The sequence below is a fragment of the Amborella trichopoda genome, chromosome 7 (genome assembly GCF_054954075.1).
Source record: "Amborella trichopoda isolate Santa Cruz 75 chromosome 7, AtrichopodaSantaCruz75HAP2 v2.0, whole genome shotgun sequence".
Classification (NCBI taxonomy): domain Eukaryota; kingdom Viridiplantae; phylum Streptophyta; class Magnoliopsida; order Amborellales; family Amborellaceae; genus Amborella; species Amborella trichopoda.
Window position 1 is genome coordinate 32,504,196 of NC_142342.1, and position 72,089 is coordinate 32,576,284.

Here is a 72,089-nt window from a genome sequence, read left to right on the forward strand (position 1 = left end):
AAATTTTTCCTAAAATACTAAATACTCTATTTATTGGTAGAAATTACAAAGAAGATCGTTCAACCCACGTTTTGTATTTTTTTTTTAAATTAGCCCATCCTCAAACCCAATTTTAATTTCTTTTTTTAGTTTTTTGTTAGTTTTAATTTTAGTTTCCCTACTATAGAAAATACTAAAAAACTAAAGTTAAAATTTTGTCCAAGGATAGAATTCTCAAACTCATCGTAGGACTAAAGGACAATTCCACAAAAAAAAAAGAAAAAAAAAAACATGGTTGACCGATCTTCTTCGTAATTTTTGCCTGTAAAATATTTTGGAGAAATTTTTGGGTCTGTAAATAGAAGGAGACCTCAAAAGTCATGACTATGACAACATCCGCATGTTCTGTTATGAAATTTTGAGGTGTATGGCGAGAGAGACCTCAGCAAAAGAATAAGAAAAAATTACAAAAAAACCCCAAGACTATACTTTCTATGCAATTTACCTTCAATTTAACTTTTTCTCTTGCTTTTTTTCCCAAAATAAACTTTCTATGTAATACCCCAAGGAAACAATTTAATTTTTTAGACGGAAATGTCCTTTCCATCCAGAAAAATCATTTTGGCCAGATTTTACATTGACTTTTGGACTCCAATAGGACCACTCTAAAACAACTACTGGACCAAAACTGAGTATTGCTGGACTGTCTTTGCAATTGCTAGACTGCCCTTGTCAATTGCCGGACCACACTTTACATAGTGTCAGAGCCCTACTATTTGACCGCACTTTACACAGTGTCCGGCCTACTGCCATACCGCATTTTACATCGTGCCAAAACCTACTGCCAGATCCAACTTTACACAGTGTCAGAGCCCTACTACCAAACAACATTTTATACAGTGCCAGAGCCCTACTGCCAGACTGTACTTTACACAATGCCGGAGACTTACGGTTGGACGGCACTTATAGAGTGCCGAAACCCGTATTTTGGTTGAACTCGTATTTTGGCGGGATACAGGAGAGAGGCGTGGGTAAGGTAAAAGTAAGGGAGAGTAGTTTAGGTATTTTTTATTTTTATTTCAATTGGGGTATTTGCATAAAATGTGTATTTTGAAAAAAAAAACGTACAAAAGAGATTGGGTTGAGGTAAGTTGTATAGAAAGTAGATGTTTTTTATAATTTTCGCCAATAATAATGCCAGTCCGCTTAAAGAATAATATGAAAGAGAGGTAGCAGGCCAAACACAATTGAAGTCTATGTCGAAATTTGACATAGCATTCACGCCATTCTCTCACTCAATACGTTTTAAACACATTCTATACGCAATCCAGCGAGCAACATTAAGAAGCCATGGAAGTGGTGGTCAGATTTCCAATCCTTATCCTTTTCCCTCTGGTTGAATTAGAAACCAAAGCATTGCTCAACTGGAACACCAGATATATCGACTCATGGGTTTTCGACGATGACTACAAGACTGGCTGGCCATTGTGAATGGGTTGGTATGTAATGCAACCATGGCGGAAGCATAATCGAGATTAAGCTCTCAAATTTCAGTCTGAATAGGACTCTCAACCGACTGAACTTCTTATAATTGCCCAATTTAACCCACCTCGATCTCAGCTTGAATCGTTTTGAAGGTGACCATCGGCACTTTTTCAAAACTCAGGTTCTTGGATTTGGGTCCCAACAATTTCTTGGTTTGGTGCCTATGGAGATTGGTAAGCTCACCTACCTCCGTTTCATTTCTCTAGAAGACAATTGGCTCAACGGACAATTCCATACCAACGTAGTTATCCGCAAATGTGCAAAAGGTACACCTGGACTTTGGGGCAAACTTCTTGACATCCCCCGACTCTTCGAGAGTTTTTGGAATGGCGTTGCTCACAAAACTATCCCTAGTTTTAAATTCCCTCACATATTTCCCAACTTTCATTTTCCAATATAAAACTAAGTATACTTGGATTTATCTCTGAATCCCAAATCAAATATTTTTTTGATCTTAGTGACCTCAAGTTCCTCAACCTCACTATCAATTCCTTTCAAGGCCGACTGAACTTTGTGTTGAATGGTGATAGAAAAATCACATTTTAGATGTTCTTGTATTTTGCCCATTTTTTATTATTAGGTGACTTGTATAAATAATAAAAAAAAGTTTTTTTGAGATATACGATTCTTCTTGGTTTGAACTTTTGTCTCTCGCTGGAAAAGGGGCTAGGGCTTCTTTCGGTTTTGAGAAACGGAAAGAGGTGAAGAAGAATTTTTTGTCCACTTGGTTTGAATTTTGAACTCTTATCTCTCTCAGAAGAATTTCCTCTAGAGAAGAGAGCTTCTTTTGGACAGAAACATTGTGATGGTGCTTCTTTTGGACTCTCGAAGATTGATATGCTTATTTCTTGTAGAGAAGCGGTTCCCACTGAGATTTTGGGTGGTTTCCCTTTTAGTGAGATAAAAGTCTTGTATGCTCTCAAAGTTCTCATCCTTGACAATGATCTAGTTATGAAATAGATATCATAGCTCAACAAGTGGTATCAAAGCACTACAAGTGGTATAAGGGCACAACAAGCTTTGAGAGCAAAGCTTGATGTCAAGACTGCACTCTTTCATGGGGAGTTAGAAAAACATATTTATATGACTCAACCAAAAGGGTTTGTTGTTAAAGGAAAGGAAAACCATGTCTGCAAGTTGAAGAAGTCATTGTACGACCTAAAGTAGTCTCCTAGGCAGTAGTATAAAGGTTTTGATATATTCATGATTGGATATGAGTATGTTAGAAGTAACTATGACAATTTTGTCTATTTTAAAAAATTTATTGATTGTTCATTCATCTATTTATTGCTTTATATGGATAATATGTTTATTGTTGTGAAGAATTCTTTAGAAATCAATAAAGTGAAGACTCAACTTGCCAGAGAATTTGAAATAAAAGATTTATGCTCAGTAAAGAAAATTTTGGGTATGGAGATTCTCATAGATCGAAACTTGGGTAAATTATGGCTATCTCAGAAAGAGTACATTGAGAAGGTCTTTGTTAGATTCGAGATGGAAAATTCAAAGTGGTATTCGCAAAATCGAACCGGAACGGTTAGCCGGACGTGGGCCTAGAAGCAGTTTAACCGGCTTAACCAGTAAACTGGGCGATTCAACCGCTCTAACAGGGCAAGTCTTGTGCGGTCAAAAAAGTATTGAAAAAATACAAAAAAAAATCTACTAAAATATGAAAAGCATATAAATAATAATTAAAACAAAACATATTCAAATGAAGTTGAAAATTAATGAAAAAAATGGATTTTAACCCATTTTATATTTACCAATGGCTATTTTTAAAATTTTCTAGACAAATGGAAAAATATAAAAGTGAGATCAAAACAATTTTTAATCTGCACTATAATGTAAAGAATATTTAAAAATGTATTACAAATCAAATTCCTTATTTTTTAGAATTTATATATATATATTTTAATTCTTTTATTAAAAATACCGGTTGATCACCCTAACCGCGCAAAACAGGAACCGGCCATTGGCCGGTTTGACCGGTTCCGATCCAACCGGGCAGTTAGCGGTTAGATCGGGCAATTTTGCAAACAATGATTCAAAGCCCATGGGTACTCCTCTTACTGCACATTTCAGATTGTCAACATCATTATCTCCAAGTTTAGATGCTGAAAAGGAATACATGTCACGTATTCCCTATGCGAGTGTAGTTGGAATCCTTATGTATGCAATGGTTTGCACTCGTCCAGATATTTCACATGCCATAAGTGTTGTTAGCAAGTATATGGCTAATTCATGAAAGGAGCATTGACATGCGATAAAATGGATATTGTGTTACCTAAGGGTACATCAGATATGGGTCTGATGTTTGATGGAGATAACAAGTTGGTGACAAAGTTGCTGGTTGTTGGTTATGTTGATGCTGACTTTGCAAGTGATTTGGACTGTAGAAGATCTATTACAGGTTATGTGTTTACACTTACAGGAATTTCGATCAGTTGGAGGTCGATGCTACAAAGTGTGGTTGCCTTTGTCTACGATTGAAGCAGAATACATGACTATTACTGAGGCAGTAAAAGAAGCCATTTGGCTGAGAGGGCTTGTAAACGATTTGGGCTTACGACATAATGGGACTGGTATTTATTGTGACAGTCAAAGTGCAATACATTTGACGAAGAACCAAATATATCATACAAGGATGAAGCATATTGATGTCAGACATCATTTTATTCGTAAGATCATAGCTGAAGATGATATCTTATTACTGAATATTGACACCAAGAAAAATGTTACAGATATGTTGACAAAGCCAGTTCCATTATAGAAGTTCAAGTTATGCTTGGGCTTGACTAATGTGTTGCCAAGGTAAGCGCCCATGAGGACGGTGTGGAGAAGGCGGTCGATGAGAATTTCTTTTGAAATTCAAGCTAAGGTGGAGATTTATTGATATTTATTTTGAATTCTTGAATCTCTAATTTTAAGGGATTGGTTTTCTGTCCATTTTTTTCATGTCATAAAAAGAATTTAAAAAAAAGACAATTTTATCTTTTTCAGTTGTTGAAAAATTGAATTTTTTAAAAAATTGATTAGTCGATAGAGAGCTAAAATTGAATTTAAAAAAAATTGATTAGTCGATAGAGAGAGAATACGCAGAGGACTTACGAGAGAGAAAAAAAATTTTGATTCTTCCACAATCAAAAAATTTGAATTTCGGTTTTTCAAAAACCAACCTGATTTCACCGAAAATCCATTGAATTCGGTTTTTCAAAGACCAACCTGATTTCACCAAAAATCCATTGAATTCGGTTGTTCAACAAACGAAAAAGGGTAAAATTATCTTTTTAATTTTTTTTCGTTATGATATGAAAAAAACAGATAGATAGATAATAACATAAACTATTCAATAGTTTTGTGATAACGCAAACTATAACGGATATATACGTAATTTTTCCTAGGTTTTATGCAGTAAGGGAAGCATAGAAAAGTTTGCCTTGAAAAGAATTATTAAAAGAAAAAAATGTAAATAATGGCTATCTTAAACGTATATAATGCCCGTTAACATTTATTCTTTCGTCTTTTCAATCTGGCAACGGTGGCGTGACCCTCTTCTAGATTTCCGATAATTTATGGGCATTTATTTCGTTCTTGCTCCCAAAGCATCACTATAAATATTAAAGGGAAAATTACAAATCAACCCCCCCATCCCCCCCCAAATACACTATCTATGCCACTTACCCCCATTCAAACCTGTCCCCTCACTTTTTTCCCCACAACAATCTTTCCTTGCAAACCCCCCCCCTCCCACAAAGGTAAAAAGTTGTTATTTTTTGGATGGAAATGCCTTTCTCGTACAAAAAAAAGTCAATTGACGGTCTCAAGTTTCGTATTGCCGAAGCGCAAAATAACACTGTCGGAGCTCTTTGTAATGATTGCCGGATCGCAATAGGCACTGCAGGAGCACTGTGGCTCTAGAGCCTCTATTGTTGGAGGGACATTATAGATTGCCCGAGCAAAAATGTCTCTAGAAGGTTTACCGTCGGAGCGCTGTGGCTCCAGAGACCCTACTGCCGGAGTGCATTCATAGAGTGCCGGAGCGAAATGTCTCCAGAAGGTATACTGTCAGAGCGAGATCACATATTGCCGGAGCAAGTTCATCTACTGCTGGAGCGCACTACCACAATGTCGGAGCATTGTGGCTCCATAAGGTGTATTGTCGGAGCGAATGTCTGTATCACTGGAGCGCGTTTTTGTATCGCTAGAGCGACATATTCAACCATCGGAGCGCTGTGGCTCCAGAAGGTGTACTGCTGGAGTGAGTTACCGTATGGCCGGAGCGCATTGTCTTCGTTGCTAGAGCGTTTAATCTGGCTGCCGGAGGATTGTGGCTCCAGAAGGTGTACTGCCAGAGAGAGAAATATGTAGTGCCGGAGCGAGTTGTTTTTATTGTCGGATTGTTTAATTGGACTACTAGAGCGTTGTGGCTCCAAAGCCTTCATTGCCGGAGCATCCAATCCATTCTGCCGGAGAGAATTCTTATACTGCTGGAGCAAGTTCTTATACTGCGGGAACGTTTTCAGTTGACCTTTTTTTTTTCTTGGTGGCCTTTTGCCTTTGGTGGTGTTGCATGTTAGAACTGAGTTAGGTGTTTCTTTTAGTGGTATTATATGTTAGCCTTTGGTGGTGTTATATATTAGCCTTTGGTGGTGCCTTTACATTATATGTTTGATATCCTACATGTTCTATTAAAAGAGTTACACTTTTATTCGCTGTATTTATAGTTTATCACCAAAGCAACAACTAGCATTGCATGAAAGTAACTGTATGTGGTAACCAAGCTACATTGTCATAAAAATATATAATCTCCAACTTGATGACTTCCTCATAATGGAAAAGGCAAATAAAAAGAGATCTCTCATTTATGTAACATACCCTTGATTGAACATTTGTTTAGAACATTCATATAAAATCCAAAAATATATATCAAACTCATTTACATAACATATGTTTCAAGCATATCGACCAAATCCAAAAATACGTATGGATGGCGATCAATATCAACCCTATTCTCTACTTAACAATGGTTTCCAATATCCATATCCAAAAAAAAAAAAATATGGTTGAATTGCAATATGTAGTTGAATTGCAATATGGTTTCCCTCCCATTTAGAGTCGGGTTTTATCCAAATCTATTGAGCGTCTCCGCTTTTTGAAACAAATAACATTGCATTTCACTTGATTTCCATTATCCATTTTTGAGTATCAGCTGATGTTAATTGTGCCTCTGGTTCGGCGCTTTTTGGAAAAACTTCAGCCTCGAAAAAGATTTAACTGTAGTTCAATTATCAGGTAAGTTGTCCTTACATATTCGAGCTTGAATTACTTCTATTGGGTGTATTAAATCCTCAAGCTTCAACTCCTTGTTGTGTTGATTTGGCGATGTAATGAACACATAATTATCATCTTATCCTGAAACTTGAATGTCATTTGGGGTCCGTGAAAATCTAAAGATGGGTGTCTTCAACTTCTTTTCAGCTTAATTTAGTTGATTTAGAGAAATGTTGTTGAAGTTAGTATTATTGGGGTGCTTTTAAATTCCTAATTCGGCTTCTTTTCAACTTCTTCTCAACTTTATTTTGTTGATGCTTCACTATATTACAAAAACCGGACTGGAGGCGCTGAATTTAGCCTGGTTACTTTCGATTGCCCTAACGAGTTTCATTTAATTCTGAAAACTGATTGTATGCTTTACTATAAATGGATGGGCTGTGCAGGAGCGAAAACTGGGCTACAGTACTTGAAAGAATTGAATGTTGCTAAGCAATTTACGTGAAAGTGCTTGATTGTTGAAGCCTTAATCTGGAACTACTTGAATAGTTGTATATATCTTATCCTCATGCGAATTTTATAATTAGGTCAATGCAAATTGGTCATCCATTCCATGTATTTCTCTTCGAACTTGGTTTGTCTTTGCATCTTTGTAGAAATGCAAAGCACGGTGGGGAGATTTTCGATAGAATGTCATTCGATATTTTGATTGACCAGAGTAATTCCTCAAATATTAATGATACCTCAAACAATTGTTAGGCTCGAATGCTAGTTTCTTAATTGACAAGAAGACTAGGGCTGCTTGAAACCATTTACTATGGTTTTACTCAAACGGTTAAACTGTACTTTGGTTAAGAATTTTTGCAAATTAAAGATCTTGTGAGATTTTTTTTCAATTTTACTTCCATGACATTTTACTTCAATTATCCTTTCACATCGATATGAAATATAACACTAAATCTATTCTATACTATGTCTCCATTGCTATTGTGATTGACTCTTAGATACAAGTTGACTATATGGGCCGACCTAAGCGACCTTAGTACATGTCATATTTCATGTCATACATCTTTATTGGATAAGCACATGTTAAAGAAATTTACCATTCCATGGCATGAATAAATTCGCAATTGCATCTTTCTATTGTCTCTTATGGCGAGTTGAATAGTGTTAATGATTTATGTAATTATTTTATGTACATATTGGACAGGTAGAGATGATCCAACATCTTCACAATGTTCAAGGAGCTTTCTCATTTCATAATTCCAGTAGCATTCAGGGGTGCCATCATCAGTGCCAACTATCCATACCATCTCACCTCTTTTTACATCAAGGTCTTGATGTTTCCACTGAAAGACAAGGCTTGAAAGGTTTTCCATTTCTGATTCCAAGTTATCAATTTTAATCACAAGCTCTACTTTTCAATTTTTCATTCATCGGTTAGTTTCTTCAGCTTCCTTAGTTTTTCTTCACTTTTACATCATTAGGAAGAACTAGAAGCTCCCTACTTCGATTGAAAGTTAGATACAGGCATATGTTGACAGAGCCAATAAAGAACACTTCAGTTGATTATGAGGTATCCTTCCATTGTGCATATAGTTCTCTTACAAACTTGATGATGCCAAAGTGTCTAATTTCATCTGGCCTTTGATTCTTGATTTTTCTTCCACGATTAAAGGACAATATCTGTAATAAAATTGTAATATCAGACCTGTCACCTACTTTGTTATCATTTCTTATTGAAATATTGTGCTGAATGACCTGTATGTAAGTGGAAGAACACTTCAATAAGAGATAGAGATATGTTCATAAGTGATATTATTTAAACCATGTTTGCAATATTTTTAGCAACTAACAGCATGAAATTAAGGACTTATTGATAGATTTTTGCTTCACACTGGCTGCATTTTGTAGGCATAAATGTTTCTGATTTGATAAAACAACCATTTGTGTAAAATTAGATCCAACAAAAATGTGAAAATGTTCAAGACTATCATGGGGACCATCTCCATCGAACATCCCCTGAGCCATAAAAACATCTCCAAAAAATGAACCCAGAGAGTCCCAAATCAGGAAAACTATATGCAAGCCTGTTGTTCCCCCCGTTTAGAAAGCCAATTGGAGTCCATATGTATATTCCACTTAGACTTGAGATCTTCTCAAAACACCATGTGAAGTGCCATGGAATCTTGCCCTTCCCAAATTGAAAATCTCAAATATTCTAGAGTCGTCAGTTTGATCCATTCAAACAGAGATCTCATCGACCTGAATCATCTGGAATGTAAGATGATGAAAGACCAAAAAGAGTTTTAGAGAATTCCTTTTTTATAAATTATCGGATTGAATACATTGAATAATAAATACAATAAGAAGAAAGGTCAAAGGTTATTCTCCCTGGTCACAGAATGACGTGCATAAAGGCGAACAATATCTGCGATCAAATGGAAAATACTTACTTGAAACTGTCATTGAAACCCCTTGTATAAAATTAAGTACATGGCACTTACAGCTTTGCACCATTGCTGTGCATTTACATCAAATTCTCCAAAATAAAACAAAAGTACTGTATATTTACATCAAAACAACTCAATGGAGTGCTGTTTTCTTTAAATGAGTTCAAGATACATTTAAAAGATATTTTAATCAATTGAATTTACTAGTTTTTAAACAACATGGGGAATATCCATGGCAGGCAACTGAAATGGCATTAGACAAATGATATTAGAGAAATCCTCCGATTCACACAACAATAGTGGTTCTGTACCTGGTGCCTCCTAGATCAATTGGGAATTTGTTCGGTTAACTTGCACTTGCAAATTCGGATGTTGTATAGAGTTTCTTGAAAACGGAAGTGAGATAAAAGGTGAAGACATGAAGTCAAGTGTATTCTCACCATAATGCTAGTGCTTAATGCCATATCTACCCATTACATGGGAATATCTATTGCTGGCTGTAGGGTGGTGCATCTTGGAAGTTGAAGTTTAACTTGATCCCAAGCTTTGACAAGCACGAGTCCATGGCCTTGTCTGAAGATTTAAGATATGGCTATGTGTACAATTTGAAGTTATCTAACAAATACATGGAATTTGGCAAGATTTCGAGCAAATAAAACATTGGGTAGTCAATCATGGAATCTTCTTGAGAAATGGTATGGAAGTGACCCCAGAACCTGCATATCATTTTCAGCTTCTATCGTAGTAAAACCATATGAATGTTTGATTATCGAACAAAAGTTTACATGAATAATCTTTGCATGGTTGAAATAAGTTATGTTGAACTTTATCTCATCAGAAAATATGAGGGCATTGTATCAAATGACCAAGAGTTTCAACAAATGGGATTTGGCATAAAACTTCAAATTCTGTGGTTAGTGGTGCTTGATATTGGACATATTTGTCAACAATATTGAAATCTTACTCCAGCATGTTAGTGGTATAGAACTGGAAGCTTTTGTCCAAGATCTGAGTCCTACTGCATATTTATTCAAGTTCATATACGCAGTAATATGACTTGAGGTGGCGGGTTGCCTAGTCAGCAATTATATTCCTTTGCTACCTCTTTTGATCTTGAGTGGAAACATTTTTCATTGAATAAGGCTTTCTTATTATGCTAGTTTACAAATGACATCTGAACTTTTGTGGTTGTTGAAGTTTTCTTAGGTGTGCCTAGTTTGGGATGGGAGAAAAGAAAATGTCACATGGGTCTATATTTATCTCTAAATACCCTCCATATTCTAGGAGATAACATGAGCTGATTTCTGTTCTCTGAACCTATGAAGGTGTTTGACCAAAGTATTAACCATTCTAGAGATTGTGTAAGATGTATTTTAAGTTTTATGACGTTCTGAAGAGAAGATTTACTTTTTGATTTGTGCCTTTGTTTGCTATCGATGTTTTCTTAATAGAACAATGAATTCTCCATGATGATATGCTCAGTGGATTGCTTTGTGACATTCGAGACAGAATAGTTCAAATATTATTCACTGTTTTATAATTTCCAATTATTACCAAAACTGATGTTGTTTATCCACTTTTTTTTTATAGTTTTTCTTGTAACTGCGTATTGCACCCCTAAGGTTTGGCTTTTAGGTTGAATTATGCAATGGAGCTGAGAAAGACATCATCCTGCCAGTACAGTGTCTCAGAAATTATCCAAAGGAGGATCTATTTGGCAAAATTGTCATGGTTCGGTTTGATTCCACTGTTCTATTCAAGGAGGGCCAGATGTTGGAGCTCAAATCTGTCCACAGAGCTTTTGCAAGCATAAAATATTTATGCAATGCTGGTGCCAAAGTGGTTATAGTCACTGACTGGGGTGAGCCCAATGGCTCAACACGTCTTCCTACACAGTCTGTTGCAGGTTGATTCTATTCCTTTAGGTAGTGAGAATGCACATTCTTAAACTAGTTATTTTTGAAAGTGATGTTTGCCCTTCCTCTCAATTATGAAGATGTTTCTTTTGCTACAGCATCAATGTCTGTAAATAAATGATCTTATTCTGCTGTAAAATGAGATCCAATTTGTATTAGAGTCACAGAAGGTTCATTTAGTGAACAGGTTTATGATGTAAAGTCATGCGTGTGGACTTCATTATTTTTTATTATATTAATTTGTAATGCCAGGCTGATGAAATTGTCTATTTAATTGTAGCTGGATTTGAATTTAGAAATGGCATTTGTAATCATAATTTTGCTTTTATTAATACGATGACTTTTCCTTGCAGATTACCTTTCTAAATTTCTCCAAGTAAAAGTATTAGCTGCAGATGGAATTTATGGCAGGGTTCAGTCTAAACAACAAAAATTGGAGACTGCAGATATTCTTCTTTTGGAGAATCTTTCAGTTTACAAAGAAGAAGTTGCCAACTGTCCGATATTTTCAGAAAAGCTGTCATCAGGAATTGATATCTTCGTTAATGATGCATTTTCTGATTCTCATAGAATTCTTGCATCAACTGTTGGAGTTGTTCGATTTGCCCATGCATCCGTTGCTGGTTTCCACTTTGAGGAGGAGCTACTTCGACTAACAAAGGCTTTAGAAATCATCAAGCGACCTTATATCGCAGTTGTATGGTCTTCCCATAATTGATTTTGCTACTCTATACATTTAAGTTTTTGAATTAGATCAGAAATATTATTTTTTTGTTGATGTTACTGCTTTATGTTACTTTATAACTATTCTACTTCATGTCTGGATTGCTTCTTTCAGAAACTTAACTTTATACTATGGTTGAGAATATTAATGAAATTTGCAATTTATCTGAAGACTGCTATTTAAGTTCACAAACGGGTGCATTAGTGTGTCTTTGTACTTCCACATACGTCCAATGTATACTCATGAAAACTTAGATGCATGCATATAATTCACTGTGTGTATATATTCAATTCAAAACAAATCAAAACATTTTATTAGAAGGTTTTGCATGCAGCCAGGATGGATTGGCTACGTTTATTATATGTCAAATATATTTTCAATGGAATTGTAGTTTTTTGGGCCAATGAGGCCATTATATTATTGACATTCACATTTTTCTCTGATCTGTTGTTCTTTGCTGCATGTTGATAAATGTTCTCTCCGTGAGTTTTGAATCTACGTAATGCCATGATAAGTTTGGTGCTTGTCTGAATTGCAGTATGTGGGATGCTCCATAGGGTTTGGGCATTGGCAGTACTTAAATCCCCCAAGGATGGCATAGTTGCCGCCTGCTAGCTTTCAATGGCTAAGTCCATGTGTTCTGGTGCCATATTAAGCTGAGGGGAAACAGATAATCCTCACCACAAGTTTCAGATTGAATAAAATGTGATAGCATGAAGGAGACATCATGTAAACGTGATCGAACCAAGAAATTGTAGTTTTTGGGCCAATGAGGCCATTATATTATTGACATTCATATTTTTCTCTGATCTGTTGTTCTTTGCTGCATGTTGATATATGTTTTCTCTCCGTGAGTTTTGAATGTGCGTAATGCCATGATAAGTTTGGTGCTTGTCTGAATGGCAGTATATGGGACGCTCCATAGGGTTTGGGCATTGGCAATACTTAAATGCCCCAAGGATGACATAGTTGCCACCTGCCAGCTTTCAATGGCTAAGTCCATGAGTTTTGGTGCAATATTAAGCTGAGGGGACACAAATAATCCTCACCCCAAGTTTCAGATCAAATCAAACATGATAGCATGAAGGAGACATAATGTAAATAGTTTCTTGGCAGTGTTCTAGGTCATCGCAGTCTTTACCTCCAGTATTTGACATATATAACATTCGGACCTGGGCTTTTGGTGGTAACAAATAGGCTAAACTGGGACTTTGATTCTACGTCTGAATATCATGGATGAACGACAGACTAGTGAATGAATCAAGTGATAAGGTTTGTAGAACGTAAAAATTGCCAGGCTGTCACAACGCCACATATTTCATTTTTTCATGGGTCCTTTAAATTTTATTTAAACTAAGACAGGCGCATTTTTGTTTGAAGCTTGTGCACATTTTGTAATGCTTTTGAGATGAGGAAGGAGATCACCAAATTTGGTGACAGTCCTTTGGGTTGATGTTCATGTCCATCATGTGAAGAGCGATTTCCTTGTGTCATGTCTATGATAGTCAAGTTCCTCACTAATTCACAGCAATTTCCTGATTTGGCGTTCATATTTCTTTACATGCATCTGTTTTAACATCTATGACTGCACTGATCTTTAAAGTTGGGTTTATGTAATGTGTAGATGCCCTTTACTTGTTAGCTTTTATCGTTATGATTTTGTTTCCTGAATGCAACAATTTCCTTTAAGTTGTGATTTGATGTAAGAAAAAAGTTCTCATGGGCACCCAATTGACATTTTTACTCAGAATAAGGCTTCAAATACGTGCCTTCCAGTAGTTGTCTTGATATATACTGAGCTGTCCATCCATTTGTTGAATATTAGTTCTTGACGATTGGTAAAACAATAATGAGTGAGTTGAAAGATGAAAGTCATTATTTTCCCTAAATTTTGTTGTTATGGTGTTGACGTGTTTTTTCTTCATTGATATTGGTCTCTCCCACAAATGGATGCAGATTGGAGGGGGAAATCTGATGGACAAGTCATCTGCCTTGTGTCATCTTGCTTCTCATTGTGATGGACTGGTATTCGTTGGTACAATGGCATTTCAATTTATGCATGCTTTAGGACTGCCTGTATCCTCAGGACTTTTGGAAGTTGGTGCAGCAGCAGAAGCTTTGAAGTTAATCAACCTAGCAAAAGAAAGGAACATACCGATTCTAATTCCAAGAGATTTTTGGTGCATGAACAGTGAAAACCCAAAGCTCTTGAATGTTTTCCCAGCTCATGATCTCTTAGATGGTAATTTGAATTTTGAACTAGTTCTGCTCAAGTTTTAATAAAACAATTTTTTGTGATTGTTTACTTTCATTGTTTTGGGTTAACAAATCACATTGAACCATGGATTGTGTTTCATTCTGAATCCCGCTATCTCCTTTCTCAAAACAGTTAGCTAATTAAGCTACCAGCCTACAACTTATTAAATGAAACAAATAATGGCAATACGAGAGATCTTCTTGACCTCCTTGACTGAAGGATCATTTCACTTAGAAGCAATTTTTACCAGTTGAATTGTGAATTTTCTGTGGTCATGAACTTTACCATGGCCATGGACCAATCATTATCTATTTTATTATTTGTGGGTTTTCATAGAATTCCTGTGCCTGTTGTTCTTCTTTTTGCAGTTATATTGTTTCCTCCTTTGTTGATTATAGGAGGTACAGAAAAGTTGACTGAAGATTTCTTTTGGAATAAAAACTTTGAATAAGGATGTTGGATAATAAACTACATGCATCACCGACTTCAATCAAATTTCAATATGCGGATTTTCCTAATGGCATGTTAGCTTTCCAAAAAAAAAAGGGTTTTAATTTGCCTCTACAGATTCACCTATAACAGAAAGATAAGTACTTTGGATGCCTAGGTTTCCAACCGTAGCTCTGATGTCTTGTTATATATTGGAATAAACTATGCAAAATATCATTAATCAAGTATTCAACGGTTTAGCTATTTATCCTTTATACAAAATGCCTCTAGTTTACAAAGTATCCATATGTGTATGGATGAACATTATGTGTCCGTAGAATGTATTAGAACTGCAATGGTTTGGGGTAATCAACCATGACATGCAAAGTATGCCTAGGATTAAATACCCAATCTCTACTATCTCTTGAATAATATGGCCCTAAAAATTATTGGAGCCAATGTTTTTTAAAGCGACTCGGGCCAAGTACTCTTCTTTGGCTCGAGTTGAGTTACTTGGCGTGTACACTCAAAAGAGCCAAAAAATAAAAAAAAAGAAAGTAAAACCCCACAAGCCTATGAGAAGGGAGGGGCATTGGGCACATGGAGGGAGAGCCCTCCTCTTTAGAACTAAAACCAGAGTGCTTCAACAAGAGAGAAACCAACAAGCTTTAACGAGAGCCTCAGAGCTCCAGAGAGCTTCAATGGGAGAGAGAGAAAGTAATGTCCATTATAACACTTGTACTCCTCTCAATCCACCTCCTTTATGATGCGAAAGAAAGGTAGGAAATTAAATCTACCCTCTTTTCGATCCTCCAATAAGATTATAACCAGCAGCAAGATTCCATGGCGAGCTGAAGTCTATCACTGCAAATAGCCAGGAGTCAAGACAATGCCTAGATGGCAGGATCATGAAACTCATCCTCTAATTCTAAGAACTTTATGAAACCCTAGAATCATAAGCCCTAACCCTAAGGAGTCTAGACAGGCTCCTTTAGCCACATAAAATGGAGCTGACCATTGAGAATTAGACGCATCACAAGGCTTACCACAAGCTTCAGACCCATGCTTTTCTTGAACTCATCAGAGCCATCATGAGGCATAACTCATGGACTGAAGAGAGCCAGAAAATGGGAGGGAGAGGAATCAATGTAGGGAGAGAGGGGAACACCACAAAATCTGATAAGAGAGGATTTGCTTGGCTTTTACTCTATTTTGAGAGAGAGAGAGAGAGAGAGTAAGGGTAGGCCCTGTTTTTAGAGAGAGACAGTGGCCTTTCCTCCAACCATGTGATTTAGAGAGAGGGAGGAGACGGCGTGATTTAGAGAGAGCGAGAGAGAGAGAGAGAGAGAGAGAGAGAGAGAGAGAGAGAGAGAGAGAGAGAGAGAGAGAGAGTTTTCTTGGTGTACACTTAGGGCATACTAGCCGAGGCCGAGTCTGAGTGGACTCGGCTGAGTCTAAAAACACTGATTGGATCTTTTATATGATTTACCTATTGGCCCTTAGCAAGTTTTAACTAGGCTGATGAAATCCATAGGACGATATGGTGATCTTTATGCATGATGCAATTTCTTGTATTTGCTTCGTCGGAGAAATATCCTTATACATGATTACTATTAAAATTGAGTTTTCAAATGCTAAAATGCTCTATTTCTATTTGCTAGTCATAAAATGCTCCATGTGTATTTGCTAGTCAAGCACTTATCTTTTGGCAAACGTTCTTTAATTCTTGATCTGATTGATTATACATCCCTGAAAGTGATTGCAAGGCTTGTTTAGGTGCCAGTTTTCCTACTTATTTTTAGCCAATTGGATTTTGATCAATGATATCTTAAATATTATTCATCATCCAAGGCATAAACGTGCCTTTGTGGGCATCAAGTTCTCTTTTGTTATGGGTTATATCTCTTTGAGAGGGGACACTTGTCTAACCCTTCTCGCATCCCGATGACTCTGCCATCAACTAACAAATTTGGGTCCAGAACCATGATTAATTATTATTGATGTTCATCTTTATAGTAATTATGCTATTCTCTTCTATTACTTTCAGAAGTACTCAATTATAGAAGCAATGGTTGCACATTCTTAATTACCAAACCTGATTTTAACCGTAGGCATAAAGGCTACTTTGATCATCGAGTCTCTAGGCAGATTAAATAAATTACATTCAGACATCTGTAAGTAAAATGTAAATTTATCAACGTGAAATTGTAAGAGGTAGGTGAAAAAGCAAATTTCTCCTCTCCATGATTACAGAACTTTGGAATTTTTTTTTTAAAAAAAAAAAAAAAAACTCCCATTCATGTCATATAACCCTTCCCAAGTAAGCGAATGCATAAAAATGTCAATACATTTAGAAAATCATATTAATATGCAATGCACCAAATCATTTTATTAATTCTTCAAGTCCTTACCACTTTATGTGCCTTCTGTTTACAGATTATTTCTAGTTCTATTCATTACTTTGAACATAAAAGTCATTTTTATATCACTTCCTATGATTGCAATTTTCTATATTCAATTATCAAATTGTTTATGTTTCCCTAATGCCTTCTGATTGTCTAGGTTGGAAACCAATTGATCTTGGACCGAAGTCATTAACTGATATATCTTCTTTGCTTTCTGAAAGCAAGGTCAGGTGAATGAGACTTCATAAGCTGTTTTATCTTTACAACAAGAACTTGATAAGAATCATATTGTTTTCTTTATAGGATGAAGTGGAAATACATCTTGGCTTGAGGGGAATTGATTTATGGTGAAATTTATAGTTTGACTGTTGATAGTGGTGCTTTCAAAATTTCTGTTACATTACATAGAAAGTTTTCTGTGAAAAAACTTGTGTACATACATAATGAGTAAGAATGAATGTATAAAGTCATCTGAGTTTTTTTGCATAATTCACTGGGCAAAGTGATAAATGCTGCTTGTTTTAATTAGCATAAATCCAATCAATATTCTTATAGAGTTTTATGGGTATTTGTCTGGGGGAAAAAAGTACTTAGGTTCTCTCCAAAACCAGTTATTTATTTATTATTGACTTTAAATATGGGTAAGTTTAAATCTGGGTTTTGGGTATGTGCCATTTGGATGGATTCTAGATGAAACCTAGGTTCTATATTTCCACTCTCTAGACTCATCTGTTTGTAAAACTTGCATTTTGGATATTTTCAAGCCACCAAACCTATTTATATTTGCACAAACATTATTTTCAATGTTCCACACTGTTTATCTGATGGGGTGGATGTGATCTTTCCATATATATGTAGATTTGATTGTTTTTCAAATTTCTTTTTGTGTGTTTCTGCTGCTTCTGAATTTGTTTTTATTGAAGATGAAGAATTTGTGCTTTTTTATCAATTTGGTTGGTTATTTATGATAAATTGCTAAATCTCTGCATCTGTTGTGGCCCTTGCATTTTTCACTTAGATCCATCTGTTTGTCGTCTTTGCTGTGTATATCTCATGCTTTAAATTGTCATTCTTATTGCTTATATATGAGTATCTAAATCATTAGCAAGTTTTCTGTGTCGGCGTAGTCAACGGATTGAGTTATTTTAGGAGGATCTGGTGAAAACCCAGATGTAAAACGTCTTACATGTTTCTTGCTATTTAATTATGAAGATGTTGTGGAATTTATTTGTTTTATCTTTGTCATCAATAAGGCTGTGATAGTGATGGGCTTATGATATATTTCAGATCTGCAGCATTGTTTGTTCTCAGATGTTTGAGTTCTTTTGTTCTGATTTACATATAAACAACTTTTTCATGTGTAGCATGATACTTTTGATCCTATCTTGTCTTTTACATGAAGAAATGATCGTCTAAATGAAACATTATTGCCATATTTTTCTTTCCCTAGAATAATTAATGTATTTGTGTTTATTTTAGATCTATCAAAACCCATTGGAAACCAAAGCAAATAAGAGAAAGAAAAGTAATTATTGTCAAAATCTTATATAAAAGAGTTAGAATTATAATCACAAGATCAAAAGATTCATCATCATCCAAGCCTTGTCCCAATTATTTGGAATTTGCTCTATGAATCCTATTCCTTTAACAGAATTTATTATAAGATGTGGCAAAGTTTTACGCTGGTTGCCTACCTAACTCAATCCACTTCCTTTACTTGGGCTTGGAATGGGCTAAGGGAAGGTTTAAGGTCCTCACCCTTATTAGACCAAGTCTTAAAAATGATATATCCTGTAATAATTATCTAGACCCCCTATTTCCAAGATTTTAAGGGTTTATTCGATCTGCTCTATCTGTTGCATTTTTGAAATTTAAATTTTATAACTAGGAGTAAAAATAGATTTTCAAGCCATCATAAGGTTTTCGACACTAGAACGACATCTCAGACAAAATCTAGAGGCGCTTACTTCTATACCATAAGGAGGGTGCATTATACAAACCACGCCCATTATATATTTCCATTAAAGGTCAAAGGATAGAAGTGACATGCGATAAACAAAGGGTTGCACATTTTATATAAGATTTGCTGAAAGCACAATGAACTTAGAAGTGAACAATGAACAAATTTGAAACATCTTTCAGGAATGTATGAGCTTAGATGATGTCACTCATTTGCAATATATTTTGTGACAAAACTTAGGTATGTTTATTGATTTTTGTGCCATTTTTATAATTGCTATTTTTTCTTATCAATCTTTTGATCAAAAGATTGATAAGAAAAAATTGCAATTATAAAAATGATGCAAAAATCAATGAACATACCTAAGTTTTACGAGATGGTGATTGGGTTAAATTTGATTTCAGCTTTAGGCTCGAAATCAGAAGCTCGAGAGGGAGATCTAGAGGGGTACGGGGGGGGGGGGGGGGGGGATTGGGGGTTGTTGATGTATTTGTGAGAGTGGTGGTTGTGATGGAGATGGAGATGCTCCAGAGAAAGTTTGTCTCTAGTCAGATGCTGGTGGAGATGGAGATGATGAATGGAGAAGGAATAAAAGATGGATTGTTGGAGATGGAATTTGAGAGAAAATGTTTGCCAAAACAGCCTTTTTTTCTAGAAATTGTGTTCTATAAAAATGGGCAAAGTTTTATTGAGGATAAGATGACCCCTTAATACTTGCAGCTTAATCAAAACTGATTGGTGAACTAAGATCATTATTGAGACACAATGAACAAACTCCACACAATGAACAAACTCCACACAATGAACAAACTCCGTGAGAACAACAATATTTCATGCCACGGCTCCCACAATTTACTTCTTTATGAACATAACTCACACTCACAAATCACAATAAACACAAAGTTGAAGATGTCTATCGCCTTTGTAGTGGCTAATTAGGGAGTATTGGGGGAGAATTTACGTTATGGGAGTTTTTAGCTGCTCAATTTGTACTTTATTTACTATACTTTTTTTTAATGTAGTTATGTTTGATTGAGAAATAGTTAAAAATCTGATTCAAGCTTTGGCCAATTCTTATGGGAATTGACTCAAAGATAGAAATGGTCTGGAAAATCTATTGATGGAAAGCTTCGGGTGAATCATGTCCTAAACGTACCTCTCAACTGCAATTATTCATGAGACATCTGCTGCCTATGAACTGCCTGATATGATGAAGTCAATGTCTTCTTCATATATTGAATTGAATTCTTGTAACACTTCTTTGGAGGGCTTTGCTGTAGAAAACAAACCATAGGAACATGAAAACCCCATATAGCAAAGAATTTCTGATCTGAGAAAATTGAACTACTCCCTTTAGCTTCTAACAAGAGACTCAATTGAGCCTTGATTTGTACCATTAGAGACCTAGGTAGAGTCTTGGACCTCCCTGAATATTTCCTTGACATGTCTCATCTTTTACTATCTGTATTGTATATAATTTTGACTTGTCGGTGAACATATGGGTATCTTATGGACAAAGAAGGGAAGGTGGGAAATTATATCCATCTTTTTCCTCAATCTCAAACAAGTAAAAATCAGTAATAATGGAGAAAAAACATGATCTGTAAATCAAGACAAAAGAGGAACTTTATTCTTTCATAAAATAAAACATTCATTCCAAATAACATAAGCCTTCCTAAATGTAACACCCAACATTTTATAAGCCTATGAAACTCTAAAATTAACTTGAGATCCAAGTAAACATTTAAAACTCTAAAATACCTTAAGTTTTTTGTTAAATTCTGGAAATATCCTATGGATAGATACACGTGAACACTACTCGTGAATAGTACATATAAATAATAACCAGTGAATAGTAAAAAATTCTAGAGTCCCTAAAAAACTTAAAAATCCTTGAAATAGACTCTAAAACTAAAATTAAAGTATACATTTTTGAATTTAAACAAATATTAAAAATTAAAATAATTTTGCCCTCCATCATTCTCCCCTAGTTGAAAAAGCTCATCCTCGAGTTTTGAAGTGTGTTAATTACAAATCCTCCGTTAAACATAAGGTCGCTGTAACTCGAATATTGCACATTGACCTTGGGGCTTGATTCTATGACTGATGGGTTATGGGACTGATTAAAATATCTTTGAACCAATCACTGAAGGTTTTGGCATAATCAACTATGGTGGTGTGCAACTGTGGGGTGGAATCTTCAAGTTGGAAATAGGAAAGGCCACCATTGGGTAGAGAAAAGTGCTCTTTACAGTTGCTACTCTTAATTGCTTGCTCTTCGACCTATTCATCACCACTATCCCTATTATTACCATCATTGCTACCATTACCATATTGGGGATTGTGGCCTGCAAAGCTGTCAAAGCATGTAAAAGGATATTTACAGTGGATTATACACTTCATTGGGAGTGTACATTGTTTTTGACTGACGAAGGGTTAGAAGTTCTATCGTCTTGATCATGTCCAAGATTCCTACCATTGGGCATGTGGAACTATAAAAAAGGGTTTATAGTGGGTCTTCCCTTGTTGAGGTCGAAGAGATGCCCAAAGCTGATTTGTAGGCCGAGAGAGCTGTATGGTCTTTTGTTTGGGGTTGTAGGCTTGTGAGAGCGAGGGCGAAATCCTCAATAAACTTCCGAATGGTCAGTATTTATGACAACCACATTTCCATGAAGCATCCCTATAGAGGGACATGTGTACATATGCATAGAGAGAGTCTCCCATAGAGAGAGTCTCCCTTGCACTATATTGATATGTGTGATTTGCTTTTAAGGAGGGGTGAAAACTGTAATCCACATTATAGGACTGTGGTTCCACTGTTTATTGGTTGATTTTGACAAGCCAGCCATGAGCCCCTGCATGAGATTGTGGGCCACGGGTTTTGTTGGGTCGGTTTGAGAGGACAGTTGTGGATCAGTGTCACCAAGTTAGGTGGAGTGCCCTTATAGTCACTTTATTTTGACCCATTGGTACTAATCTACTTCTAGATATTTTGTTTGTAATAATATAATTTTTTGTGATTTTTTAGAAATTTACGTCAGATTTTTTAAAATTTATTTCTGCTGTAAAATACTTTGAAAGTGTGTTTTTGTAATTATGACAATTAAGAAGGCCACATGCAGGGCCCTTGGATCCAGCCCCACAGGTTGCAACAAGGGGGGTACGTGTAGCCTATTGGGTGTCACGCCCCCTTTCTTTTAATTCAGAATGTTGTTTTTAATTATTATATGTTTTATGGGTTTAGTTAAATAATCTTTTAAAAGGAAAGATTATGTTTTCTTTTTGTTTTTTTGATGGGAGTTAGTTTTGACCGAAATAAATATATCTTTGACTTCCTACAATTTTTGAAAGAGATATTAGGAAGTTCTAGAAGATTCTAGAGTGGTTTAATCGTATTTTGACTAGAAGTAGATATGGGTCAAATATTAAGGGTAAATGTTCCTCTCTAAATCATGATGGTTAATTTATGGGATGGAAGGCTCATATTTATTCTCTCACCTCACAGATTTCTTAAATTGCTATTGATCAAGCTGGATTTTTTGATAGGTATACCTTTGGGATGGGGGGGGGGCAATTGTGACATATAAAAGGAGGTTTGGCCCCTTCTAATTCTCCATAAAATGTTGAGCCTCTCTCTCTCTCCTATTTGTCTCTCCTCCTTGCCTCAAAATAATCTCTCATCCCAAATTATATTTGTCTCTCCTCTCTCCATCTTAGTGGCACGCTGCCTTAAAATAAAATAAGAGGGGGTAGTGCGCCAAACCCTAATCTAGGGTTCCATTGTTTGGAGAGAGATATGCCAAGCCTAGGAAGAGTTTCACCATTCATATTATGCCCTAATTTGATCTCAAGACATGCTCTCTAAAACCCTAATTTAAGAGGTATTGCCTATGAAAGCTTCATATCTCTGAAATTTCAGCAAGTTCAATTGGATAGGAAGTGCGCCATTGGTCAGGAAATAGGGTTTGGGGTGTACCAAGTCTTATAGGGTCAATCTTAGGCATGATTCGTAAGTCTTTCTAGCAATTTTTATTTGTAACCAGTTATATTTGTAAATTTACTTTGATTTTTTAGAAACATATTTTGTATTTAAGTTGATAGTGGAAGGTTGGATTTTAGTATTGGATTGTATTTGTTTGATTTGGCAGTAATAAGGAAGGTCCAAGGTGTTGTTTAGGGTTTTAATTTTCGTTTACAACAGTGTGTTGTGGCAATTGTAAGTGGAATTCATACTCAACAACAAAAGAAAAAGAGAAATTTTTTGATATTATATCCTTAAATTCCACATAATCACACCTCTGATCCGTCACCTGTAACTTGTTCTTCATCACAGATACGATTCTCTAAATTCTTCGACTTCACCATTGAAGATAGGATCACCTAGTTCTTTATCTTAAATAGGACCACTATCAAAGATAGGATCACCTGACTCTTCATCAAAAATAGGATTACTATCAAAGATTGGAGTACTATCGAAGATAGGACCATCCACTAGTTCAAAGATTATTGAATCTAATAGAAGATTGGATCCTTTTTGTTCTTCTTCAAAATTATTCTCTCGTCGACGCCATTGCACATCGAAATCATTTATGTATCTTGATACGTCATCGTTCTCCTCCCACTCTGAGTTGGACTCTGATTCGTACCATTCTCCATAAACACCCCAACGATTTGGATCCATCCATGTAGATTCCTCTTTGTTTAGGGCCCACTATTGGTGGCCTTGCTTGTGCAACAACTGTGTGGCCCTCTCTGTCAAGTTGTTGATTTCCTTGCACAATTAGATCAGATTGGCATCCCTATGGTTAAGACCTCCATGATCAGCCATCGCAATCTCTAACCCTCTTCAAAAGGATCTCTGATACTACTTGATGCAGGAAGGAGTGGTGAGAAATTATATCCACTTTTCTCCTGAATTTGAAACAAGTAAAGATCAGCAATAATGGGGAAAAAACATTGCTGTAACTAAAGCCAAAAGAAGAACTTTCTTCCTTCATAAAATAAAATCATTTCATATAACATAAGCCTTCCAAAATGTGGCATCCGATGTTTATAAGCCTAAACTAAAAAATTAACTTGAGATCCAAGTAAAATTTAATACTCTAAAATAGCCTTAAACAATACTAAAATTTTAGAGATACCCCTTTAAATAGTACCTGTGAACAATACCTATTAATAGTAATCAATGAATAGTAATTAAAAATATAAAAAACTCCTAGATTCTTTAAAAAACTTTAAAACCCTAAAAATAGACCCCAAAACTAAAATTAAAATAGACTTCTTTTTCCCTTCATCATTGTCCTTTTTTTTCTAGAAATTTGTGCACATGTACAATGTGGTGTCAATACTAAACACTTAAATGTTCTTTGGGGTGCTATTAGACTTTTTCTATTATTATTGATTTTTACATTTTATATGGTCTCTGTAGAAGGTTCTTTGGATTGGTCCTGTAAAGCTTGGCACATCACAAGAAAAAAATGGAGCATCTCGCTTGGTTTTTACCCTTGGTCAAGCATGTGCAAATGGGTGCCTTTTAACTGTTGTGGGGCGAGCTGCTTGCAAAGCTATCAAGGAAGTAGAGACTTCACAATCAATGCAATATTGTTTTAAAAGTGCTGCAGTTGTATGGAAAATTCTTAAAGGCCAAAGTCTACCTGGTGTAGCGGCACTTGACCAGGTATGTTTTTTGGATTTAATTGCCTTCTAAAATATATGGTAGTTGGAGTTAATTTCGACATTCAATTGATATTCTACTAGTATTGTTGCAATTTACTAATTTAGCCAAAAATCATCTCACAATTTTTTTATATAGTTGTTGGTATGCTATGTAATGATTCCTTTTGGAAAGATTTAGTTCTTTAGGATTTCCTACCTGTGTAACTAGAGTTGTATGGATTTTATTCTATTCGAAATGAAAATATGGCATCCTATTTACTGGATAGCCAGTCCAAAGTGGCGATCCCGCTCAGGAATCATGATCCCGCATTCTGGAGAGACTATTGCAGGCAGAGCACAATCTTTTAAAAGGGAAACGTGCTCCCACAGGTCATGGGAATGCTGCCATATTTCGTCCTTACTTTTTTTTTTTTTTGGGGGGGGGGCCTGGAAATGTTTTTTTATCCCTTGAAAATAAAAATTACGATTATGCACAATCCAGGCATTTATGTTTTTATTTTTTATTTTGGGACGAAATCTAGGCGTTAATGTTGCTGTCTTGCAACTGTCCGGGAATGGTAAAATACTATTTTGACTTTAACTTATTCATTGAGTAGAAAATATGGTAGTTTAGATAATAGTAAAGTTGTGTAAGGCAAAGTCGTAATTACGATTTTCCACTGTCCAGGCATTAATGATGCTGTCTTGCGACCATCCATACCTTATTGATGTGATCTGATGATTGCCCAAGAATTAGTGTTGTTGGTCTGACACATGACGTGGCTTCTATACACCAAACGGTTTATGAACGACAAAAACACCATTGCTTAGGCAAAAAAATGTTCTTGAATGTAATAGTGAGTGCATATTTGGAAAAGATTGTTTTTGGCTAAAACGTATTCTTAGCTTATTCTGAATTAAATAATAAAAATTCTTAAATTATCTATTGCATGGCATGGCTTTTGTACACCTAAGGATCTCATGTGTGATAGAATTTCTGTTCTGTCCTTATTCTAAACAATGTTGTGGAACACGTTAAGTACAAATTTGGCAGGTAAAATGGTTTATTATTACATATTTACATTCTTAAGTAAAGGATGAACCTTAGGTGGTTGTGAAAAGTATTTATCAACATGTGGCAACACTCAATGCATTTTGATATAAAATAAGTAAAGCAGTTGTATACTGTTAGACCATTTTCCATTGGTACAGAAAAGTCACAATCACCTCTAGTTGTTAGATGTGAAATCTAACATCTTAGGTTTGTCACAAAGTGCGAAAAAATTTCTTTTGAACTTTGAGCCTGGTCAATGGAACAAAGGCAACCACCCAATTTCACATCTTGGTGCAAAATTAATTGTGACCTCCATGTACCAAATGTAAATGGTCTTATTGCATACTTTTCCATAAGTAAATAAGCAAGTATATACAAATGTAACAATCATATGTAATTCTCTAGGCTTAAAAAATCGGCTAAGATGCAAGTAGAGAAAAAATAGTGCATATATAACTGTTTGGGTGTCTTTCTATATCAAAACATTAGATATGGTATCAGAAGACCAGATATGGCATCAAATCAATTGTCGGAGTATGGAGTACTAAACTAGACTACACTATTTCCATCAACATGGGATTGAAATCCAAGGCTGGACATCAGGATCCTATATTACCCAACAAATCCTTAAAAGGTAGGAAATACGATGGTATCTAAGTGGTGGCAACCCACAAACTGTGGAAGCACTCGGTTGACTAGTCAAATAGGTATACAATACTGTGTACACCAGAACTCCTGGAATCTGCAGTAGAGCATCAAAATGGTCTCAAATCTGGGGCCAATTTTGGAGGATCCCAATGATGTGTGATATGAGGCCTCCCTGGCAGAAACCGTGGGTTCAGGATGCCATCATTCATGGCACTAAACTGTCACACAGGCAGTCAATAAGGGAAATCAACCAAACCCTGGCCGGATGGACCAAACTGGGCCAATGTTCCGAGGGGTGCCGAATAAACTCTCCAAAAATCAAGGCACTATGATATTGGATGCCTAAGATATGAGGTTTTAAAGTTGGAGGTCCCTTACAGTGCTCCATTCATGCCTAAAAAGTGGGTTGATTTACCACTGGCAAACGGTGGCCGATGAAGCTGAAACTTGGCAGGATGGTGGCTTGACCCCTGAAAAAGCTTATGTTAAAAAATTAATCTGATACTGTTTGATGCTATTTTTGGAGAGATCTTGAAAGGATACTGTGGGTGGTAATTCATGACGCGTATGGTACCCATGAACACTGCGTGGGTGACTTTTGCATGCACCACACAGGATGATCTCTCAGCTCTTTTTAGGTTGTATCCCCCAAGCCCGTTGGTGAAATGAACTGAAATTTGGAGGGAAGGGATTATTCCTCACTCAATTCCCTTTCTATCGTTATATACATATATATCTTAATGGGGTTAATTTCTTGGATTGATACCAGATACAAGATCAAAGTAGGGATGACATAGGCCTATGCTGTTTGCAGATTGTATGACCTCCACCCTCCTTTTGATCAATTTATCCTAAATTACATTGTATTTGGAGCTGAAAATTTGCAGCTAAACTCCTCACTCAATCTCCCAAACAATAACATAACAATTTGTGTGTTTATTCATAAAATCGAAAGCCTGATTGATGCCCGAATGCAGGAGAAAAGGAATATTGCTGCAAAATTACTTTGGGTCGATCAAATCTCCATAACACCATGGACATGCGGAGTTTTTGGATGAAACTTGAGGCAACAATAACCTCATCGCATTTCTCCACAAGTTGGATCAAACCTCATTGCAAAAAGCATTTTGGCTTGTGTGATGTGAAGGGCATACTCCCACCCTAAGCATATATTCTTTGCGCCGGAAGGGTGAGGCTCATATTCCTCACCTTTGGATTCCACTGTGATCTCTGCACTTCACCACTGCAATTTTCTTTTTGGAGTGTGATCAGGGTATCTTGCCATCTAAAAGGATCCGATATATTTGGATCCAAGGGAACTGCTAAACTCAAACTTTGTAATATTTTGATATATCGAAGATGTTGCCTCTTTTGTGTTTCTTTCTTTGGTTGTTTGGAGTCATATATCAATATAAACACACACACAACATGAAAGGAGCACATCAATAGCTTCTTGCTCTAAAATTATTTTTAATATGCTAGGAAATGTTGATTTCCTTTACAACAGGCAAAAAAGATGTCAATTACTAATGGAGGTGCCAAATTTGTTTCATTCTTCTAGCTTAAAAATTTGTATTTAGCTTGTATGGTTCTTATGGATTTATTTGTGTATACCTAAATAAATATTTTATATGTTATTTTGGTTTCACAATATCTTATATATTTATTATTTGTAATATGTTTCTATGATGTTTATATGTATTCATTGTATAGGCTCTCTTAAACTAGGTTCTAGCAATGAACCATCTACAGCTTCGGCTTCTATTCCTTCTCTCGTTTCCAAAAACTATGGATGAGATGTCTATAAATATTGAAGTAAATTTTTTTGTAATAATTTCAACCACTAATTTTCTATTGTGGTGGAATTTTCATTTGGTTCCTGATGGAATTTGAGATGTTTTGAAAGTTAGATTGTGGAGCCACCCTTGGATGATGCTTAATGATTCAATTGTGTACTATGTTTCGTCATTTTCTTTGGAATGATTTAAATATTGGCACCATTCGATAGTAAAATAGTGTTTCTTAGTTCGGATGTGAAGTGAGCTCTTATTTCTATAGGTTCTAGGCCTATGGCTCTTACCTCTTTCACACTTGATGCTCTTACATCAAGAGTGTGAGAATGGGCAGTGAGAGATGATGAGGTTCTAGCATTATGGCTTTAGGCTAATGATTCATGTCTTTTGTCCTTCATCTCGGTGTAGTAGTCAAGCTTTAGTTTACTGCTTCACTCTAAGGTAAACTAGACATGCTCTGATGAAACATGCAAATTTTATTTTTACATTCTTAACTATGGATTGGGTTGAGGCTGAAGTAATATTTTTTTCATTCAAGGATCTTAAACTTGAGAAAATAACCCCCATTTATGTTTGGGTGTGGTTTGTATAAAATTGAGGCCCTAAATAATCAAATTAAGGCGCACCTTCAAATAGTGGCAAAATATTTTGTTTCAACATCATCAATCTTTATAATGGCCTAAAATTTCTTTTCATCTCTAAGTATAAAATTTAAAGATTAAAAAATAGCGTAGATCGACCTGATCTATGAACACTTGAAAATTGACGGTCTAGATAATACATTACAAGATGCACTATTTTCAAGACTTGAAGTCTATTTTTTCTCATATTACTACATCTTGTCGAGATGATTGAATTTGAGGGTTTTTCAGCATTGAAATAACCTTTGTTAGTAAAGTTTTGAGGTGCGCCTTAAATTGATTGTTTAGGGCCTCACCTTTATATAGATTTTTTCTTTTATGTTTTGTGATAATTAGGGGGCAATCTTCCTTGCTACCAAATTCCGAATCCATGTTCACCAAGAAACTTTTGTACTGTAAATAGGAATCAATCTGTACAAACTTTTCATATGAATGTCGACTTTTTAGTTTTTGGTTTTAGACCTTTATGCATGTGATGGATCTATACCTTATACACGTTTCTAGTGTTGTTGTATTTGTTCTTATGGCTTTACTGTTGATAGTTTATATTGATCTATGCAAGAGAGAGAGTTGTTTTAGTGAAATTTGACACCGTTGAAGACTTTATTGCAGAGCCTGTCCAGGAAAAGACCCAAGTTTTTTCTTTCATACCCTAGGCTGAGTCAGGAGAAATCACACTGATAAGGATAATATTAGGAGTGGTAAATGTACGCCTGTTAATACTGACTTAAAATATAAAATCTCCAATGGTAACATGTTCCGACAAAACCACCAGAAGCCCTTAGCACATTGGCCACACCCACTCCCCATTTTTATACCGAAATTACTTTAGTAAAAACCCCTTGCCTTAGCTTTTACCCTTTGGCAAAGTGTTTATAAGGCTCTATTCTGTTTATTACGCTCTAGCAAATGGGATAGAACCTCTCTTTGGTCAAAATCTCAAAGATAAGCTATTTTCTAAATATCCTTTGGTAATATCTCGACTTTTTAGGTTCGTGACTTCTCATGAAATTAGTCATAAGGGCCAAAACACGTTCAAGAATCTATTTTAGAGAGGGAAGTTGAAGGCTCTAAACATTTCGAAACCTCCTGGTCAAAATTCATATTTTCTACTGGTGAAAGCTTAAATATCCTCCACCTGCAGTTTTTAATACTTGGCAAGGGATTATGTATGAAGATCAATCTAGACTTATCTAGAACAACACGTGGCTTCATGAATGCCGACATCTGATAAGCATCAACCCTCGAACTTGTTATAAGTTACTGGGTTCGGCTCCCACGACAAACACTACCACGTGATTTTGGGGCATGTTAAAGTAACAGTTTGATGCGAGTTTATAGAAAATTACTTGCCTCCAAATAAAAGACACACAGAACACATAGAGACATATACAGGTATTTGTGTACACAGACACATTGGATACATACAGAAGACATACAGGCTGACACAACAAGATGAAAAAGAAGGCCCTTCCGATGTATGAGAAGTATCCTATACTTTTCTTTTAAACTTTTACCAATCTGTAATTGATTAAATCGCGGAATTTACCTCTCCCCCCCCCCCCCCCCCCCCCTCCCCTATTAGTTGATGTGTGAATGTAATTAACAAGGTATCTGAGGACACCTTGAAATCTTTTTACCCAAAAATAGTAGGAAAGCTTTGGTTAAGGTTAATCATCTAAACAGGGTGGGGTGGTGCTTGAGCATCTCTTGAGTCATGTTTTCCTATCTTTGCACTGGACTCCAAAAATCCCCCAACAATAGTGTAGTTCAAAACTGCAAATGTTGTTGTTGCACAGTTAAGACAATGGCAATATGAACTCTCGTACTTCCCATTTTTCTTATGTGTTTCAGATAAGCCCCTTTTAAGTAACCTCATTTTATGAGTTTGTTTAGTATTTTTTTGTAAAGTTCATTCTTGATCTATAATTTGGTTTGTTGGCTGATCTTGATAGCATATTTCCCAGATGTTATTTTTTAAAGTTCATTTGAGGTAAGGTTGATTTCTTGTATTTATCGCTTTCCTTTCCAATAAATCTCGAAATTGTGTAGAGCTTTCAAATTATGTTCGTTAGTGTATACCATTGCTTCATATCTTGAACAATTGTGATAACCTTTTCATATTCAAGTCACTATAATGGAAGATTTTCTTATTACGTCTGTAACTAATATGCATAACATGGAACATGAAGTATTTTTTTGTACTACTTTGGGCCTTGATCATGTTGTTTCAATATTATCTCATTGTATTTTTGTATAGTGGTGTCACATATTTTGTCTTTCAAGATCTGAGATATTGTTTTGCAGGCTTACCCGTATGTACTTAACTGGAGTTCTATATATGATGATCCTTCTGGACCTTTGATTGTTGACATTGGGAGCGGTACCATTCTTGTCTAGCTAATCCGACTTCATGTTTATTGTTTACATTCGGATGTTTACTATTGTATTTTGCCTTATTTTCTGTTGGGTTTTGTGGCCCTTATGGCCGTGAGAGCAAAGAATTACAATGGATTCTACCTTTAGTGGGAGTGTATGCGTTGTTTCACTGACCTAAGTTAGGCGGTCTATGGCCTTGGTCATATCGAAAACCCTCACCCCTAGGCATATGGCACTATAAAAGAGATTTTTGAGAGAGTCATCCCTTTTTGAGGTCGGAGAGATGCTCAAGGGATGGTTTATAGGTTCAGAGAGCTTCATGGTCTCCTATGTGCAGATGTAGACTTGTAGGGGTGAGGTCTAAATCCTCAAAGACTTCTGCACGGCATGTAGCATGGTAACTGCATTACTATAAGCAACCCTGCAAAGGGAGACATGTATATGTTTGTAGAGAGAGGCCCCTTGCACTATAGCGATATGTGTGTGTGACTTGCTTGTATGGGGGGGAACCTGTAATCCACATTCTCGAACCATGGTTCTTGAGAAAAAAATGTGTATACAAGTTGAGCTGGTTATGGAGATTTACAACAAAGCTGGTTTTTGAGATTAGAGATGCTACAACATCATACAAAGTAATCAAGACCTATATTGGAGCAGAAAATATGCACTGTTTGATACATTTCTCTCTTCTGGTGTGAGGGGATACTCCATCATTGCATTGTTTTGTATACTATTGCATTTAGCTCTCAAGAGTTTATCATTCCCTCACCTATAATACTTTTAATGTTTCCCAATTAATGACTTCGTAGAGTATGTCCTCGTTCATATGCCCTCGCACACATGTGTAAGATAATTCCTGATTTTTGGGTTATTGAAATTCATCTTCATCTTTGTTTTCATTTTGAACAAGCTTTACAACTGAGAAATCATTGCTCATTAGAGATATCTCGTGCCTTTATAATTCCCTTCTTTGTAGTGAGTTATATTTTGTATCATTTTTCTTGAAGTTTGTTCAACATATCTTGTTATTATTTGTAACATATCTTGTTATTTAAATGAATAGGAAATGGTTTGTTCCTTCTAAGAATGGCTAGAACGTGGAGTAGCCTAAACTTCCTTGGGCTTGAGATCAACAAAAAGGTAGTTTTTTTTGTTTCTATTTTTCCAACTTTTGATTTCTTGCTGAAACATGGTTATCAAAGACATTTTATCTTGATGCAGCTTGTGCACCGTTGTCTAGAGTCTGTTCAGAAGTTCGGGCTCAGAAATGGGTGAGTCCTTCTATTTTTAACTGACATTTATCTATTTCTTGGACGTACAGTTCGATGATTACTTTAAATTAGGGGCCTTATTGCATTTAGATTGTAGTAAAGTCACACATTGAATGGAATAATGACACTCTCTCTAGAATTCCTTTAAAGTACAATGACCCAAAATCTCTCCAAGGAAGCCTGTGATGCTTGCTTGATACATTTATATCTTTCTTTAGTCGACTGATTAGAGACTAATCTGACAGATGACAAACAGGCACGTGAATGTAGATATAACATTGAACCATCATTAAGAAACTTTTTACTAACAACCATTTGATGGAAATCTCATCTACGGACTACTTAAACTAAGTAAAACTGAGTACGGAGCATCTCTCGGTCAATCGAATCAGCAACCAAATTGATCTTCTAAATTCTTTCTCTTCTTTACCCCTCTCAACTCCTCCTCAACAAAAAAAAAGAAAAAGAGGAGGAAAAGAAAAAGAAAAAGAGTAGGAAAAGAAAAAAAAAGGGAAAAAACGAAAAAAGGGAATTATCTTTCACTTTCTAGTTAATCTCTTCTGACTGCTGGGCCTTTAACTAGCATAGACTTCTGGACCTGGTCGTTACTTCCATCACCATCTGCCCCAGAAGCTGTAGACTTCACAATCGATCACAGTTTAATCTCAAAAATGGGTATAGCCAAACTTGGGAGGGGCTTTCCGCTATGCACGTTAGGCGACCCTTGGCTACTTCCATCATCTTCAGTGGCACTTTTATCTCACTAGAAATCAGAGACAACAGGCTCATCATTATAGTGCAGTGGCCCGAAAGCTCACTCCCGTTCACCCTTTCGACTGCAGAGGCCCAATTGCCATTTCAGATAGCCCGGATTGGCCTCTTGGTCTTCAAAAATTAGAGATTGCAACTGCTGTACCATCTTGCAGCAGCCTGAAGCTCTCACACCTGTTCTTCCACTTGGTTGTTGAGGCCCAAATCTTACTTCAGATTGCTCGGAGAGGACTCACATTCACCGCAGTCAGCAACCACAATTGGAGGCTCTCGCTTTTAACCTTAAGGCATTATGTTCCTAGAATCGTGATCGCATCTGTTGGTCTTTTGTTGGGCTCTGCCCCTTTTTTTGTGCTTTAGGTTTTTTCTTTTCTCCTTCTTCCTCATCTCTTTTACATTTATTGGGCACAGTCCACTTTTTCTTCATTAGTTTTTCTTTTCTTCTCAATCTCTACTTCTATCTCTTGTTATCTGAGCATGCAATCTGTGGGATTGCCTTCTTTACGATTAGAAATATCGCTTGGTGATGCTTCAGCCAAAATATTCTGATCAGGGATATTTGATATAATAGTTAAGCAGTTGAAACTTGGATAGGTTGAAGAGTAGGCTGGTAAAGCAAAATCAACCCTTCGAGACACACTCAACTCAAAGGAGTAAAATTTTGTGGACTTTGCCCTTTAGACGTCCTGTGATTCCAAAACTTGGAGTAACTTCTCCCAGTGTTCGTATGGTACAGAAAAGTGATGTGATCCAATAAGTCAATTCCCATTCTTGTATAAGGAAAATGTCCATCTTCTGGAGATGAATGGATGCAAAATGCTGTGAAGTCTGTGATGTATTTCATCAGAGTATTGTATATCACTAGAGTATTGTCACACTAGCTTTTACTTTGACCCATTCATTTACTTCCTTACTTGTACTGATGTTGTCTCCTATTTATCCGAAACAAAATAATGCATGTATATAAAGGTTTGCATTAGTGTGATGAGGTGTTTTGTTCAATTACTTCGTTTGCTAAAATCATCCATGTCATGTAACTCTATATATATACTAGGCTTTGGAGGTGGCCATCACATAATTGATATATAATTTATATACATTTGTAAATTGTAATCTGCTGCATAAGTTAGCTTGCAATATTTTTTTTGGTAGGAAGAGCTAAATATTTTAATGGATCTTTGCACCATCTTTTGCAGACACTTTATTTCGACAAATGCCACAACAACATTCCGCTCTATAGTTTCCAGTTATCCAGGCTTTTTACTGCTTGTTTCAGTTCAGGTATTGTATACCCTAGATGCAAGCGCTGAGTCTTTATTAATTTTAATCATCGTGTTTTAATTATGATTACTTCCCTTCCTATTTCAACAAATCATTGGCATTCCGGCTTCAACAATTTACTTTAACTCATTTTGTGAATAACTCACTAATTCATCTCTGGCACAATTTCACTAATAAGGCATTACATAAAATTTCCGTGTCTTATCTCTTGCTGTAAAGTAATTTCACTTCTAACACTTCATGGTAAATGTAGGAACAGTTCTACTAAGTTGGTGAGACTAACGTGCTATTTAATTAGGGGCCTTTGTTCTTGGACTGAGAATTAGGGACTGACTTCAGAATAACTTAATCTCTCATATGAATTTGATTTTCAATTTCTTTTCTGCTAAATTTCTTTGAAGATCAATCATGGTATATATTTGCTCTGTCCTTTTATCTCAAACTTCCCTGTATGTTGTAAATCCTCATGTAAATTTACCCTCAATAATTTGTCAGTGCATCAAAGTTCTATTGCGTAAATTGGCTTGGTGTAAAAGCATTCCGTGTATTTGAATGGTGTTGCAGCTATCGAGATGGAAGCTTCCCAGATCTTAACATCAGAAGTTCATTTGGAAATGTATCTGGATTGACCATTGCCTCAACATTTGTAAATTGGGAAAATTTCTAGATCAATAATGTACCAATATGAAAATTATGATTGGTAGGCATAAAAGGATTAGACTTCAGATGGTGTTTTTGTAAGAGTTCAGGCCCCATATTTGTCCTCCAGAATATCATGGTTTCTTAGACTTCAGTACTGTTAATGGTGAATGAAAGACCTGGATATTATCAATTGAGGTGTCTTTGGTGATGTCCCATTTAGTTGAAGGTCTCCTGAATATTTGCTCCCATATGCGATTGCTTGAATGAGATCTCCTTCGTTGGAAGGTACACGTATTAGCCCTTTTTGTGGCTATTTGGAAGGAAAGAAGCAGCAAATTTGTAAGGGCTTTGTCCTGCTTCAGACTCATTATTATGACCTCTATAATCTTTAGGTTCTTCATTATACCTTGAAATCTTTGAGATGGTGCTGTGTCTTATCACGGCACATGCTTTGAGAGAGAATGCTTCCCCATGAGCTTTTGTCGGCTATGCCTTGGCTATTAGTCCTTAATGGTCACCTTCGTGGATTCATTTTCAAAAATACAAAAAGATATTAGGCACTTTGTGAGTTAATTCGGCTTGCATACACCATCATGAGCCTCCACCAACCTTGAGGGAAACTCATGGTTTTGTTGGGTTTACTGTGGCTGTGTAACTGTTGCCTTTTCATTTATGAGTGAAGGTGACTTTTGTCAAGTGACAATTATTCGAGAGAAAGGGTGCTTATGTTATGTCAATTGTTATTTTAAAATAAACATTTTCTTGGAAGTTATTGACTTCCTACAGCTTGGAAATATAGGAAATTATGGGGTGATCAAGTATAAAGGTAAAAATTGGTCAAACCTTGGTTGGAGGAGGTCTTTTCCTTTCTCCTTGAGAAGTTCAGAGAGAAGGGAAAAAACCTCCACATGGTCTTTAATGATTTAGAGAAAGCTTATGATAGAGTGCCGAGGGATTTAATTTGGTGCGTGTTGGAAAAGAAAGGAGTCTCCAAATGCTATATTGACATTGTCAGAGATATATATGAGGAGGTATTAACTAGTGTGTGGACAACTAGAGATAAGTTAGTTTTCAGTGACAATAGGCCTATATCAAGGGTTAGCGTTGAGTCCCTATCTCTTTGTTTTAGTCATGGACGGGTTAACTAGGCCACTACAAGATGAGTTACTATGGTGTATGTTGTTCGCGGATGATATAGTTTTGATCGATAAGACTAGAAGAGGCGTCAACGCAAAGTTATAACTTTAGAGGGATGTTCTAGAATCCAAAGGTTTTAAAATTAGTTGGACTAAGATAGAATATATGGAAGGAGTAGAAATGAGGAAGTAGTTAAGATTGATGGCCAAGAAATACCTAAAAGAGCGTATTTTTTATATCTTGGGTCGATAATTCAAGAAAATAGAGAGATTGAGGAAGATGTCGCTAGTAAAATTAGAGCTCGGTGGGCGAAATGGAGATATTCATCTGAAGTTTGATGTGATCACCGCCTACCAATAAAGCTGAAGGGAAAATTCTTTCGAACAACTGTTAAACCAACTTTGTTTTATGGGAAGGAATATTGTGCGGTCAAGAAACAACATTCCCATAGGATTAGTGTAGTTGTGATGAGGATTTTGAGATGGATGAGTGGCAAGACAAGAAAGTATATAATTCAGGAAGAATATATTCGTGGGAGCTTCATTGTGGCTTCAACAGGTGATGAGATGTGAGAAATTAGTCTTAGGTGGGCTGGCTATATGCAACATATATTTAATACAATACCGGTTAGGAGGTGCGATTTAGTTCAAGTGGAGGGTTCTAAAATGGCAAGGGGAAGGCCCAAAAGGACATGGATTGAAGTAAGAAAAGATATGTGGACTTAATATCTTACTGAAGGGAAAATTCTATCGAACAACTGTTAAACCAACTTTGTTTTATGGGAAGGAATATTGTGCGGTCAAGAAACAACATTCCCATAGGATTAGTGTAGTTGTGATGAGGATTTTGAGATGGATGAGTGGCAAGACAAGAGAGTATATAATTCAGGATGAATATATAATTCAGGATGAATATATTCGTGGGAGCTTCATTGTGGCTTCAACAGGTGATGAGATGTGAGAAATTAGTCTTAGGTGGGCTGGCTATATGCAACATATATTTAATACAACACCGGTTAGGAGGTGCGATTTAGTTCAAGTGGAGGGTTCTAAAATGGCAATGGGAAGGCCCAAAAGGACATGGATTGAAGTAAGAAAAGATATGTGGACTTAATATCTTACTAATGGTATGGCCTTTGATAGAGCAGAGTAGCGGAACAAATTTGTGTAGCCAACCCAAATAGTTTGGATAAGCCTCGAATGATGATGATGACGATGAAGTGTTGAAACCTTGAGAAGGTTTAAATCAGGAACCAACATAGGAGGCTTTATGAGTTCACTAGGAGTGGTTGCCACAAATATGTGTGGACTAGTTTTATGAAAAATTGAAATATCATTTCTAGAAAGTGTTTTGCGCCAAGATGCCTAAATATGGGTACGGACTCAGGGAACAGAAATATGAGTGGAAATTTTTGTACATTGACTACATATTTGGTATTTGGATGACTATGGAGGCCTACTTAGGACTTAAAAAGGCTACCAAGGGGAAGTGATCAACTGCTAGGGTGCTTGAAAATTCTGCCAAAGTATGCTTCTGAGCACATGAAAACAAGCCCTTGACTTTTTCTGTGTGAAATGAAATCTTGAAATTTCAAAGTATATGGATCCAAGTATGTCTGTTTTCGTTGCCGTAAAATTGATGCAACAGTTAGTTTTGCCAGTTAAGCAATAGTTCCAAACAGAAGGGAAGGAAAGGAGAGTTTTAAGATGTTTCAAAGAAAAAATACAGAAATACAATGCATGGAGTCTTCCCTTAACTTCTTATGTCCTGATTTCCAAATTGTTTCCTTAAGTTTAGTGCTGAATAGTTATGTGAAGTAAGCAACAAAATACGCCCAAGTTGACTTTTATAAGTAAATCAGATTTCTATAGCATCTCCCCTACATTTGTATGAAAACCCCTTGACACTAGGGACATTCACATTGAACTTCTGAACTCAAGCATGAAGACCAAGCAGTGTTCAGTAAGCAACTCAATGCATGCAATTAATCCACCTATTGAACATATTTCCTATAATGCAGATAAGCTGACTAAATTGGCTTGATAAAATACCTATTTTATCTGGCACTTTTAAGTCCCTTATCCTTGCTGAGTCATGTATCATATCATTTCATTAGTAATTAATGTTAATATTGAAGTGAATGGTTTCTTCCATTGTGTGAAAAATGGTTCTACCATAATTCATTATGAAATATGCAACATATGCCTTTTTTTCATGCAGTAAGTGCTGCATAAATTTTCTCCTAAATGCTATTGTGGTATTAGTATTTGGCATCAAATTCAGGGTTAACTTAGACTTTGTTCGTTAAGTGCCCAGATCCAGATTTCAACAAAAGTGACCATAGGTGGAGAATGCTGCAAAGGACACTCATCGAGGCAATCACTGACTTGCTTTCTGGGGAAGGAAAGGTAATATCTTTTTTACTCACCTAAAAAAAAGGTAATATCTTTTGGTTGCAACATCCCCTGCCAATCAATCTGTCAATATATTCCTTTCTACATTTATAACATTTTATTTTTCGTTTTTTAGTAACCTTGTGCAAATATAACTCCTATCCAGATTTCTCTATTTGAATTTTTCTTATAATATATTCTATAAGTCTATTTGATTTTTTATTGAGTAATAACTATTGAAATTGCTTCTATAGTTGAATTTGAAATTCTAATTCTATCAATTTTTGTTGTGGCATTGCAGAGTAGTGAACGGTGATGCCATAATAGATAAAATATATTAAAGTAATATGTGAGGGATGAAAGAGTACGAGAGAGATTTAGATATAGAAAGAGAGAGAAAGTTAAAGAGATGTGAGAGGGACAGAGAGTCATGTAAAGAAGAGGAGAGAAGGGTCATGGTTTTTTATCCTACTGACGCCCCACACCTTGCTTATTTTTTTTTATGTTCATCATCATTATCATCAAAGCCTTATCCCGACTATTTGAGGTCTGTTATGCCAATTCTATTTCGTCATTCTTTTCTATCAAGGCCATACCCTCAGTAAGACCATAAGTTCCCATATCTTTTCTCACTACATCCATCTATGTTCTTTTGGGCTTTCCCTTTGCCCTTTGAGAACCTTCTACTTAAACCAATTCACACCTCCTAACCGGTGCTGTATTGGGTCTACGCTGCACATGGCCAACCTACCTAAGTGCACTTTCCCTCATCATATCGCCATTTGAAGCGACACCGATGGTTCCTCGAATGTATTTATTTTGAATTCTATTATTTTTTGTCTTGTCACTCATCCATCTCAACATCCTCATTTTAACTATACTCATCCTATGGGTAGGTTGTTTCTTGAACACCCAACATTCAGTCCCATAAAGCTAAACTGTCCTTAAGTAATGGAAAAGACAAATAAGTCCTTAGGGAGTTAAATATAAAAAGAAATAAATAAAAAATTAATTATTCATAACACTCCCTTCAAGATAGTGCATAGATTTCTGTCATGCCTTGCTTGCTTAAGATCATTTGAAGTTGAAACAAGGTACATTTGACAAATAAGGTATGTTAGCATGACATCAAATATACGCATTCTATGGACAACACCACTGGACCTCACAAACCAAGCTCAAGGGCACTATTTTAGTCCATAAATAGCCCTTCTCAAGCAACAAACTTTTACTTCACATCCAAGAGGACAAAATTTTGGTCGAATATCCTATGCACTTCTTCCTATAACTCCCATGAAGGAATGAATTCTTGGCATCCAATTCATGCAAGAGCCACTCTAGGTTAGTAGCGAGAGACAAAAGCACCGAAATGGAATTCATTTTGTTACAGGGGCAAGTGTTGCTTGGCAGTCTAGTCCATAGGTCCGAGTAAACCCCTTGGCAACTAATCTCGCATTATATCAGTCAATAGTACCATCAGCCTTGTGCTTCACGGTGTAGACCCATTTTCAGCCATCCAACTTCTACCCCTTGGGAGGGTCTACCAGTTCACAAGACCTATTCTTGAGTAATACCCTCATCTCCTTACAGATAGCCTCCTTCCACATGGGATGAGTTAAAGCCTTCGTAACATTGGAAGGAGTAGAAATAAAAATAAACAGGACACGAAAGCATGATAGGAAGGAGACAAGGACTCATAAGAAATAAAATTGTTGATCGGGAGATTAGTCCAACTGCATTTACGTTTTTGTATTGCAATGGACCACATTGAGAACTGATGGAATTAGAATTAGAATTACCTGGATCAAAGTTGTAACCGGCTTAGAGGCATGTCAGTTGTGGTGGTTTCCACTTCTTTTTGTTTCTGTCGAGTGTAGACTTTTAATTCTTTTTTCCTAACTTACAATATCCTAATGCTAAACCCCTACTATCCTCCTAAGCGCCAGAATTAGAAAAATGGGAACATGAAGGGGAACATGAGGTCTCTCTTCCAAACTCTGCTCCCCATGAAGAATGGTAAGGAGAAAAGGTGTGGACTCAAAGAAGGTTACATCCTTCAAAATAAATTTCTTCCCTTAACATTGGATCAAAATACATTTAAGAGATTTAGGGTCCAACTTTATATGATTTGGATAAAGAACATGAGCAAAGAAAATACAACCATAGTCTTCAGGAGGAATATTAAAATGTGGACAATCTGGACACAAAAGTTTAAAGGGAAATTTCTAGTCTAGAGCATGAGAAGGCATCTGATTGATGAGGTTGGCTGCAGTAAGTACAACTTCTTATCAGTATTTCTTGGACACATTCATACTCAAGAATAGCATGGCTAATTTTCAAGAGGTCTATTTTTTCTTTCAGTTGCCCCATTTTGTTGCGAAGTATATTAACAAGAATTCTAATATTCTATGTCATGTCCTTCAAGATAGGATAGTAAGTTACCATTGCAGTACTATCCACCTTGATTAGACCTAAGTACCATCACTTATAGTATCAAACTGTTTATGGATCATCATATGAAAGAGCTTGAAGATATTAGGAACTTCAATTTTGGTCTTCATAAGAGAGGCCTATATACACTGAGAGTAATCATTCACAAAAGAAACAAAACACCGATAACGAAAAATAGAAGTAATAGTAGAGGGACCCTACACATCAGAATGGACAATAACAAAAGGAACAATACTTTTATTGTTATTGGTACAAAAAAGAGTTTCTACAATGTTTTAAAAATTCACAGACTTCACATTGAAGCTTTGACCCACTAGTAGAAATAAAGACTCAGGAATAAAATTTTCAGTGACTGAAAAGACAAATGATCAAGTTGGAGATGCCACGGTCAAATCCGATCTTTATTAACATTAATGCTGGACTAAAGAGCTTGAGGATTAGTAGGCAAGTCAATAACATAGAGAACGCTAGCTTCATGATCATTGCCATATGTCTTCCTTTTATCTATGTCCTGAAAAACACAGTGTGAAGGAAAGAAGGTGCACTACAATTTAGACTCTCGGTAATACTATTGAAAGAAGGGTGAACATGAAGAACTGATGCTGATGATGGAGACAATTGAGGGAAATTTTTTGCAGTTCCTTTCAAGTAATGGAAGAAAAGGATCCATCAACAATTTTAACTTTGTCTCTACCATAACATAGAGAATATTGAGAAAACAAGGGGGCATACTAATCATATAATCTATAGCTCTAGAATCAATGATCTAGGATTGTCCATACTGATAAAGAGGGATATGATTAGTAGAAGCATGAATACTTGAGTGGGCAAAGGATGGTGTAGAGGTAGTAGATGAGCCATCTAACTATGCAAACAATCGATGAGGCTCTCAATATCCTCCTTAGGAACTGTTATCATCTCCTTTTGGGCACAATATGAAGGTTGAGCTTCATTGGGTAGTGCTTGATCTATATTAATAATTTTTTGTCCACAATTAGATGAAGCATTATGTGCTTTGAATTGTTTAGGGAGATTTTGAATTTTGCTGGTCGACCAACTAAATCCCAAGAATTCTCTTTAATGTGGTCAATTCTACCACCATGATCACATTTCAACTTAATTTTATCTCCTTGATAGGGACCCCCTTTTCCAAATTTTCGAGGTCCACCCGCTTGTTGTTCCTTGGAGGTAATGAGGTTGGGACAAGGGCCGAATGATCCATTGGTTTTGTAGGCAGCATGACATGTTTTTCTGCTTTCCTCACTTTGGAGTAAGGAATTTAATTGATTGATAGAGGTGAGATTATCCTCATTTGAGGATTTAAAGTCCAGCTAAGTCAAACTCGGGGTTCAGTCCAACCTAAAACACAAAGATATGATTGTGTGCCCCAAGCTCATTGTATTTATTCCATCTTGCTTACTGCCTGGTTTAAGCATTTGATAATGATCCAACTCCTCCCATAGGCTGCGAAGCGAAGAGAAATATGTTGTTAAGAGACTGCTCCTCCTATTGAAGATGGCATATCTCCTGCCTCAATTAATACATGGGACATGTTCTTGGTTTGGGAGTAAGTTCTAGGTTCAAATCCATGATCTCTCTTGCAGTCTGAAGAAAAAGAAAACCCCTACTAATCAATGGGAGCATTGAGTTCAACAACCAAGATATTATAATCAAAATTTATGTTTTCCACTTCTCATATGAGGGATTTAGCTCTTCATTGTCAATAATTTTTTAATTGATATATATCAACTCTCTTTTTCCACTAATAAACATTTTAGCGGACTGTGCCCATTCCAGATAATTTATCCCATCAATTTTAACAGTTGTAATCGGCAGTCCGAGGTTTTCTCCATGGATACCCATGTGAGAGGTCACACCTAGAGTACAAGAGATGGTAGAAGAGTGCTTTGAACCACCGGTATTGGACATATCAGCTACTACATAGCTTATACACACCAGAAAACACTCACTGATTAATATAGACAGCCACTTGATTGATATTGATTAACAATATATCTCGATAAAACACTCGTGATTAACACAATGTTAACACTTCACTTCACAAAGAGATCCGAGACCATGCATACAAGATATCTCGATAAAATATAAGTCTTGAAACTCATGACCAGAGGCACGGTATATTATAGAAGCCCAACGACCAATTTTGAAGCACCAAAAAGTCCCAGCCAGTTTTAGGGTTTTCAGTTCGACATCACAAACTTGACACAGATATAAAGTAACCATGAAATTAGGGTTTGATGCACCATATAAATTTTTCATATCTGAAATTTTAATCCACATAAACCAGATCTAGGGTTTTAGCCACCATCAATATTAAGATATGGGTTTTCCAGGTCTAAGGTTTCGATCCACACCAACTAGAGGTTCTGCGACCATCAGTTTTCAGATCTCGGGTTTTGAGCCACATCAAAAAAATCCATGAGAAGAAGCATACCGTACCATTAGGGTTTCTCAATCTATACCTGTTTTGCTGGGTCTAGGGTTTCTAGCCATACATCTATTGGAGACCTTCGCATGGTCAGTTTCCATCAGGGTTTCAAACAAATATCCTGAAACATCCTGCTATGGTATTAAGATAAAATACAACAAAGTAATATGTAAGAGATGAAAGAGTTTAATAGAGAATACGATCTATTAAGAGAAAGTTAGAGAGAGGTAGGTGAAAGAGAGAGAGAGAGAGAGAGAGAGAGAGAGAGAGTCACATGAAGAAGAATAAGAGGAGAGAAGGGTCACCGCTTTTGGTCCTACTTACCCCTGATGCCAACTTATTTTCTTTTATATTAGTAATAAAAAGTGTAAAGTACAAACCAATTATTCACCATATTATTTCCCTGTAGAAAATCTTGAAATCCATTTTGGAAGTTAAATATTTCAGGATTCTGTGGTGTCCATTGTTCAGAAGTGGAATTATTTCTTGTTTGCATATGAAGGTATTCCTACAGTCTGACATAAAATCAGTTGCAACAAGAATGAAACAGCAATTTATAAGATATGGAAGGGGAAAGCTTTTGGTTGATGTAGATGGGATTGGTGTTGAGTATGATGGAGAAGGATGGCTCAAACATAATCCATTTAGTGTTCAGTCAGATTGGGAGCAACACGTGATTGATCGTGGGGATCCAATGTACAGAGTTATGCTTGCTAAAGCTGATGGAAATTAAGTAAGATCAGTGTAGCTCTTTATTATTTTGTCAGGTTGATGCTAAAATTAGAATTGATGTTAAATGGAACACCATATAAGTTGCCTGGTTTACTGGATCTATAAACTGGTTTCATTCTACAGAGGTTAATTCTCAGTCTAATCTTTTTTGCTTTATTTTTCACTTGTTCCATAAAGGCAGGTCTCAGACAACTTAAAGTAATTATTTTTCTTGTATTGACTCTTCATCCAACCTTGGAGGCAACAAGTGAGTTGATCCTTGAGCATATGCTAATTGAAGATATCTGGGTAAACATGTTTGCGGAGTTTTGTGAAGACTAGAACATCAGTCCACATTGTATCAAGTGCATGAACTACAATGGCATAAATTAAGTTCTAGAACGTTTTCTATGTTTTTACCATCTTCATAATTTGCTGTTTGTTTTTGCTATCTTCATAATTTTGCTGATAACTTTATCATTTTGTTAATAAATGAAATATTACCAAAAGTATTTAAGTCATTAGAATTTGTGCATGAACCTATAACAAATGTTCATGCAATCTCAAGCTCACCTGTGGATGCTCTCTAACATTGCACTCTTGCCTGGACAACATTCAGCAATTATCTCCTCTGATCATATCTATTGTTACTCTGAAAATGCTACCAGCCTATGGGGGATATCTTGAAAGAGGACTCTCTCAGACTATACTTGGTAAGTGCCTGTATCATGCTCAAACTGTATTTCTTAGACTTAGAAATAGAAAAAGTGTGACTGAGCCAGTGAATAAATTAAGAAAATGTTGTGTATCTAACCAATATTCTTATAGAAACCCAAAAACAGAGCAGAACACCGAAGCTTAATGGGTCTCATGATGATCGCCAAGATGTGTTCTAGCTCATGAACATTGAGAGCTATGTTATCGTTGGACCTAAACTAGCAGTAGGCCACTTACCAAAGACAGAACTCAGAACTTACTTTCCATGGAAACCACAAAAAAGATATTTTTTTGGGTTGAAAACCACAAAAAAGATTGAGTGCCTGTTTTAGATAAATGTCCAAGATTGCCATGTAATTCACTGAAATTAATCTAAGGTGTTTCCGATTTTGTTTAATAAATAGATAATAAGAAGTAAACAAAGATGAAAAAGCTAATTTGTGGGCAGCGGCAAATGTGGAATCAGTAACAAAATTGTAGCAAAATAACTTGGGCATCAGAGACTCGGGGATTAAATATCAATAAAAAAAATCTGGGACAGCATGAGTGACTCCTATTGATGATGAGTGGAGGGTGGGTTCCTTGAGTGGAGGGTGGGTTCACTTTTGACCATGTGCTGTGTTTTTTATTAGTTTGTACATGTGAGAGAAAGGCTTTCACCTATGCTTCCACATATGCTCACTGAGAGTCATTTATATCGCAGGATAGAACTCTCTGAGAAGGTTCTTTCCCGTTTGTGTACTGCTTTCATGCATTTGTCTCATGGGAAAGTGGAAGATACTGTAGCAATAGGGTAAAGGGTTTTCAGCCTTTCCCAGCTAGCTATTTACTTTCCGAGAATGCCGCTTCATACCTATTTAGGTATGAAAGTGCTTTCTCAGGTGACATTATGCTATTCTCTGGGAATGAACTCTTCCAAGGCCCCGAGGAAGTGCTTTCCAACAAGACAAGCATGCCCTCATTGTTTGCAACCCTTTCCAGGACCCTCAAACCCATCTGAACTTCTCCCATCCAGGGAATCTGGAGCCCATAAATCTGATAAGTAGTTTTGGTTGGTAATGTAATTTTGGAGTTGTGTATCCTAGAAACTGATGTGGCTGTAATTATTGGATCTCAGCCTTTCCTATACCCAGACATCCTTAGCCCACTCCATGCACGAGGCGGTCCATTCCATCTAGAGATCTCTTTTTTGATATGTTAGAAGTATAGTTGGTAGGAGTGGAACCTGTGACGTCACTCAGTGGTTCCTCCACCCTGACCATCCAAAACTCAGGCCCATTCATTCAACCTAGAGATACCCAAAAAGAGAAATAATGAACACGGAGCATGTCTCTTGAGGTCGCCCATAGGTCTCACACACCAACTTTTTGAAAAACTAACTTGGCATTGTTTGAAGCATTGAAACTAGTGCTAAAGCTGAAAAGGAAGCTCGAGGTATAAGAAGGCAGGAATCATGTACTGGTTTTCTTTCATAACCCAACCATATTTCTTTTCAAAATGATATACTATTTTTTTGCACACTTTTATTCTCAATTAGTTAATGCACTTGCTGAATTCAAGATCAGTTTAGTGAATGGTTTTATGGTGTTTATGTGGCAGCACTCTAAAATAATGAAGGGACATTATTATCTTGTAAGTTGGTTCTCAGCAGATTTTTTTAAGGCCAGGCTTAGTATTCTAATAAAGCTGAGACCTCGTAATTCTTTCCATCTAGAAATTTGTTATGGTAAAACTTACTATGCTTCCTCACCCATATATACTTTTCTTACATCCCCCGTCCCCCAGTCTTCCAATCTAAATGAATGGCTTGGATGTCTTCAACTATAATGTCACAAGTGATCCACTGACTGTTTGATCTAGTTATGACGTCTCGGAGTATTTTATTTTTAATTTTTTCTACAAATCATATGAATATGATGCAGCTAAAAAAAATTGAAAATATAATTTGAAAAATAAAATAAATAAAATACCCTTGAAAGTTTCATTGGGATTGGGGCCATCTTAGCGTCCATTCAAATAGGACGGTTGGGAGATGGGTGATGTACGAAAAATTTATATGGATGGAGAAGTATAGTAAGTTTTCCCATTGGTTATAGACTTACTAATGTGGGGGACAACCTATTGGACACAACCCAATTTATAGTATTGTACAAAGATTTTATAAAAGGGAAAGGTTTTTATACTTTCCCTACAACATAAAAGATATATGCATCCCCTCTCATCGGTTAGTATTTTTTGTTTGAAAAATGCTTAATTATATTTCAAAACATTACTTTGGTTTTATTATACTTTCCTAAAATACCTTTGTAGAGAGACGAAGGGTTTGAGTCCTACATTGAAGAGGAGAGAGTTTGTTAAGTTGTATTTAAGAACACGTATTCCTACACGATATACTCTAAATACAAAGGAGAGGGGAGGCGCATGTATGGAGGACACGAATTGTGTGACGTACATGTACATGTGCATGTGTGTGTGTGTGCGTCTGCGAGGGCAAGGGTGAGGGCGTGGGCCCTTGATGACGCACTTTTCACTTTGTGAGTGCTCGTGGCTCGTTAGCTTTTTGTGAGCCCGGCTCGTAGGGAGATCCAACGGTTATCTAGCTGTTGATGCGTGTGGGACATCCAACGGTCATTTGGCCCTCCTACCCGTGCGAGTTACAGACTTAGAACAATTTTGTAGCCTCTCTCACTAGACCATTCTCTGCAATTCCAGCAAGTAAACTAGTGTGGTAAACTCTCTCTCTCTACTCAATTTTCTCTCTCTCTCTCTCTCTCTCTCTAATGCATCAAGACTTTGGTGTCTAGTGTGTGGGTTCCAAACTTGGGTGCATAGAGCTTAGGAGCATTGTAAACGACCTCTCTGTTTTCCTGCATCCCGAAGACGAATTGCCCTTCTTATGCACATCAAATATTATATTGAAGGGGGGCAAATATCGTCTTGAGATAGCGTTCATGCGTGCCCGAAAACAAGAAGAGTTTGAGTTTTCATTTTTGCAAATCGTACTATTTTCTGCACCTTTTTCACCCATCAAATTCCAACAATTCAAGACAATATCTCATGAGTGAGAGAAAAAAGACTGCCATGACTTCTTTGAAGGTTATGAATCATGATTTTACTCAACTTGAACGCTTAAACGGGTTGAATTTCAAGTGATGGTAGCAAAATGTTCTATTTTTACTTACCACTCTCAAAGTGGTTTACATAGTCACCGAGTCAACGCCTACACCGTCGCCACCATCGGATGACTCCACCGATGAATAAACTCAATCATACAAGAGATGGATGGATGATGACTATATATGTAAGGGTCATATTCTAAATGCCTTGGCGGACCCGACCTATGACATGTATGCCTCCATTGGTAAGGCAAGAGAGTTTTGGAAACTACTTGAAACCAAATACCTCACAGAAGAGTCTGGTAACAAAATATTTCTAATCTCTAACCTTTTAGATTTCAAATTCATTGAAAATAAATCTATTCTCTCTCAAATATTTGAGTTGCAGCTTGTAGTCATTTAACTTAAAGATTGTGGTATCTTTGGATAAATATCTCCTAGTAGGTTCTATAATTCATAAGTTTCCCCCATCTTGAAGAGAGTACCAAAAGACGATGAAACACAAGAAAGTTGATCTCGATTTGGTCCAACTTCAAATATCTATTCGAATTGAAGAATAGAATAGACTTAGCGAAAAAAAATCAATTCATTTTGACTCTAATGCAAACCTTGTTGAGCAAAATCAAATGCTCTTTATAGCAATAAGCCTTTCTTTCCCAAGGTCTATAATGAAAATTATAAGGACCTAAAGTCTATTGCCAACAAGAAAAAAACCACTTGTCAGGTATGTGGAAAACCGGGACACTATTCAAGAGAGCGTCAACATTGGAAAGGGTTCAAAAGGCCTAGAGATCAAGTGTACTTGACCACTAAAGTAAAATTTGTACCAATGGTCACCGAAGTAAATATGATCGATAAAGATAATGGATGGTGGGTCGATACTAACATGTATCAAACCAGTGTTTAAAAATGCAGTCGCATCATGTGGGATGCGCTCGCATCCGCATTGCAAACTGGCGCATATGCGCTTTTGACAGATGCGGCCGCATCAGGAGGCATCATGGCTGCATCCTGCATCGCTTCGCATCACGCCGCATCTGTTTTCGCGGAAATGTTTTTCGCTTTTCCCCCTCCGAGGGGGGGGGTAAAAATGGTCTATTTGTAGTTCCAAAGTTTAGGGAAACTATTTGGGGGGTTATTATACCCCCCTAAACGAAGATTTCCAGCCACTTTTGTGGCCTTTTTGCATCAAAATGAGGGAAAAAAAAACCTTGGCGAAATTTTTTTTTTCATCCAAATCTTCGATTTGGCAGTTGTTTGATACTTGGATGTTCATTTGTTGATTTGGAGATGTTAAGGTGAATTTGTGATAAGAAATTAGGGATTTCAAAGGCTGTGAAGAAATCGAGCACTACTTCACAGAGTCTGTAACTTTTTATTCCTTCTTGTACAATAATACTGTTATACTTATTTTTGGGGCAATGTCTTCTTCCCAATCTTCTAGTAACAAGGATCCAGCTTGGAAATATGCTAAACTAAAAAAATCGAAACATTGAAATTGTGTGATATGCTTGCTCTGTGGAAATACTTTTATGGGTGGTATTTTTCGACAAAAAGAGCATTTGGCCGTAATTTCTGGGAATGTAAGAGCATGCCCACAAGCTACAGATGATATAAAAAAGGATAATAGAGAATATTTGGATAGATTGAAGAAAGATAAAGAGAAAAAAAAAGAAAAGAAAGGAATTACTTGATGATATGCAATTATTTGATGTTGTTGTTGATGATGATATGTCTGAAGTTGCAATGAGGCAAATGGGTACTCATACTCCAACCTCAAGAGAGAGAATTATAAATATTAGTGGTAGTGCTGAGAACACCTCTCTAAGGGGCCAATGGATTCTTTTTTTCCCCTAGCTCCGAAATTGTGGTTCAGGAGAGAAAAAAAAAACAAAACAAACCACTATTGACAATAAATATAAGAAAGAACAAAGGAAGTCGGTATGTAAATCGATTGCAAAGTGGATTTACATGGCCGACATTCTTTTTAATACTATAACTTTGGATAGTTTTGCATGTATGGTCTAGGCAATTGGGCAATATGGCCCAAGACTTATTCCTCCTTCACTACATGAGGTTAGGGAGCCCTTGTTGAAGGATATTGTATTTGATGTGAATAAAATTTTGATTTCTCAGAGAGAAGGGTGGGAGAAATATGGGGCCACTATTATGGGTAATGGTTGGTCCAATGGGAAATCAAGGACATTCATTAATTTTTTGGTTAACTGCCCAACAATTACTTTTTTTGTTAAGTCTATTGATGCATCAGACAAGTCACATGATGGTACATACTTATCTGGCTTGATGTATGAGATTGTCGATTTTGTTGGGGAGCAAAATGTGGTACAAATTATCACGGACAATGGTGCTAACTATGCTGCAGTTGGGCATTTCTTGACTTTGAAAAGGAAGCATATGTTTTGGACTCCTTGTGCAACTCACTATGTTAATCTTATGCTTAAGGAAATGAGTATAACATCTTTATTTAGTGGGGTGATTTCAAGAGCTATGTTTGTTGGATTTATTTACAATCACACCATAGTCATAAGCATGATGAGGTCTTTTATAAAGAAGAGTGAATTAGTGAAATCGGGTATCACTAGATTTGCCATGTCATTTTTCACTCTTCGAAGCCTAGCCAAGCAAAAAAGTGCCTTGAGGCCCATGTTTGCTTCAGAGCAATGGAGTCAAAGCAAATGGTTAAAGCATAAGGATGGGAGAAAGGCTGAAAAAATTATTTTGAATACATCTTTTTGGAGTCAAATAATTATTGCATTGGAGGTAGCTCGCCCTTTAGTAAGAGTGCTTCGACTGGTTGATGGTGATGCGAAGCCCGTCATGGGCTACATACATGAGGCAATGATTAGGGCAAGAGCTGAAATAAAAGATGTTTTAAAAGATGATGAAAATATGTGAAAGGCTATACTTGAAATTATTGATAGGAGATGGGATACCCAGCTTCACAGGCACCTCCATTCAATTGGTTATTTTCTAAACCTTCACAAGCACATCCATTCTGCCGGTTATTTTCTAAACCCATCTCTTCACTACAAGCACCCATCCATTGAGTCAGATTGTGTAATACATGGTGGGTTCTTAGATCTGCTAGAAAGGTTAATGCCAGACAAAGATATCCAGGTGAGATCCAGAGCCATGAATTAATTAAGTTCAAGTTAGTATTGGAAAACTTTGGGAGAGATATTGCCACTCGAAATAGGGACACTACAAATTCAGGTAAAGGCTAAAAGCCTAAAAATAATGTTACTTGTCTCTTACTTTATGTATAGTTCCATTGTTTATTTTATACCCTTAATTTTTAACTATATTTTAAATTATAAAATATTATACATCTGTATGGTGGGCATTACATGGAAGAGAGACACCAAATCTACAACGTCTTGCTATTCATGTAGCTCATCAGGTTGTGAGCGCAATTGGAGTGCATTTGAGCATGTAAGTCCTTTACTCCTTATTCCTTAATCCTTATTTCTTAAATTTCAATTTTCTAATCTAAAATTCTAATTTATCTGATTTTAAATTTCTACCACAGCTCTATACAAAAAAAAGAAATAGGTTGGAGCAGAAAAAGTTGAATGATTTGGTTTATGTGAGGTATAACGAGCGGCTTAGGGAGAGGTATGGAAATCGCACGAAGCTCTATTCAATTATATGAAGCTGATGGTGATTTCATAAGTGAGTGGACCATGGATCCAAGACAAGAGTGTGTGTTTGAGGGTGAGGACCTTACATGGTTTGATGTCGAGCTAACAATATGGGCTAATGAAGAAGATCGACCTAACACTAGAGCACAAAGGAGTAGAGGAGCTGCTGTGTCTAGTCTCATTCACACATTAGCTTCAGAGGTTGAGGAGGAAGCTGACTCAGAGGAGACCAATGAAAAAGAATACATGGAGGTCGTCGAGGATGATATTGATGATGCGCATGACGACTCTTAAGATGACTTGTCTGATTGATATTTGAAAAAATGAAGTTCAAATTTTAAACTTGACTCTCAAAATGGATGATTGTATTAAGTTATTATTTATTAACTATTAACTCTTCTTGAGCTTGACTTTTGATTTGTATTTTGTAATATCATTATTTTGTGCTTATGGTTGTACTTATGGTTGTTGATGGTTGTGCTTAGTTATAGTTGTGCTTATGGTGCAAATTTGTGTTGATGGTTATTGATTGTTGAATGCTTTATAATGCTGGTTTCAAGTTTTTAGTTTCTATCAGGGGATAGTGGATAACTGGATATAGAATCTCTGACAACTAATAGTTTTGAAGTTAATCATTAAACTAAAATACCTACTATCATATGTATCACATTCATATTTTTTCTATGCATTAACTTATTTTTTTAGATTTTTTAGGATTTTTTTACATTTATTGACCGCATCATCGCGATGCACCTGCATCCGAGCCACATTGGCCCCCCACCGCATCAGGGCCGCATCCCGCATTTTAAAACACTGTGTCAAACAATCGAGATATGTTTAAGACTTTTGAACTAATGGGTGATGGTATTTCTATGCAACTGGGAACCCAAGTTATGTCAAATATGCTTGGATAGGGTATAATGAAATTAAAGTTTAGTTCGGGCAAAGTACTCACCTTAAAGTTTAGTTCGGGCAAGCTCATAAGGGATCTTATTACTCTTTTTATATGAAATTCTATTCAAAATAAAGCATGTAGATAATAAAGCTTCACCCCACAGATTTACCATTTTTGGTCAAGAAGGGCCTTAAAATGGTCATTGGGTCTGACAAACTCATCTTGACCGAAAATGGTATATTTGTTGGCAAGGGATACTCACGTGATGAGATGTTCAAATTTGATCTTGTTAATGAAATGAATAAGTCTCCTTCGTATATTGTTACTTCTTGTAATGTATGACATATGAGATTCGGACATATTAATTATACTTCTATTAAATCTTTGGTTAAATTAGGATTGATTTCTAATTGTGATGAATTAACTAAAGAAAAATATGAAGTATGTGTACAAACTAAAATTACTAGAAAACTATTTCCTTCAATTGAAAGAAATAGCGAATTGCTATGACTTATACATAGTGATGCACGTGATTTAAATAATGTTCTTACTAGAGGTGATAAAAAGTATTTTATTATCTTTATTGATGATTTTTTTAGATTTTTTTTATTGATGATTTTTTTAGATTTTTTTATGTTTATTTGCTTAGACATAAATAAGAGGTTTTGGAAAATTTTAAAGTTTTCAAAGCAGAAGTTGAAAATCAACTTAGCAAAAAAATCAAAATTATTAGAAGTGGTAGATGAGGATAATATTTATCAAATGATTTTAATGAATTTTTTGAAAATAATGACATTATTCATCAAGTAATTGCTCTTTATACCCCTCAACAAAATGGATTAGTGGAAAGGAAAAATAGAATTTTAGTTGAAATGGTAAATGCAATACTTATTTCTTTTTCTTTGCCATTGAATTTGTGGGGTGAAACTTTATTATTTGCATAGTTTATTTTGAATAGAATTTCATATAAAAAGAGTGATAAGATCCCTTATGAGCTTTGGTTTAATAAAAAACTTTATTTGATTTTTTTCAAAGTATGGGGTTGTCTTGCATATGTTAGACTTCTAGATCCTAAAAGAAATAAATTGGGTTCTAGAACATCTAAATGTATTTTTTTGGGATATTATCAAAATAGATTTTTGGATCTAAATTCTAACACAATTTTGGAATCTAGAGATGCTGAATTTTTTGAAAATCTCACTTGTAAAAGTGAAGTGAATGAATCAAGTAGCATGGAAAATGAAAATAATCTAGAAAATGATCATAATGTTGATGAAGAACATAATAATAATGAAATAATAGAACCAAGAAGAAGTAAGAGAATTAGAGGTAACCCATCTTACCTCTTTGGACATGATTTTTTTATTTATCTTGTTGAGGCTAATCAAAATAAAATTTTGAACTCATCACCTATAGTCTCAAATGTGAAGGACGATCCTACATCTCTCTAAATGAAGCTTTGGCATCTCAAGATGCAATTTTTTGGACAAAAGCTATTAATATTGAAATAGATTCCATAATAGTTAACAACACTTGGAAATTAGTAGATCTTCCACCAAGTTCTAAACCCATTGGTTGTAAATAGATTTTTAAAAGAAAAATGAATTTTGATGGTTCTATTAATAAATATAAAGTAAGATTAGTTGCTAAAGGCTTTGAACAAAAAAAAGACATTGATTATTTTGACACATATGCACCTGTGGCAAGCATGGCTACTATTACATTGCTCTTGGAAATAGCCTCTACCAATCATCTTGTCATACATCAAATGGATGTAAAAATTGTTTTTTTTAAATGGTGACTTAGATAATGAAATAGATACGGAACAACCCAAATGGTTTGTAATGCCAGATCATGAGAAAAAAAATTTGTAAATTGGTTAAATATCTTTATGGACTAAAACAAGCACCTAAACAACAGCATAAGAAATTTGATAATGTGTTGATGTCAAATGGTTTTAAGATAAATGAGGCTGATAAATGTGTGTATAGTAAGAAAATAAATTATTTACGTGTCATAATTTGTTTATATGTGGATGACATATCTTTGGCTCTAATCTAGAAATTGTCGAGGAAACTAAGAAGTTCATCGCATCTAATTTTGATATGAAGGAGACTTAGGAGAGGCTGATGTGATACTTGGTATCAAAATAGTGAGAAAAGAAAAAATATTAATCTTGACTCAATCTCACTATATTGAGAAAATACTTAATAAATTTGAGTATACTGATAGTAAGCCAGTCTCTTCTTCTATAGATCATCATATTAAGTTAAAGAAAAATAATGAAAGATGTATATCTCAACTTGAATATGCTAGGTAATTGGTCGTTTGATGCATGCAATGACTAGCACGAGGTCTGACATTACATATGCAATTGGCAAACTTATTAGATATACAAGTTGTCCAAGTAAAGAGCATTGAGATGCTATATCTCGGGTATTAAGATACTTAAAAGGAATTATGACTTATGACATAATATATGTGGGTTATCCTGGAGTGTTGGAAGGGTATAATGATGTTAATTGGAATAATGAAATCCAAGATTCTCTATCAAAATCTGGATGGATATTTGTATTAGCGGGTAATGCAATATCATGGTGGGTCAAATAAACAAATGTGTATTTCATGTTGTACAATGGAGTTTGAAATTATTGTTTTAGACTTTGCCGGCAAAGAGACCGAATGACTAAATAATTTGTTAGATGACATTCCTATATGGTCAAAACCAAGACCTGCAATAACAATATATTGTGATAATCAAGCTACTATTGCGAGAGCTTGTAATGATGTATATAATGGAAAATCTACACATATTGCGAGAAGGCATAACTCCATTAAAATGTTAATTAGGGATGGAGTCATTAGTGTAGAATATGTAAGATCAAAAGAAAATTTGGCTGATCCTTTTAACTAAAGGCCTTGCAAGAGATGACATTAGTAAGATGTCAAAACGAATGGGGCTAGACTCCATTGAGTAATCATGTACAGTAGGAACCCAACTTAGTCTTTTGTAACCTAAAAACTTTAAGTTCAATGTAGTAAAAACATACTGTACGTATGGTTAGTTTGGTCACTAGATGACAAAATATAATAAACACCCATTCTAAGAAAATCTATGCGGTGGATAAGTCTAGTGATGACCTGAATGCTTGTAGGATGAACTATGCTCTTAATGTTGTCTATGGACTACATAAGTCAGAGTGTTTTATATATAGGGGCACTCTTGATAGACACACCTATATAATTGTGGAAGTGAGGCTACTTCCTATGAGATGGACTTGTCTCTAGAGCATTTATAAAATCAGAATATAAGCACAAGGCCCAAAACTACTGGTAGCTAAAAAGACACCAGAGTTGAATATTGTTTGTGAGTTGTACTATCGGTCTGTTACATAAGCAACCTGGTTCAAAGCTATACGCTACCATAGTACTTGATGGACGTACACTCTAAATGAAAGTTCAAATCGAAAGACACTTTCATGGTATGCAAATAATATGTTTCCTATGTTTTGTTTTATTATTTTAAAATAGTAGATGAAATTGTTTGTATTTTTTATTTGAAAAGTGCTTGAAGTGTATTTCAAAACATCATTTTGGTTTAATTGTATTTTCCTAAAATGCATTTGTAGAGTGAGGAAGATGTGGGTTTGAGTCCCACATTGAAGCGGAGAGAGTTTGTTGAGTTGTATTTAATAACACACATTCATATGTAATATACTCTAATTACAAAGGAGAGAGAAGGCACATGCGTGTGTGCAAGGGCGAGGGCGAGGGCGAGGGCGAGGGCATGGGCGCAAGGGTGCTTGATGGCGCATGCTTGCATCAGCACATGAGGCACCCTTCGCTCGAGTATGTGTGTGGGTTAGGCTCGTGACTCGTTATCTTTTTGTGAGTCCGACTCGTAGGGAAATTCAATGGTCATCTAGAGGTTGAGGCATCTGGGACATCCAATGGTTATTTAGCCGTTGCTGAGATAGATGCTTGTAACAGCAGCCATCAAGTGTATATAACCCTTCAAGGCGTATGAGGCGCCCCTCTCCCAAGCACGTGTGCAAGTCGGGCTTGTGGCTCATTATCTTTTTGTGAGCCCAGCTCGTAGGGAGATCCACCTGTCATCTAGCTGTTGACGCATGTGGGACATCCAACGTTCGTCTAGCCGTTGATGAGATGGAGGGTTGTAACAACAACCATCCAGTGTATATAACCGTTCAAGTGTATATAATTTGTAGCTGTTAGAGTAACTTATAGTTGTTGAGTAGTGTATGTAACCACCATAACACTAAATGGGCAGCCTCTTGGTGCTCTATAATAAGGGCCCTCCTACCCATACGAGTTACTGACTTAGAACAATTGTTTAGCCTCTCAATACACCATTATCTGCAATTCCAGTAAGCAAACTAGTAAGCTAAACTCTCCCTCTCTACTCGATTTCTCTCTCTCTCTCTCTCTCTCTCTCTCTCTTTGACTCTGGTGTAGTGTATGGGTTCCAAGCTTGGGTGCATAGAGCTTAGGAACATTGTAAAAGACCTCTATGTTTTCCTATATCCCGAAGACGAATTGCCCTTCTTATGCACATCAAATATTATATCGAAGGGTGAAAAATATCGTCTCGAGATAGCGCTTCTGCATGTATGAAAACAAGAAGAGTTTGAGCTTTCATTTTTGCAAATCGTACTATTTGTTGCCTCCATTTCACCCACCAAATTCCAACGCCATCTAGTCGTCCAATTTATATATATATATATATATATATATATATATATATATATATATATATATATATATATATATATATATATATATATATATATATATATATGATGCCTCATATTATTTTATTTTTGGTTTTTTTACAAATTGTATGAATATGAAATTTAGTAGATAGTATATTCTCAAAGGGGTGCACCTACAAAAAAAAGTTTTTAAAAAAATTGATAAAATATAATGGCCAAAATACCCCTTGAATCTTTAGGGGTATTTTAGTTATTTTATTTTATTGGTAGTATTTTTTTATATTTTTTACAATTGCGCATTTTGCGGAGGAGTAGACTCCAAAATTTGGTGTCAAAATACTTTTTAGAAAAAATTAAAAATTAAAATAGTGTAGTGACGTGACATTGTGATTGGTGTCATCTTAGCCTGGATAAGGGGAAACATATAAGTTTTATGTTGTAGGGAAGCATAGAAATGCTTGTCCCTTAAAAAATGGGAAGTGTATGTTGATGATTGATGTCTTGTATTATGAGAAAATGCTTGTCCCTTAAAAAATGGGAAGTGTATGTTGATGATTGATGTCTTGTATTATGAGAAAATATATTTGTCAAAGTAGAGTCAAAAGGACAACTTTGGAGGGCCGTTAAAAGCTCGAAAGGCCGAAGGTCCGTACATGAGATTCGATATATCTGGGACTTGATATATATTTGTACAATGGCATTTCGGTAATTTTTACCATCTATCTGGGACTCGATATATATTGTTGTGATTGGGGGTTCATTCAAGGTTAAGGGGAAAATGTAGATCTCTTTGTAATTAGAGAAAACAGAGAGGCGTGAGGAAGAGAGCTATTGTAACCGTATTCACCATTGTCAGTAAAGAAGCTCTCATCTCCCGTGGACGTAGGCACGTTGCCGAACCACATATATCTTTGCGTAGTGGTTAGTTGTCTCTTTCTTTTGTGTTTGTTTATTCTTTCTTTTTTTCGTGAATTGCTTTCGTTTCTACAAATTGAGATTAGAGCCAACAAGGTTATTCTGAGTTATAGGGTTTGCTATCACGATGACAAGAAATGGCTCAAGCGTCAAGTATGACTTTGAGAGGTTCAATGGAAAGAACAATTTCACTCTTTGACGACAAAGGATGAAAGATCTTTTGATACAACAAGGTCCAGCTAAGGCTTTGCTAGGGAAATCAAAGAAACCAACAAAGATAGATGATGAAAAACGGTAAGAGATGGAGGAAAAGGCAGTAAGCGCGATTCGTCTGAATCTATCAGATGATGCCTTGCGTTATGTGGTGGACCTCGAAACTGCTTCGGAGGTTTGGACAAAACTCAAGAGTATCTACATGACGAAATCTCTGACGAACAAGTTGTTCTTGAAGAAGCAATTGTATTCTCTTTAGATGAAAGAAGGCACGAATCTGGTTGAACATCTCAGCGAGTTCAACCAGATCATAAGCTAGTTAGCAAGCCTTGAGGTCGAAATCGAGGATGAAGACAATGCCCTACTTTTATTGGCTTTGCTTCTAAGATCATACGTTCACCTAGTTACAACTCCACTGTACCAAAATTAGACTCTTGAGACGGACGAAATCACTGCTACTCTTATGTCAAATGAGACAAAGAAGAAGACTAGCAGTATTAAATCTCAACGAGAAGGTTTTTTTGGAAAACACAAAGAGAGTCATAAAAGGAGATCAAATCAAAGAAGGTCTGGAAGCAGAAGTCGGTCAAAATCGAAGGGAAAAGGCAAGTTTATCTGCTACTATTGCAAAAAGGAAGGTCATATGAAGAGAGATTGCCCTAAAATAAAGGAGGATATAAAAAGGAACAGTAAACAGGAAAAGCATCTGATGAAGTTAGCGTGGCGAATAGCTTTGACATAGATGATGGAGATCTTCTCTCTATATCTTCAGGTAAGAATCAATTTACTGATTCTTGAATTTTAGATTACAGATGTTCTTTTCATATGTGTCCAAATAAAAACTAGTTCGAAACCTACAAATCATATAGTGGGGGGTATGTTTTAATGGGGAATGATGTGGTTTGCAAGATCATTTGAATAAGAACTATCAAAATCAATATGTTTGATAGGATAGTACAAATCTTATCAGTTGTAAGGCATGTCCCACAATTAAAGAAAAACTTAATATCCTTGGGGGCCTTTGACTCGAATGGTTGCAAGTATATAACAATAGGTGGAGTGCTCTAGGTTAGTAAGGGATCTATGGTTGTCATGAAAGGTCAGGTGGTTGGGAACCTATACAGGTTGATAGGGAATACAATTACAGGTAGAGCTTCTGTAACTACAGATATAGAGTCCAGCACAGATGATATAAAATTGTGGCATATGCGTTTAGGGCATATGAGTGAACGAGGTATGATGAAACTTCATAAAAGAAAATTGTTGAAAGGTATCAGAGCCTGTAAACTAGATTTCTGTAAGTACTGTGTTTTTGGCAAACAGTGTAAGATTAGAGTCAGAATTGTAGTTCATACGAGCAAGGATATACTAGACTATGTACACACTTATGTATGGGGGCCTTCATCAATCAAATCCAAGAGTGGGACATAATACTTTATTACCTTCATTGATAATTACTCAAGAAAGGTCTGGGTCTACTTCATGAAGTACAAAAGTGAAGCATTCACGAAGTTTAAACAATAAAAAGCAGAAGTAGAAAGGAATACAAGAAAGAAACCGAATGCTTGAGATCAGATAATGGAAGGGAGTACAAGTCTAGAGAATTTCTAGAATTTTGTAAAGAAAAGGGGATTGTACGTCACTTTACCACACCAGAAACTCCTCAGCAAATTGGTGTGGCTAAGAGGATGAACATGACTCTTCTGAAAAGAGCTTGCAGTATGAGATTGAATGTAGATTTGAAGAAAAGCTTCTGGGCAGAAGCAGTTAACATGGCATGTTTCATCGTTAACAGGTCACCATCCGTAGCGATTGATTGCAAAATTCTAGAAGAAGTGTGGACAGAAAAATCGATAGATTACTCTATGCTGAGGATCTTCAGATGTCCAGCTTATGTCCATTTGCAGAGTGGGCAACATTCCAAATTAGACTCTAAATCTAAGCAGTGCATCTTTATCGGTTTTGAGAAGGGAGTGAATGGATTCAAGCTTTGGGATCATAATTCACATAAGATTGTGCTTAGTAGGGATGTTGTGTTTGATGAATCTCACATGGTGAAGTCAATCAACATGCAAGATGACAGTGTGTAAGTAGATGAAAGTGATAGAGAAAAATAGACAGTCTAGGTGGAGTTAGAAGAGTCTGAATTACTAGAAGAGGAAGAATTATCTAGCAGCATACCAGAACAGCAACAACTACATGGTGAACCCTACAGTCTGGCAAAAGGAAGAAATAAGCGTGTTCACAAACCCCTTGTAAGATATGACTTTGAGGATATGGTAGTCTTTGCTCTAACTGTTGGTACTAGAGAAATCGACTGTTTCGAAGATGCTCTAAGTGATACACATAGTGATAAATGGATGACAACCATGATGGAGGAGATGGAGTCTTTGAAAAAGAACAAGACTTAGGAGCTTGTCAAGAAGCCCAAGGGAAGGAAGGTGATTGGTGTAAGTGGATCTTTCGGAAGAAAGAAGCGGCAATAGAAAAGGGTTGTGAGAGATTTAACGCTAAGCTCATAGCAAAGGGCTGTGCTAAAAAAGGAGAGAGTGGACTACAATGAAATATTCTCTCCGATTGTCAATCACACTTCAATAAGGCTATTACTTGCTTTAGTAGCCATGTTTGATTGGAAGCTACAACAACTTGACGTGAAGACAACGTTTCTTTATGGTGATTTGGAGGAACAAATATTTATGGAGCAACCTAAAGGTTTCAAGGTGGATTGAAAGGAAAATCAAGTTTGCTTGTTTAAGAGATCGCTTTATGGCTTTAAGCAATCTCCCATGTAGTGGTACAAGTGCTTTGACTATTTCATGGTGCGGATTGGCTATTCGAGAAGTGAGTATGATTGTTGTGTTCATTTTAAAGTTCTTGATGACAATTCTCTTATTTTCTTGATGCTTTATGTTGATGACATGCTCATCGCTGTCAAGAATGCATATGACATAACCTCTCTCAAGTCTATGTTAAGTTCTGAGTTTGATATGAAAGATCTAGGGGCTGCTAATAGGATCCTTGATATAGATATTCATAGAGATAGAAGTGCAGGTAAACTCTGAGTAACTCAGAAAAGATATGTTAAAAGGTATTGGAGCTTTTCAATATGGAAAAGGCCAAGTCAGTTAGCACTCCATTGGCGAGTCATTTCAAGTTATCTGAACGGCAGTGTTCCACTACGAATGAGGAGATAGAGCAGATGTCTCTAGTGTCATATGCTAGCGCAGTTGGAAGCCTCATGTATGCTATGGTTTATAGCAAGCCGGATTTATCTCATGTTGTACATGTTGTTAGTCGACACATGAGTAAGCTTAGCAGGGGGCATTGAAATGCTATCAAGTGGATTTTCATATATCTGAGCAGGACGTCAGATCTTGGAATTATGTTCAGCAAGAAGAGAAACTCTACAGAACTGGTGGGATATGTCGATTCCGATTATGCTGGTGATTTAGACAAGCGGAGGTTTACTACAGGGTATGTCTTCACACTAACAGGTAGACTTATTTCATGGAAGGCAGTACTTCAACATACGATTGCCTTGTCTATGACAAAGGCAGAGTACATGGCAGCAGTTGAGGTTGCAAAGGAGGCGATTTGATTGAGTGGTTGGGCTCGTGAGTTGGGGGTAGAGCAAGAAGGTATTGTGCTGCATTATGATAGTCAAAGTGCTATAAATCTTGCAAAGAATCAAGTGCTTCATACAAGGACAAAGCACATTGATGTGAGATATTACAAGATCAAGGAGCTTGTACTAGAAAAAATCATTCACCTGAAGAAAATTCATACGAATGACATCCTTACAGATATGCTTACAAAGCTGGTTACTACCGAGAAGTTCAAGCTTTGCTTGGATTTGCTTAATGTCACTAATTGTTGAGAGTGAGGGAAGCACCCCATGGTAGGTGGGGGTGCAATCGCGTACTTTTATGGAGGTACAGGGATGAAGACATCTTCAGAGCGGCTCTACAGAATTCAAGCCAAGATGGAGATTGTTGAGGATTGATGTCTTATATTCTGAGGAAATAGATTTGTCAAGGTAGAGTCAAAAGGACAACTCCGGAGGGCCGTTCAATATATCTGGGACTTGATATATATTCGTACAATGGTATTTCGGTAATTTGTACCATCTATCTGGGACTCGATATATATTGTTGTGATCGGGGGTTCATCCAAGGTTAAGGGAAAAATGTAGATCTCTTTGTAATTAGAGAAAACAAAGAGGCGTGAGGAAGAGAGCTATTGTAACCGTATTCACCATTGTCAGTAAAGAAGCTATCATCTCCCCTGAACGTAGGCACGTTGCCGAACTACGTATATCTTTGCGTTGTGGTTGGTTGTCTCTTTCTTTTGTGTTTTTTTTCTTCTTTTTCGTTTTCATAGATTGCTTTTCGTTTCTACAGTGTAAGGTATTTTGAACCCAGTAGTTTGAATCTTGGAGATAAACTCAGAGAATAGAAAAGTATAACTTGCAGCTAAAACCTCTCATATTTATTCTGGATATAAATCCTTTAAATTGTTAATTGGGAATTTTAGTTTATATCTGTTTTCATGTTAGCTATAATGGAAGGACTCGTATCTAAACATATCAATCCCCAATGTTTTCTTTTTACAAGCTTTTTGAACACTTGAAGTACTCATTGTTTTTCAGATACCTTAAAAGGATATTGATAGGATGCATGTAGTTATGTTGTTATCTCAACAGATAAAGAATGTTTTCTTTTTACTAGTTTTCTCCACACTTAAAATACTCATTGTTTTCCAAGAGACCTTAAAAGCATTTGGAGATATTGATAGCATAATCAGAGTTCAAACAATCGACATTCTGATCCAAGGCGATTTGGATCGGGTATCACAAGTAACGTTCCGGATAAAAAAATCGACGACCTGATCCAAGACGATTTGGATTGGGTGTCACAAATCTGTTCCGGATCCGTTAATAAAACAAGATCCGCTATTGTAACAATGCAATGGCGTCGCTACAGTATGAACCTTTTTTTATGAAAAATATGCTAACGGGGGGAATCTCATCACATGCCCCATGAGACAGTAACGCCAACAATGCTGTGCCGACCACCTACGCACCACGGGTTACTGACAACACCGTTTTATAGTGGGGTTGCTCTCCCCACCTTCTTTGATTTGGGATTTCTTCCATATTTCAACAAGGGCAAATTTGTCAATGGTAACGTTTATTTAATACATAATTTAGGAGTTTGCTCAGTCTTTATTTAAAAAAAAAGGGTAAGTTCGTTAACTTTTTTTTATTGCTTGTATCTCTCTTGCTTATATTCATCTACATGAAACAATCAATAAAATAAATTTTTTTAGATTAATAATATTTATTTATTTATTTTATAATTTACCAAAAATAATAATACATATAGTTTAAGTTTTAATTACATATAATTATAAAAAGGGAAAAGTTTATATAAAGCCTAGGCTCTAAACCATCAAATTAGAGCCTACATCAAAAATTTCTCTAGAAGAGATTGTTTTGATGTCCAAATATCCTCAAATTGATCATCTCGACATCAAGATGCATGCACACGAGAAAAAACGGATTTCAAGTTATGAAAATAGTGTATTTTGTAATACATTTTTAGGCCGTCAATTTTCAAGATTTTCAAGTTTTTATAGATATGTCGAGCGACACTAATTTTGAAGCTTTAAATTTTATAAATAAAGATGAAAATATATTTTAAGGTGATCACAAAGATTTTGAGTGTTGATACCATATTTCTCGACACTATTTGAAGGTAGGCTCTAATTTGATTGTTTAGAGCCTAGGCTCTATACAAACCGCACCCATTATAAACAAATATTCTAACTAATTAATTACATTAAATTTATTCCATATATCTTCTTTCAAAAATCAAAACTCTAGTGTTAATATAATAATAAAATAAATAAATTGAGTTAGAGATATTCATTTTGTTGTCATGTTGCATTTTAATTTTTATTTTGATTATAAAATGATTTTTACAGATAACAAACACTCGACATGAAACAGATTCTCAGCATTTACATATTTTTTACGCAATAATGAAAAAACATAACACAATTGTCACTATTTCTTTTAGAAACTAAAAAAACACGATTTTTAGAGATTTATAGTGATTTTTTTAAAATATTTTGAGACAAAATTTGCTGATTTGGCCAATTCTCCGATCCGATCCACCGATCCGACACCGATATAAGTGAGGATGATTCGGATCACCGATCCGTTTTTTTAAACCTTGGTTCAAATAGGTAATGCAATAAATGGATATCGTTGCACATGCACACTTTCCATTCGACCACTCAAATGGTACATGCAGCTACAAGATGTGTTTTATTTGTCTAAATGGAAGAATCGAAGAAGTTTATACAAGGTGTCAACCTTATACAATTGAAGTAAGGTCTACCTCAAATATTTCTAGAAGAGTGTTCCGAAACTAGAAGACCTTCCAATTGATCATCTCAACCTTAAGATGCATGGATATGAAGAAAAAAAAAAGAAAAAGTCTTAAATATGTTACATCTTTGATGGAAGGCAAACTTATACTTAATTTTAATTTTTATTCAATTTTAAAGGGTGTATATTTTGATTTTAGTCTAAGAATTTATTTTTGGGATTTTAAGTTTTTTTTGGATTTTAGGGGTTTTTTTTTTCCTTATTTACTATTTACAAATACTATTCTTGGTGTTATTCACAGTTATTGTTCACATGTTATTTTTCACCAGGGGGTATTTTTAGAATTTTAGTATTGTTTTAAGGGTAGGAGTTTTAAATATTTATTCGATCTCAAGTTAAATTAAGGTTTTATAGGCTTATAAAAGGTTGGATGTCATATTTTGAGAGGTTTATATTATGAGAAATTTTATTTTATGAAAAAAGAAAGTTCTTCTCTTGGCTTGACTTACAACCATATTCTTTATCCATATACAATTATGAAACAAATAAAGTTTTTATTTTGGCTTGATTTACAGTCACATTCTATCTCCATTATTATTGATTTTACTTGTTTAAGATTCAGAAAAATGGTGGATTTCACTTCCCACATTTCCGTCTTGCATCAATTTTAAAAGATGTATATTTTGATTTTAGTTTTAGAATTTAGTATTTAGGATTTAAGTTTTCGTAGGATTTTAGGATTTTCTTTATTTATTATTCACATGTATTATTCATGGTACTATTCACTCAGACGTAACTATGAATGGTATTGTTGTTTATTTTCTTTATTTACTTCAATTTGTAGACAATCCCTTTTTAAAATATCCCAAACTATAAATCAGATTTTTCCAAATCGATTTTTTCTCTACATCTCTAAGTTTTTTTTTGTTTCAATTTATTTTTAATACAAATTTATTATTTTCAACATTTTTTTTTTTAATAAGGCCAAGACTCAGCTGAATTACTCAGCTAGGCCAAGGGCCGACTACCTAGGTTGGGTAGATTTTTTTACCCCTGTTGGGTTTGGTGATAGCTAAATCACCATACACATATTTTCTTCTAAAGATTAGGGTATTATGAGAAATATAAAATTGATTTTTTTGAGAAGTAAGAAAGTGATATCTTTATAAGAGAGTGAAGGAAGACATAATACTCATCCTTTTGAGGGTCACCCCTTTGGGATTTATGGAAATCAAGCGGTATTCCCATGAGTTTTGGGTTGGTTAACTTCCACTTCTAAAGAGAGAAGCTCTCTATATTGTTCTCAGTGTTATCTTTCCAGTGGTGGGAAAGAGGATGTTGATCGACCGTGTTGCTCAGTCGGGAGAGCGGGTTTAGAAAGGAAGATCGGTGATGGTCTTTTGCCGATGTTTAGAGATATGTATTATCTCGTGTAACTCAAAATTGTAAACTTCATTGTGATAGTGGATTTCTAGTTGCTGAGGCCGTGGATGTAGCCCTATGGGGTAAACCACGTAAATCGTGTACTGTTGTGGTGTGCCTTTTATGTTTACTTTATTTCTCACACTAAGTTTATAGTTGTATTCATCTACTTCGTATTTGGTCATTTTAGTACACGATGTTGGGTGGGATCCTGGCATTTAGGAGTCCCGGTTCCGCAAGCTAAGGGGTTCTCAACATCCCTACAATGGGTATCAAAGCATAAGGTTTTGTGCAATATATTTTGGAAAATGGCGAGTAATCGGTTTGAGGTGGAGAAATTTGATGGATAAAATGATTTTGAGATATGGAAAATTCAAGTTCATGATCTTTTGGTCCAACAAGGGTTATACAAAACATTAATCGGAAAGGAAAAGAAGCCGGAGTCTATGAGTAATGAAGATTGGGTGGAAATTGACCTTAAGGCTAAGGCTACAATTCGATTGTGCTTAGCAAATAAGGTTTTATTCAATATAGTGGGAGAAAAGATGACAAAGGGCGTGTGGGAGAAATTGGAAAGTGTTTATCAAAACAAATCTCTTACGAATCGCATTCTATTAAAGAGAAAATTGTTTACTCTAAGGATGAAAGAGGGGACAAAAGTTTCTGATCATTTGAACACTTTCAATAACACTATTTGTGAACTTGATAGTATTGGTGAAAAAATAAAAGATGAGGACAAGGTGGTAAGTTTGTTATGTACATTACCGGAATCTTATGATAATTTAGTAACAACATTAAGTTGTACTAAAGAAGGTTCACTTGACTTAAGTACGGTGACTAATACTTTTGCTTGCCCATGAACTCCAAAAAATGGCATATATTGGAGAATCGGAATCATAAGTGCACTTTTTAAAAGGTCATTCAAGAGAGAGAGGTAACTCCTCTCGAAATTCTTCTAGATCTAAGTCGAAAGCTCAATTTAAGTCTAAAGGCCGAGAAAACAAGTTTGTTTGTTAACGATGTGGTGAGGCGGGACATATGAAAAAAAATTGTACAAAAAGTAAATGATAAAAGTTAGAAAAAGCAAGAGAAACCAATGAGTCCAAAAATTAGGTGAATCAAGTGAAGGAATCTACATTCAGTTTTATTGAAGAAGAGGTTTATGCCATGGGTAGCAATCCCGAATTCCATCAAAATTGGATTTTGGATAGTGGTGCTACACATCATATATGTTCACACAAGTCATGGTTTAGTTCATATGAACCATGTGATGGTTTCGTGTTAATGGGAAACTATTCAAGTAGTAGAATGGTTGGGATTGACACGGTGAAATTAAAGATATATGATGGAAGTATCCGTACACTTGAGCATGTTCGACATGTACCAGACTTGAAGAAAAGTTTAATTTCTCTTTCTTTATTGGATTCCCATGGCTATATATTCACCGGACAAGGGGGAGTTATCAAAGTATCTAATGGTGCTCTTGTTGTGATCAAGGGTGTTAAAGTTGGGAACTTGTATAAGCTATTGTATAAGCTTATGGCATAGGAGGTTGGGCCACTTGAGAGAAAAGGGTATGGAGATTTTGATGAAGATGAAGCTAATTCCTACCATAAAATTTGGGGAATCCGAATTTTGTGAGCATTGTGTCTATAGGAAACAACATAGATGAATTTTCAAAGCCGAAAGCCATACAAGCAAGGGAATACTTGATTATTTTCACTCGGATTTATGGTGGCTCTCACCCATTATGTCATATGGTGGTACATTATATTTTACTTCTTTTATAGATGACTTCTCAAGGATGGTATGGGTGCTCACTCTCAAATCAAAGAGTGATTCATATTTGGCCTTTAAACATTTTAAGGCAGAAGTTGAGAAGACTACGGAGCGCCACAACAAAACACTTCGCACCAACAATGGGAAGGAGTACAATTCCGATGAGTTTACAAAATTTTGTAAAGATAAAGATATCAAGAGACATTTCACCACGTTTTACACTCCCCAACAAAATGGTGTTGCAGAAAGGATGAATCGCACATTGATGGAGTGAGCAAGAAGCATGTTGAGCAATGCCGGATTGGAACAAGAGCTATGGGCGGAAGATGTGATGACGGCTTGTTATCTCATCAATTGATCACCTTCAACGGCTTTGGGTGAGAAAACACCCCAAGAGATATGGTCCGGAACTCCTTGTGATTATTTCGATTTAAAGATTTTTGGTTGTGATGCTTATGTTTGAATTCCTAGTTGCTAAAGAAATAAGCTTGAACCAAAATAAAAGAAATGTAGTTTTGTTGGATATAGCAAAGGTGTGAATGGACGCCGGTTATGGGATCCAAGTGCTCGAAAGATAATTGCAAGCCGAGACATGCATTTTGATGAGTCATCCTTGTTGACAAGAGGTGTAGGAAATGAGATTACAGAAAGGAAAGAATCTCATAATGACACCCAAGAAATTGATTTTCAACCTTATGTCTCATCATCTAGCGAATACCATATGCCGGATGAAGCACCTACAAGTATCAATGAAGAAGTCATTGATGAAGAAGAGCAAGTTAGTGAACCAAGTAATTCCTATGAAGAAGTTGCACCATCTATGACAAAAAGATCTACAAGGGTAATTTGTCCACCCAAGCGGTTTAGGGACTATGTGGATCCTGAAGTACTATATGCTTTGGTTGTTATGAATGAAGAACCGAACACTTACCAAGAAGTTATGGAAGGGGATGATTCCATATCTTGGAAGAAGGCTATGGAAGACGAAATGGCTCTTCGTACGAACAAGACTTGGGATTTGGTAGAGTTGCCAAATAGTAGAAAAACGATTGGTTGCAAGTGGGTGTTCAAAATCAAGAAAGGGATTGATAGAAGTTTGGAAAGGTATAGGGCAAGACTAGTTGTAAAGGGGCTTTCACAAAAGGAAGGTGTCGACTTTCTTGAAATATTTGCCCCGGTTGTCAAGTTAAACTCCATAAGATTGGTGCTTGGGGTTGTTGCATTGCATGGTTTGGAACTTGAACAAATGGATGTAAAAACGACATTTTTACATGGTGAACTTGAAGAAGAAGTGTACATGCAACAACCGGAAGGATTTCTTGAAAAAAGAAAAGAAATGTTAGTGTACGAGTTGAAGAAATCCATATATAGACTCAAGCAAGCATCAAGACAATGGTACAAGACTTTTGACATATTCATGATTGGTCTTGGATATCATAGGAGTGATTATGACCATTGTGTTTATATAAAGTACTTTTATGATGGTTATTATTTAATATTAGTCTTGTATATTGATGATATGCTTTTGGCATGCAAGGATAAGACTAGGATTGATGAGCCCAATGCACCATTGAGCAAGAGTTTTGAAATGAAAGATCTCGGACCGGCAAAACAAATACTTGGAATTGAAATCCAAAGAGATCGAAGGAGTGAGACTTTGTCACTTTCACAGAAGAGCTTTGTGGAAAAGATGCTTGATAAGTTTGGCACGAGCAAGGCAAAGCTGATGAAGACTCCATTAGCCCCTCATTTCAAGTTATCTTCCAAGCAAAGTCCGAAGTGATGAAAAAGAGAATATGACTAAGGTACCATATGCAAGTGTTGTAGGAAGCCTTATGTTTGTCATGGTGTGTACTAGACATGACATAGCATATTCGGTTGGTGTCCTGAGTTGCTTTATGGCAAATCCTGGAAAAGCTCATTGGGAAGGTGCAAAATGGGTGTTTCGTTATTTGTGAGGCACGAGCGATTATGCCATGACATTTAGGAAAGGCTTGGGGCACATTCAAGGCTATGTTGATGCAAATTATGCCGATGATCTTGATAGAGGAAGATCAACTACTGGCTATGTTTTCATGTTTGAAAATGGACCCGTAAGTTGGATGTCTAAGCTTCAATCAACGGTGGCATTGTCCACGACCAAGACGGAATACATGGCGGCAACTGAAGCAAGCAAAGAAGCAGTTTGGCTTCAAGGCCTTATGGGAGAATTCAGTATCAATTCTAAGCCCATGAAAATACTTTGTGATAATATGAGTGTCATTAATTTGGCTAAGAATCACGTTTATTACAAAAGAACGAAACACATACTAGTTCGATACCATTATGTTCGACAAGTTGTTGAAGATGGTTTGGTGCATTTGGTGAAAGTTGGAACCAAGGAAAATGTGGCGGATATGTTCACGAAGACGGCTCCATTAGAGAAGTTGGAATAAAGCCTAAATTCTCTAGGCTTCATGAAAAAGTAAAAAGGGGATTATCGGCAAGGCAAGTAGGTGATTTACTATCAAGGTGGAGATTGTTGAATGGTGATAGAAAAATCACATGTTAGATGATTTTGTCTTTTATCATTTGTTTTGGGGTTTTTGGTCATTGTAATTAGGTAGCTTGTATAAAAGCCAAAACAAAGGGGCTTCTTGACACACGCGATTCTTCTTGTTTTTTAACTCCTCTCTCTATCTAGAAAAGGGCCAGGGCTTCCTTGGGTTGTGTTGAGAAAAGGAAAGAGGTAAAGAAGAATTTTCTTGTCCTATTTTTGGGAGAAATGGTATGAGCTTGTGTTGCTCATGTTCTTGGGTCATCTGAAGTAAAGCGGGGTAAATCACACGTTTTGGGTGATTACAAGGAAGGTATTCTTGGTGATGTTTTTTTATCAATCTTAAGGTATTCTTGGTGATGTTTTTTTATCAATCTTTCTCCGTTGAAGGTAATAATGTATTCCTTGTAAATTTCTCTTTTGATAGTGGATGTCGGCTTGTCTTACAGGGTGAACTATGATAAATTGGTGTTGTGGTTTTCCTCTCTAATTTTATCTCATGACTATGTTTTCCATCTCTAATTTATTTTATTAAATTGTTGCACACGATCCTTGAGCTTATTATTGGATTATCGATTTTATATATTTGGTATTGAGTATGTGATATTCGGTGATCAGTTAAATTGGAGTTTCAGGTATTCGGATATTCAACAACCCCGATCACAAATATCATTGATTAAATGTGTCTTTCTTTTGACATGGTTTCTATGTGGCCAACCTGTATATTGTAGAAATGTGGGCTTGGCAATAAATATATTTTTAAATACAATTTGATGCTAACTTTTATATTTAACATGGAAATCATGAATTTGAAAGAAAAAAAAAAAAAATTGAAAATTGGAAATAATACTTATATTAAGAAACCATTTGGACCGTTAGTTACAATTGTTTTTAGTTTAAGATGGATGCTTTATACCTCTGGACTGCATATTGTAGAAATGCAGTCTAGCCCGTATGAAACAATTTTCCTTATTCTTTTTTTTTTATCTTTCCTTGTTTGTTTCTTCTTTTTGTTTGTTTGTTTGAAATTTATCCCGCCCAAACTATTGGGGGGTGGAGAGGAGGGAGGGAACCTACTTGTCACAATGATATCTTCATGTGGTCAGATAGAGAGAGGCTGCCTAAGGGATCCCACTTTACACAGATATCTTCATGTGGTCAGATAGAGAGAGGCTGCCTAAGGGATCCCACTTTACACTATGATAACTTGATGTGGGGAGAGAGAGAGAGGCTAACTACCATTTGGATATCCTGTTGGTTTGGAGAGAGAGAATGTGTGTATGGACTATGGAGTATTTTTGGAATGTTGTTCAACTAGAAGCCTCCAATTTTTTCGTCTCGACAACTGCACTGCCATAAGCGGAGGAAGGAGCTACGGTCTTGCCGATGGCGCTTGCACAGTCCTTCCTATCGAATCCTATTCTACTATGTTCTGTTCTCCTCCGTAGGACAGAGGTTAAGGTCTGGAGTGGGAGGTCGCGTTGGAGCTTCA

The 72,089-nt window shown here is 36.1% G+C and overlaps 1 protein-coding gene across 50 annotated transcripts; it reads left to right on the plus strand.

Moving 5' to 3' along the window:
- The first annotated feature begins 1,222 nt into the window (after nucleotides 1–1,222).
- On the plus strand, nucleotides 1,223–45,333 carry LOC18426468 (uncharacterized). Of its 50 annotated transcripts, none has more exons than XM_088871136.1 (15): nucleotides 1,223–1,790; nucleotides 8,006–8,165; nucleotides 8,283–8,371; nucleotides 10,884–11,154; nucleotides 11,518–11,861; nucleotides 13,845–14,130; nucleotides 17,137–17,204; nucleotides 24,368–24,616; nucleotides 31,038–31,113; nucleotides 32,173–32,249; nucleotides 32,331–32,380; nucleotides 34,348–34,432; nucleotides 38,521–38,619; nucleotides 44,007–44,237; nucleotides 44,414–44,724. In XM_088871136.1, exons 2-14 carry the CDS (start codon nucleotides 8,012–8,014, stop codon nucleotides 44,235–44,237), a joined length of 2,079 nt encoding a protein of 692 aa, XP_088727262.1. In that variant the 5' UTR covers nucleotides 1,223–1,790; nucleotides 8,006–8,011; the 3' UTR covers nucleotides 44,414–44,724. The 50 variants fall into 50 exon arrangements, 35 of the variants coding, with proteins under 35 accessions (XP_088727262.1, XP_020518141.1, XP_088727275.1 ...); XM_020662482.2 differs by having other exon boundaries at nucleotides 38,528–38,619; nucleotides 43,952–44,237; XR_016058826.1 differs by lacking the exons at nucleotides 1,223–1,790; nucleotides 44,007–44,237; nucleotides 44,414–44,724 and adding exons at nucleotides 6,354–6,816; nucleotides 44,835–44,928; nucleotides 45,044–45,333 and having other exon boundaries at nucleotides 38,528–38,619.
- Nucleotides 45,334–72,089: the final 26,756 nt, after the last annotated feature.

Bases quoted from the DNA above. Each gene is read 5' to 3' on its own strand.
- LOC18426468 (XM_020662478.2), top strand. The intron at 8,372-10,883 runs GTATCCTTCCAT...TTTGGCTTTTAG, and splicing joins ACACTTCAGTTGATTATGAG to GTTGAATTATGCAATGGAGC. The intron at 11,155-11,517 runs GTTGATTCTATT...TTTTCCTTGCAG, and splicing joins TCCTACACAGTCTGTTGCAG to ATTACCTTTCTAAATTTCTC.